A 72,089-nucleotide genomic window follows, 5' to 3' on the forward strand; every position below is an offset into this window, starting at 1 on the left:
AAGTTACATGGAAGAAAGGGAAACTTGATTAGGGGGAAAGCTTTTGCCCTCGTTTCTGGTTTGTTTGCTGTTGCAGAATTGAGGAAAGAATTAGGTTGGAAATTGAATTCCCAGCTTAGAGAGAGGGCAGAGGAAACAAAAATGGTGAAAAGGTTGGAGTGGTAGTGAGTTGGTTGTAAGAGTGGCAGTAAAGTATAGGGAGAGTGAAATAGAAAGAAGAAAAGAAAAGGGAAAAGGAAGTGGGGTCTCAGAGAGAGGAAGTGTTCTTTTATTAATACTTAATAAATGTGAACATTTAACAAAAATTATACGTACAGTCATTTTTTTTTTAAATGATCATTACGTCAAAAATTAATTTTACAAGAAAGAATAATCAAATATTAATTCAATGCTAAACCCAAAACATATAAACCTTATTTATCTTATAAAAGAATCTATCTACAATTAAACTATTCATTTTTCTTTTGTTATAATTCTTTTTAATTTTTTTAATTTTTTAATTTTTTCATTTTAATTTTCAATTTTTTAATTTTTCTTTAAATTTAGCTGATATATTTTTTTTTTTTAACTTATGAATAATAAATTTACGATAATTGTGATGAAAGAGGTTAAAGTTTTCTAAGTTAAGCATACAAAAATGATATCATATGCATCAACTAAAGTATTAGAAATAATTGGTTATAAAGTTGGAGAATTGCAAATCATAAACACTGCCATGCATCCTTCTACAACTCAACAAGAAAAAATATAATTTACCTTAGAGCTGTCAAAATGGGTTGAAACCCGTGAGCCAATTCGGCTCACTACGAGTTCGATCGGGTTGGGTTCAATTTTTTTTATAAATTTCAATACAGGTTAATTTTTGACTCGACTCATTTAGAATCCGGCTCATCCGGGTTGAAGTCGTGGTGAGCTGGGTTAGCTCATCAACCCGCAGATAAAAGGGTCACACAAGTGTTTTTATTTATTTTTATTAGGTTAGACTTTACATTTGGGTCATGTTAGGTTATTTTTTTATATTTTAGTTTGTATTTGGATTGTATTAAAGTTTATTTAGATTTTAATTAGAATTACAATTTAGTTTTGACTGAAAACAAAATAAAAAAATAATATTTTTTTTGAATTAAGTGAATCCGTAAGCCAATCCGTTTATCCTGTTAATCCGTGGTGGACTGAGTCAGGTTCAGAATTTTTTGACTCACTAAAAAATGAGTCGGATTAAATTAACTCACTCAATCATAACATGTGGTAGGTCGAGTCAGATCGAGTCAGGTTTAACTAGGTTACCTGCTTTGACAACTCTACTTTACCTTATCATTTCTATATTTTATATTAAACTTGTACTTTTACCTTTCATTACAAATTTACCTTCATGGTTTATTTTAATTTTCAGTCCTTCTTTTCACTTTTATTAATTTTGTCCATTGTGATTAGTTTGTTAAGTGTAATCATCATAACATCATGAACCGAAAAATAGTCAGTAACTTAATTTATATTTAATAAAAATAAACTCATAAAAATGTATATTTATATGTTTCCTAATTTTTTTTTTCAATTTTATCAATTTTTTTATTTAACATGCAACACTTTCAATTTTAACACCTTTAAAAAAATTTATTTTATTATAAATTATTTTATTAGTGACAAAATTTTTTACGTCAAACTTAATAATATTTAACGTAAATTGACGTGAAAAATAATATAATTCAAATAAATTTAAATATGTATTTTTATACAACATAAATTTACATACTCTATGATAATGTGGAAACTAAAACTAATATTAAAAATTAAAATAATTAATATAGAAGACCTTGGATTAGATATAATACGTCAAACAATAAATCACAAACATACATTTTATAATATATAATATAGTATTTTATAAGATATCCGACTCTATGAATAAGATAAATAAGAGTTAAAAATTTTAAAAAGGTAAAATATTAAATTAAAATATTTAAAAGATAAAATATAATGTGTTTGTAAAGAATAATTAAAAACAAAATTTAACATATTGTCGGTGATTATGATAAAAGAAATTGCTATCTTTTAAGACAAAAATGACATTTATACATATAAAAAGAAAAGTAAAACATTATCCTGTATTATTTAATTACTAACCACCAACCACTAATAGTATCTCCTGAAAATTGTATATTTAAATAACTAAACTATATATATATATATATATATATATATATATATATATATATTTGTTACAAGTTATAATTATTCTCGTAATTTAATTTAATATAGTGAGATGTTGGAATATAATTAGTATATTGTTTTCCTAAATAGCTAAATTGACAGGTTGAAATTGCAAAGTTGATTTGTAATACATGAACATACATAATGAAAGGCTAATTAAATAAATAGAATGAATAAATAATAGAGTGATTATTATTCATTCTGAATTGAATAATATAAATAATATAAATGTTTGTTTGTTTGGATGATGAAGAAGAGAAGGGATAAGGACCGAGTTTTGAGGTGACACATTCCAAGTTGTCTCGTAAGAATGACTTGTCAAAGCATAGCATCAGTCTCGAGATTAAAGACATGCCACACGCCACGCAACTCATGTGATATTTATGGTAAGACTCTCTTGAATGGCCTCACGCGCTCTGCATTTTCTCCATTTCACTCGCTACACTAAATCAAATCTATTCTTTCTTTTCGCTCCATTTTCTCCATCTCACTCATTACACTAAATCTATTCTTTCTTTTTTTCCTTTTTAGATTAGATACAAGAAAGTGACTGCATGCAAAATAATAGAAAAGAAGAAGGAAAAAACATTAATTAGGTCAAATAAATAATTTTATTCATTGTTAATATTGTAAATTATTTTTATAATAGAAAATACCCAAAACTCATTATGAATGTGCCACTATGATCTATTAATCGACTCTGAGTATTTGATAATAAATTGAATTATGAATATATTTTTTAATTTTAAAAGTACCATGATTGTTTTATGTTAATATTTTACCAAAGCTTTCTAGACTTTCCTTTTATATAAGTTGATATGATTGCGTATTTTGATTTGTACAACTTTTTTTAGGTATCAATCCCATCTTCTTTTGTTCATCTTAGATTGTACGCATCTGTTCTAAGTTTAGTAAATCGGTAAATTTGTAACATTATTAGTTGAATGAAAAAAAAACAAAAAAGTTATAATAATAGAAAGAGAGTGATAAAGATTATAGACAGAAAAGGAAAATGGAATGTGCATCATAGGAACATAGTACCTCTTCGCCGCTTCAAGATTGAAGTTGCATGTAGTCTCTTTCATCACTCACCAAAAACTTCACCATGTTTGCAACTACCAAGTCCTCTAATTTGTCACCTTTCTTCTTCTTCAGCAGAACAATCTCTGTCCCTTCCAATCCCAATTTCTGGAATCTGATTCCAATGAAACACCCTTCTTCTCCGGAGCACTTGGCCACAAGAACCTTTCACGTCTCTTGTAACTCCCCATCACAACATGCTTCCCAGAGATCATCATCAATTCAGGTTCCTTTTCATTTACTTATCTGTTAATGATCGTATTATGATTTCTTGTTTCATGTTCTAGTTCTGACTGAACCCAAAATATCATGTCTTGTTGATTGCTGTTTTTGAAACAATTTTCTGTCTCCTGAGTACATTTGAAAGTGTTTTTGTTTTTGTTTACTAAAAGTCTGTCCTTTCCCCAAAATACTTGGAACAAAGTGTTTGAAGAGAAAAAAGATGAGAAACTATCTCCCAGTTGTTTATTTATGTATGTTTTGTTTCCAAACTCTTGTCTTGGAAAAAAAGCTCAAAACTTGATATATTTTGAATGAGAAATTGGTTAGAAATGTTTCTAGAAGACAGTTTTCACAATGAAAATAAAAGATCAAATCTTGAGATCTTATTGGCTGTGGCTTACATCAAATTAGAATTCCAAGCAATGGTCGTGATTACGAGATTCTCTTGAGCCAAGACAATTTCTTTTGGTGCAGGGGGGTGAAGGTTTTTTCAGGGGTGTGTTGGGAAGTATGCAATCCGTATACTTGAACAGAAACCCTACTGCAAAGGCCATATTGGAACTTGTTCACTCTGTTGAGAACAACTCATTATGCTATGATCATCTTGCATTCAGGACATTTGGGGTACTTCTCTGGGCTTTTCTTCCTTGCAATTGTAGACTTTTCTGTGTGATTTGATTATGTCTGATTAGCTCATTCATGTGTGTTGTTGAACTTAACTAGGTGAATGGTTATGGAATTGAATCAATGGCTAGCTTTTTTCTGGATTATGGCTATACTCAGCGAGAGGAGTTAAGATTCCCAGCAAAAAAGTTGAGGGCACTGTGGTTTTCTCCACCTGCAGATTCACTGGCTGGCAATGGCAGTGGCATTAATGGACCCTTGCCCAGAATATTTATTTCAGAGCTACTGGTAGATCAAATGAGTCCAAAAACTCAGGTGTGTCTCTCAGAAAGATCACATACACGTTACATACTGACTTAGGATTTTAGATCTGCCATTAAGACTATGATGTTGCTGTAATATTAAGTATTGAAGAGTGTTACTATAATCTGAGAACCAAAGAATGGATTGATTTCTTAAGATTGCAATCTATATCTAAGTTTCTTCCCCAAGCCCAACTTAACTGAGAATTTGGAATCTTTTGTGAAGGAAATAATTACAAAATACACGGAATCATCCGGGGATGGAAACAAGTATGCAGCACTTTCAAGTTCCCTTGGACATTTAACATGGGAAAAGCCCTTATATTCAGAGTTTCAACAATTGGCAAGGTATTAGGGTTTATTTTTTGAGGAAAGTTTGTATTCTCTTGTATCATCTGGTTTAGTTATGGTTTGTTTGTTGGTATCTGATACACAGTGAAAGTGAGTATGCTGCCTGGACCCTAGTCAATGGTTATGCTCTGAACCATGTTACTATATCCACTCATCGGCTGAGCACTCATTTGAAGGATATAAAAGCACTGAATGAGTTTATTGAGGAGAGTGGATTCAGGTTGAATTCTGAAGGAGGATTGCTGAAAGGTTTGTTTGTTATTATGCAAGTACAAGGTTTTGTAATGTTCAATGTCAGACAATCTCAGCATGTTTGTGTTCGTTCACCTTCTGAAAATTTGGCCTCACTCATCAAATCTATATCTTTATGAACATGCTGTTTGAAGATAATCATAGCAAGTTGTAGTTTTGTGATGATGTGAATGATTTGAATACTTGCTCTGCTTCCAGTGAGCCCTGATGGTCTTCTCCAGCAAAGCTCAACTGTAGCAGATTCAATCTCTTTCCAATTTTCTGATGGTATAATTGAATCAGTCCCTTGCTCATACATTGAATTTGCCCAGCGTCTGGTGCTGCCACAGTATAGAAATTTACCTGACACAGAGGTAAGCATCATTCTTTTTATGACAGTTCTTTTCTTGGTTGTTTTTGACCAACACTGGTTAAAGATGAAACTGAGAAGTACCTGCTAACATAAAATGGTGGATTTGGTAATTCTTCTTGTAACTAATGAAACAGGTTAAAGAGTTCCATAGAAGGGATGGTTTTGAGGTAGCAAGTGCTGACAAGATATTTGAAAGCACATCCAAGGAGCAGTTGAGCAGAGTAGGCTAAGAGCCTTATGATCCAACACAAAACATGTTACATTTTACACCCACTTATATTCATTCATGTTTGGGATTGTGTCTTTATAACTAAGTCATTCAATTCTGGTTTTGGAAATGGACATGTTTTGGATATGTTACTGATTATCAGCACTCTACAAAAAGTTATAATTAATCTGAGATCATATAATAGTATAACAAAATATACAATTCTTTACAAAAATGATACTTATTTAATAGTATAAGTAAAAATATATTTAATTTATTTTATTATTGTATTGTAATTATAAGATGTGATAAAATTACAGAAAACTACATAACTCGTATAAATATAAAATAGAAAGTCAAAGGTGTGAGATTCAAAATTCTCATCAAACCATTCACTAATTGATTTCATATTTTTCATTATCTTGCTCTCACCTAAGATGACAATGCAAATACGTGGGTTTCATTCATTTATGTTAAGTAAGAAACTATACTCATTCTAGTACCATGCATTTTATAATTTATGTCTAATTTCATGTGCAAACTAATATCTCAATTTAATTGAATATATATTGGGTGTTACAATTCCACCCTGATAAAAAAAAAAAAATCTTTACGCACCTGACATTTTCTTCCTCCACACTTATAAGTATATAAGTATATGGACAATTCTATGACTTTTTTTACTATTATTTTCTTATAAGTATATGGACAATTCTGACTTTTTTTACTATTATTTTCTTATTATCTAATTTAACAATGTATTACTATTTTTTTTTAAATCAATGGTCTAACTAAGTTATTTATGGAAAAGATAAACGTTCGAAATACTTTTTACATTTTTGAAAAATATATTCAAAATGTATTTAACGTTTTAATATTACTTATGAATGGGTGAAGTTGCATTAAATGACTTTTCAAAATAACCATTCCAGGACGTATACTTGCATAATTTCATATTAAACATTCCCAAAAATATTCTGTATTCCATCACATGATACTTTTACTATCGTGGATATGTTTTAAATAGGGTAATTTCTAGCCTTTTCTTTTCTGCACCCACAATTATACTAGTTGGATCCCCATAATTTTTAAAATGAAAACTCTATCTTTCATGATATATTTCAATGTGAATTTAGGATTACTTATTTATTCTAAAAATCTTTCGGAATAAGTTTTTTCGGAACAAATTTTCTAGAACAAGTTTTTCGGAACATACAAGATGTTGACATAAACATTCATCTTTCTTTTCCAAACTGAAAAATCTAAAAATATTAAGAATTTAACAAATAAGAAGTTTTTTTATTTAGGGTTTCCAAAAGGAAAAAAAAAAACTACAAAACTTTCGTCAATAAATTTAATGATAATGAGTTCTATCACATGCTCTCCATAATTCGATTTTAGTTATAGTGGCGGAACTTCATCAAAAATTTTAGAGGGGCCAAATTATATTTGTTATATATAAATTATTTTTTTAATTAAAAAAAAATTAATTTCTTACATCATTTTTTTATTCAAAATAAGCACTCATGACAATATAATCCAAACAATAATATATATGAAAGAGTAATATAAAGTTTATCATCAACAATAATATATATAAAAATAAATAAATGTTACCTTTAGTCAAAATGCTCCTCCAACTTTTAAAACCTATAAAAAAACATTCAAAAAGTTAAAACATATTAACGACAATCAACTTATTGCCAATTAGAATTCAATAAAAATAAACTCAATTACATGTAACAATGAAAACATCTGAGTCAGGTCGTCCACTTGGTTTTTTACTAAAAAGATAGCACGGTAAGCAATATGTAGCATCTTTTAATGGTAAATACTCTAACCATGAAGGAAATAAGCTAAACCATGTGTACTGAAATTTTCTTGGATGATCATCTTTCCAGACAACGGATAATTTTCTAGATGCATTTGATATGGACCCCATTTTAGATAAGTCATTCGTACCTCATCAATTTGATTTGGTGGGTATTATCAGATTTGAAGACGCTTTCCCGGATCACGTTCTAAAGTATTTTCAAATTCATTATATGTAACTTTAGGAACCTTAGAGAGTTGTTTTTTGTTTTCTTCAATATTTGGATTATCATGAAGTTTCTCAATTTTAGACGACGTAGATGCATTTTTTTCATCTTCATCACAAGTCTTCCTCTTAAAAAAAGAATAAATTCTTTTACTCTTTATCATATTTTTTCTAATATAAATTTGTCAATTCTTTTACAAAAAAAATAAAATTATGAATAACTCAAATTAAATCTTAAAAGCAAGACTCAATATTTTAAGAAAACTAATAACTTCTAAATGATCAGCTTCCCTTACCTTAGAGTAGATTCCTAATCTTGCTCTTTCCTTACACAACTTCAAAGCCTAAAATAGCTCTATCTACACAAAGAAGAGTTTGATCAACAATTAAAGCATGATTTTATGATCTTTAACAGATAGAGATATGCCTAGAGTATAGAAAAGCCACATACAAGAGAAAAACAAATTGCTTAAAAAAAAGAAGGAAAAAAATGAACTTACTCACAAGAAGAAATTGCTCAGTCCAAAATGTTCATTAACTCTTCAATTTTGTCGTAGTGCAATTTAATTTTGAAAATAATAAGGAAATGATGATGAAAATTGAGATAAAAATAAAATGAGAGAAAGAAATGGAAGCACGGAAGAGAAAAACCAAATAGAAAAGTATAAGAAATTATAATAGAAAAAAAAACATGATTTTTAAATTTAAAAAAAAAAATCCAAATTAAATTAATATAAATAAAGTAATAATATATAAATAAAGTAATAATATATAAATATATTTGTCTAAAATATGTAAAAAATAAAATAAAAGAAAAATCAACTAATATAAATAAAATAATAATATATAAATATTATTTTTTTTAAAAAAAAAAAAAAAGAAATGGTTGGGGGAGCCATGGCACACCTATGTCATAACCTTCTTCCGCCTGCAAGAGATCATATTTTAGCTATTTTTTTTAGTACATAGAGGTACAGACAATAATCATGGGGTGCAGAAAGCAAAACCTAATTTAAATTTTAATACACCTAGTATTTGAAAATACAATGCAATGTCAGTTTTTCCAGTCCATTTTGTAGAAATCAAATGAGAACTTCTGTGATTCTTCAAGAATCGATCTAGAGTATATTTTTAATTGAATCATTAATATAAATTTATTATATGGTAGATCAAATAAACTAATGTTTTAGTCGTCTCTACAGTCTATAGTGTGAATAACATTTTAAGAATTTGAAAACAATAGAAATAAGCACATTAGGTTGAAAGAATTAAAGTAAATAAAAACAGTCGAAAAAGTAAGAGTAGGTTCTAACAAAGTTAAAGTAATAACTTTCAAAAAATACATAGAAATTTGAAATAAGTTTAATGCAATTAATTAAATTGTCGAATTCTCTTGAGAGAAAAACAAATTTTAGTCACCTCTTTTAAACTGTGTCAACCTAATTGGAAATGTACCTAGAACTTTAATTTCAAGAATTATATAAGACGCACATTATTAACACGTATTTTTGCTATTGATAGTAAAATTTTAAACAATTACATGCCATTCTGGATCTTCAATTATTATGCAGAAGGTAAGAAAAGGAAAATGTTAGAACACTAAGTAAAGAATGGAAAGTACTACATTATTAATACACTTCCACCATACCTCTTCATAAAATCATTTTAACAAGTAAAAATCATAAACTAATACTTTTGGAACATTTTCAAGCGACCCCACAGAAAAAGTATATTATCCTACACTTGAACCCCACACAGTATAGTCTTTAGAGACCAAAATGATAAGAATGAACAGCGCAAATGATCGATCCATAAACATTGAAATTTGAATTTTTAACTACAAGAAGGTGCCATAAAGTGCTATAAAGTATAACCTGCTGCCTGTAAGCTAAACAAAATACGGATCCGGATCATATGAGAACAAATCACTGCTATAAATTAAGCAATAAAGCTTCTTTCTCATCTTTTTATAAACCAAAAGACAGTGATTAGTTTAAAGAGCTGCAGGGTATGATATCACAAGCAAAGCCTAGATAAATGAGGAGATAACATTTTCCGGTGACAAATGTGAAAACAAAATAAAATAAGGATGAGGATTTCATAATGTTCAATATTTTCAAACAACCTGATGAAAATATTGAATAACAATTTGACAGAAGAGACAGTAGCTGAATAAGCTTCACTTGCTCTCACCCAAATATTCTTTGAAGCGAAAGCCATAACATAATATGATAAAGCAACATGCTTGGTTTGCTTTGAAGATCTCCATGAAGGGATGCTTTGACAGAAGGTACATCTACAAGGAAAAACTAAGAAATGACATAAAAGGTGAAAGGGAAAAAGAGAATTTTCACCAGCTCTATGCTTTGCCATTGGTCTTGGGGGATGGTTGAGGAAACTGATGGTGATAAGGAGAAGCATAGGCTCCGTTTGGTATGGAAAGACTCCTTTGCTGGTGTCCATTGCGGGTGAGCAATGGTCCTTGTGTTCGTCCGTTTCTTGTGTTGGGGCTGGCTGCGATGCGGTCGGCTTGCATGGTCTGGTAATAATATGAAGAGCTTGCCATGTCCTTGAGGTTTGGCAAAGGCTTCAAAGCTTCAACAACTTCACTCATGAGAGGCCTGGCTTTTGGATCTCTACAAAGGCAGTGAGCAGCTAGTTGGGCAGCTTTCTGAGCACCTTTCACCGAAAAGTGGCCTTCCAAACGAGGGTCTATCAACTTGTAGAACCTTCTCCTCTCTCCTAGATGCGGCCGAGCCCATTCCACAAGGTTATGCTCACCATTGGGTCTGTGTTTGTCCATCGATCTTCTCCCAGTCAACATCTCTAGTAGTACCACTCCGAAACTGTACACATCACTTTTTGATGTAAGATGACCTGCCACACAATTAGATATTGGATGGATTGTGTTTTAGATGCATTTGGAAAAAACATAACTAAAAATTATCAACCGAATATACATAAACTCCAATTTTGTAAGTCATAAACATTATGAAAACACAACTGAAGATATCAAAGTCATCAATAGAATTGATAATCAGACAGGGAGAATATAGACAGACTAATTTACTATCTTAATCATAAATTTGTCTAGAGTGGAAAACAAATGATATCTGATATAAAGAGCTTGATACATTTCAAACATTAAAACAGTCCCACAAGAAATTATGTTTACAATGTTTTGTTCAGAATTTTGTTGAAAGTAATGGTCATCAATTAAAAAGCTAATAACTTAGCAGATGAAAAATACCTAACAAAATAAAGTCAGATAGAAGTAGCATCAACGCCTAAGCATTCAAGACTTTATAGATATAATGATAAATAATTAACTAAAACACTCAGATTTGGAAGTGCTATATCAACAAAAAGTTACCGGTCATGACATATTCTGGTGCTGCATAGCCATAGGTTCCCATCACTCGAGTAGACACATGGGTTTTATCACCTTCTGGACCATCTTTGGCAAGACCAAAGTCTGAGAGCTTGGCGTTGTACTCCTGAATTTGTAAAATGTTATACAAACTAAAATGGGAAAACGTGTAAACTTATTGTAGTTTTGGGCACTTACTGCATCTAATAGTATATTTGAAGTTTTGAAATCCCTATATATTACTGGTCGATCGGCTTCTTCATGAAGAAAAGCAAGACCCTTGGCAGCTCCAAGGGCTATTTTCATTCTAATGGACCATGGAAGAGGCAGCGATCCTACATATGACAGTTTCAACTTGAGTACATGAATAAAAAAGGACATAGTCCAAAATATAAAATATACAACAGTAATCATGAGTTACAGTTCTAACCCTGATAGAGAAAACTAGTGAATTCATTATATTACAAGTGCAATACTTAAAGAAACAAAGGCAGTTAATGGAATCATTTTAATGGTATTTTTAGATTCATGCATCATTCCAAATATGCAGATCGCTACAGTAGTGTAATTATGAAACCCCTTTTCCCTTGTACGTGGAGAAAATATCTCCATGCCAAACTAACAAAAGTTTATAACCTGCTTTCTGTGGAGAGGAAACAATCCTTTACGAGAGAAATCGACCAGGATTGTTCATTTGATGTTATAAAAAGTTCAGGGTGCAGTAGTTTCTAACTAGTATTCTCAAAGAAGAAACTGTGGGAACTAACTAGATGGAAAAGGGTAACTTACTCCTAAACAAATGATTTTCTAGGCTACCCCGAGGCATGAACTCGTACACTAGCAACCTTTGATCATCTTCAATGCAGTAACCTACAAGTTTAACAAGGTTCGGATGAACTAGATCGCCGAGAAAATTTACTTCAGCCTGTCATGTTATCCAAAGGAGAATGATAATTAGAAATGTAGAATTCAGTAGATAATAATAGAACAAAAGAAAAAGATCTGAAAATGTGCAAACCAGCCACTCTTTATGACCCTGGAGCCCATCATGGTTGAGGGTTTTTACAGCAACTGTAAGCCCTGTGCCAGGTTTCACTGGAGCAGTTCCATTTTCTTCAATCCAACCCTTGAAAACACAACCAAACCCACCTTCACCAAGAAAACTTTCAGGCCGAAAATTTCTGGTAGCTAACTTAAGATCATTGAAAGAAAACTTTCGCAGCCTGGAAGCAATTTTAAGCTCCTCTTCAAGTTTGGAAGTGGATGAATTACTTTCTGCGATACTAGTGGTTGTAGAAGAGACTGCCGGAGCTGTTGGTTGGTCTCTACTAGTATCATTAGTTGATTTACTTTCAGCTAATGGGAAGCCACCAGAAAAAGAATTTTATAGAAAAGTGTATCAGGACAAGTAGTAAAAAACTAAAAATAGCATCAAGCACCATAAGTTTTATATTAGACACCAATACTCAGAATTAAACACAATCTCAAGTAATTTACTTTTACAGCATATATTTGAAATTCAGTTTTGCCCAAAGAGCAAATGGGAGTAACTTCCTTCCTTATATCTAATCTCAGGTTCATATGATAGTAATTGCCTACCACAACAAATGTCAAATCTGTCACTTATGCATTTCCTAGCCAGTCTAAAATTTAGATTTTTTTTCACCAGCTTCTCACTTTGAACCGGAAAATCACACATGGTGGTGGGTAAAGAACACATTCTATTGATGAAACTAACATATGCACTGTCATATCTCTGGGGATTAAAAATGTAATTCACTGCAGTTCTGTATAAACGTGAATGAAAAATCCCAAAATCACATATCAATTTCAACTTTGTTTGCTGCAGCCCCAAACAGCACCCATGTCATTCCTAATCGTTTGTGTACCATTTGACATCACATAGCATGGTAATTGCAACCAGGTAGCAAGCAAAACAGGCAAATAATCGTGCATTGAGGGATGCTAATAACTCAAACAAAAAATGGGGGAAAGTTCTGCACCAACAAAATCAATGACAAACACATTCACATAGATGGAAATTTCAAGCACATCACACAAGAACAAGAACAACATCAGCAACATCGGTACCAATTCTTTCAAGGAAACAGTAATGATTACCATAATGAGTACTGGTGCCACTGCCACTGACCGAGGTATCGACCTTGGATCTTGAGGAAATGCAGCTGCCCATAAACCTGAGCCTAAACCAACAACCAGACCCAGCCCCTTCTACTTCTTCATTCCCTTTCTTCTTCTTTCTCCCCTTTGATTTGCACACATCCCAAGGCTCCACCACCTTACCATTCTCAGCACCCAAACCCATCTCTACCAGTTCCTAGACAACCAAACCCAGATATCATCAATTCCAAATACCACCTCCTCCTACCTTCCCACTAACCCAGATGACAAATTCCCAAATAAAACCTAAAGATCACAACTTTACCAACCAACAACCCTTGAAACCGAGTAACCCAGGAGCCCCAGAAATAAAGACCCGAAAGGGGGAAAAGTAACAGATCACATTAAGTAAGTGAAAATACCCAAACAAAAAAAGGAAAAAGGAAAACTTGAAGGGTAGATAAATTGGGAATTGGGAAATGAAAAGTGAAGTGAGGAGAGTGGGGGCAGAAAGAACAGAGTGAACAGCACCTGGGCTGAACTCAGTAATCTCCGCTCAAAGATACATAACTGAAATGGGTCCTCCTCTGCAACAATAGCACAACACACACCATGTTCAACAAAAATTTATGATTTTTCTTTCAAATTAAACGTACTAATAAACTAATAATATTTAATACAGTTTCCTAAATTTAAATATTTGGATAATACTGAGCAAGCAGTTACAAGTTACAAGTTCTCTCTCCTTGGTTTGCTGTTATCTGATAAAGACTGTGATTTTGGTAATTAAATTAATTTTATTATTGTAATGTAATGCTAAATATTGGTTAAATTTATTGTTACAAGAAAATAAAAGAGAGAAATTTTTATTACCAAATACTAGATAACTAAATAAGAGAGTTTGTAACTGTAGAAGAGTGGAACCCCTCACCAGGTAAAACCAGACTACCAGGTCTAAGAATGTGTGTTTTTTTAATATTTCATAATAGTCCCTCTTTGCTGTTAAAGACTATGAAAAATTAATTTAATTCATTAATTATTTATTTTTATCATTTTAATATAGTTATTAATTATTTATGCTAATGTTTAAATTGTTATTTTAAAATGTATCACATATATAGAAGAATTGTAATGTTATTTATGATAAATTTAATGTTATTTATTATATAATTTATTTGGTTATTTTAAATATTAATGTATATTTCAAACTAGAAGATGAATTTAGTGCACTCATATGAACTTTTTTAGACGTGATAAATAGATGTATGAAATAATTTATGAATTATAATTAAATTAAATTTGCCTTTAAAGTTTAATTTATGTAATAATATATTTCATGGGGTATGTGCTGGAATGATTGACGCACATACTAAATAAAATTGTCTTGACTTCTATTTTGAAAGTGGAAACTGAAAAAGAGTATATTGGGTTTGAAGATGGAACTGTAATAGATTTGGGCTTTTTTAAAACAAGAGTTGAGATCGAACTTAGTAAAAGAAGGTGTGCAAATAGTAATATGGAAAGTTTTTCTTCATCTCCGATTACAAGAAAATATTATATATATATATATATATATATATATATATATATATATATATATATATATATATATATATATATTTTATTTTTTTTCATTCTCTTCTTTCAATTCTTGTTTTTCAAGTTTCTTCTCTTATGAACTTCCAAAGTGCAAAAAATATAAAAATGAGGAAACTAATTTAGTCTCTGCTTATATGTTTGTGATATATTTGATTAATAATTCATGACTAACTAAAAAATGTGAATTTTAAAAACTATGTGAGGAAGACGTACTTGATCTAGATTTTGTAAATTTTAGCTGAATTCATATAATTGAGTCAAATGTTATTATAATTGTATATTTAGAAATTGAATATATATTTATAAAAAAATAATTATAATTTTATGTATTTAACAATTGAATAAAAATTCAGGCTTTGGAGTTTATATTATGTAAGATTTACATAAATCTCAATATAATGTTGGAGTATAATTTTGTTTTACTTTTGGGTTTGAGTTATAAAAGGAATTAGGCATCAATTTTTTACTCAGAGTTAGGATAAAAGAAATTGTATCCATACCTATACATGACTATCATAATTGTAAACATTATATATATAAGTCACTAATGTAAAATTTTAACCGTAACAATAAAAAATAATAATTGAAATAATATTTTTCTTACTCTTTTATGTAGAGTCAAACACTAATATAATGAATTTTAATTTCTTTTTTAAGTATTAACTTGGTTGAAGACATATATTAAATATATAACACTTGGACTGAAATAAAAGTCTCTCCACACATAGAGACTAAAAAGGTAACTTCTTGAGAAGTTCACAGTCACAAGTTCGGTGCAAAAAACTTTTGTTGACTTTGCATCTCTAATATTCTCATCTATATCTACATGATTTAATATTCTTATTTACATCATTTGAAAATTAGTGTAGCCGGTGATATCTCCTTTCTTTAATGACGTTGATACTAATATAATATATTTACATTATTAGATCAATAACTAGTTATTTGCTATTCACATGAATTTCTTCAATGGACACACAAACTTGCTCAATTCACATTACTTTTTATATCATAACATGAAAATTTTCAAAGATCTCAATATTTTTAAATCATAGCATCTCATTATACTTTATCTTATCCAATACCATATACAACCCATAAGTTGTTTTTTTATCTTGAAAACTAATATAGTTATTGTTGATAACTTTTCCTAATTTGTACAAAAATAATACTTATAACGACATAAAAAATTTTAAACATGAAATCTACTTTATAATCCATCTACCACATTCGTTGGGATATATTTCTGTAAGATAAAAGAGAAAGCTTTTATCATTAACAAAGAATGATTACAGAAGTTAAAAGAATAAATGACCCATTTCAAAGTCACCGTAAGTCTATTCTTAGAAGCGCTGAATAGAAGAAAAGCACAATGACTAGGGATGGCAACGGGGCGGGGTGGGGATGGGTTTCACTATCCCATACCCATCCCCGCATAAAAAATTCATCCCCATCCCCATACCCAAACCCAACGGGTATCAAACTTTTTTTCCATCCCCATCCCCACCGGGTAACGGGTATAATCTCGTATCCATACCCGTACCCATGTTCTAACTACTTCAATATTAATTTTTATAAAAGAAAAAAAATTACCGTAAAGAAAACATAATATTATGAAATATTCAATATTAGGAGGATTTTCTTCGATGCCAAATACAATAAAATAAATTATAATTGTTTATATTTTATATTAGAATACCAAATAAAATTTCATGTGAACCAAAACATTTATTAAATTTGCAAACTATAACATTGATGAACTTAGTTGATAAAATTAAAAAATATTTCAAAAAAATATAAAAGGAAAACAAATATTCAAATTAAAATATATTTTAAATGTTTGTTTACTTCAATTTTTTAAATTCTAATGAATTTCTTTTTTATACACTAATAAAAGTTATAATATATCACTTGATCAAAATGATACAAAGAACAAATATTCAAATTAAAATATATTTTAAATATTTGTTTACTTCAATTTTTTAAATTATAATGAATTTCTTTTTTATACACTAATAAAAAGTTATAATACATCACTTGATCAAAATAACACAAAAAACAAATAATAAACATAATAATAAATTTTTGACATAGATTTTGTATCTTTTGAACTTCAATATATGTTGCATAGTGACAAAAAAATATTCATAGAAATTACATTAAATTTGTATATTGTAGTAAATAAAAGTTATTTATACAATTAAAGTAAAAAAAAATTACAGTATGATTAATAGTGAGTTATAAAATAACAAATAATTAGATAGAATATATCGAAATATTTTATTCTACATGATGAAAATAAACAATAAATAAAAATATTAAAAAACTAACAAATGTGTGTTTTAGAAATAATTTGAGAAACTATCGAAAGAAATCGCACAAAAGAAATCAAATGTATTATTAAGGTATGATAAAATGAAAAAAACCTTAGAGAACTAATTATTAAATTATGTTTGAAGTGGTTAAAAATAAATAGAAATATCATTAGTGACCAAAAAATTTGTCATTAAATTACAAATAAATTAGTAATTAAATTGGTCACTAAATCAAGTACCGATTCGATCATTGAATCAGTCACTAATTTAGACAATAAATCAACTACTACCACCAATGACGAAAAATAGTGACTGATATGGGTTACTGACTAAATCAGTCACCATTTCATTTTTTCTTGTAGTGAATTATCATATACTATTCCTAAATATCATTATATATATATATATATATATATATATATATAAAATTTTAACCACTTCAAACAGAATTTAAAGTGAAACAATTACATTATGATATATTATTCTACATGATGAAAATAAAAACAATAAATAAAAATATTAAAAAACTAACAAATGTGTGTTTTAGAAATAATTTGAGAGACTATCGAAAAAAATCACACAAAGGAAATCAAATGTATAACTAAGGTATGATAAAACGAAAAATATCTCAGAGAACTAAGAAAACTTTTCAAATATCAACATATATACTTAATGGTTGAAAAATAACGAAAATTATTTTAATGAAACAAAAGAGTTCTTCAAATTAAACAAAAATTAATAATAATAATAATAAGTAAAGAATTTTTTTTATATTACCTTAAATTGAGAGTATAAACATTCTCATGTGAAAGGAAAATTTATAATAAATAAAAATATTAAAAAATAATATAAATATTCAAATGTAAGGCATAATTTTTTTTTATTAACATACATTATTTTAACATAATTACATAAAGGTTATGATAAGATAAAAAATATATTGGATATGAGAATGAGTTTAATGACAAATGAAATAATTAAAAGAAATAAAAAATAGAATATATATATATATATATATATATATATATATATATATATATATGGGTTACTTGATTAATTGTGAATATTTTAATAATTTAAACGAGAATAAAGATATGGCGAGGACGGGTATTATGGCGGGTATATGTACATCCCCATACCCATCCCCATCCCCAATTGAAAAAGTCGGGGATTCCCCATACCCATACCCATACCCAGTCAATGCGGGGATTCCCCGTCAAAACGGGGACGGGTTCGGATAATACCCACGGGGACGAGTTTATTTGCCATCTCTAACAATGACTTTGTCAAAATATTTGTTATCTGAAAATGTGACTGCATATAAATGATCTCAATTTGCTTTTGATGATTAACCAGATTGGCAACAAGTAATGGTGCATCCAAATTTTCTAAATAGAGGAGGGTGTTGAGATTTTAACGTGTAACTCGTTTAATATTGAAGTCATTGTCATAATATCAATTAAGCTATCAGAAAGTTCATATGCATTCAGGGTCGACTTAAATATAAAACTAGTAAAACATTCATTTTAGGTCTCAAAATTATTTTTTATTACTAATATTTATTTATTAAAAACTTAAATATACATTTGGTCCTTATTTTTGTTAATTTTATTCAATTTGGTCCCTATTTTCGTTTTATATTCAATTATGTCCTCATTTTCGTCAAATTGTGATCAATTTTTAGTACTAATTAATATACCTCTATTCAACTAATTATAGAATTATGTTTAAGATAAAAAAGACTTCCAAAAAATATTTTATTACTAATATAGCTCTATTAAATTAATTATAAGTTTATGTTTGGGAATAAAATTTAATTAAATTATTATTAGTGTATGTTAATTTTTATTAGTAGTAAAAATAATAATTAATGAGCTAAAACATATGTTTAGTAGATTATAAATTATAATTTTGTTTATAAGAAAAAGAATTATTAGTTATCTTTATTCTTTTATAATCAATTTGGATTCTTTTTCTTTTTCTTTTCTCTCCCTATGACTTCTCTTATCCCCTCCTTACTTTATTTTCTTCTAATAGTTTTTTGTCTAGGGTATTGAGAGATTACATCCTTTAAATCTCTTGAATCTCATGTTGCTCGTGTGTATCAATCTCATTTATGGTTAGTGTGTTTTTTCTTTCTATTTGTGTTGTTGTTATTTTTATTTTGTTTTGAATTTGTATTAGAATTAGAAATGTGTTTCTTTTATCTAGTTTTGTTTTTCAGTACTTTTATATTTTCATAGTTTTTTTTTTGATATATCTTAAGGAAAAACTGAATTTTTTTTTTTACAAAACTATGAATTAGATTATGGTTTAGTCTTTTAGTGGGTAATAGATTAATTGGAGCATAATTCAAAGTTAAGTTTTTTGTAGAAAGATAATTCAAGTTTAGGAAAAAAAAAAGACTTACTATTGAGTTTAGAAGAACACTATTTTTTAATTATTTTTATTATTGATTAGTCTTAAAATAAATAACTTTGCAAGTTTATGAAAAAGTTGAGACTTAAGAACGAAAAAGAAACTTGAGACTTTAAGATAAAGTCTACTATCGAGTTTATTTTCTTGATAATCAAAACTAAATTTTATTGTTTTAATTCATTCGTTTTTATATATTTATCTTTAGTAGTGTTTTATATATTATCATTTTTATTTCATATAAAAATATATAGATATGTTAACTAGAAAATTTGAATCAGGCTATTCAAGAATTCAAAAAAAAAAAAAAGAATTGAGATTTTAATTGAATAACAAAAATGAGCTATGAACAAAAAAGAGCAAATAGCAAATGTCTTGTGTATTGTAGATATTTCATTTTTGAAAGAAAAAATGATTAAAACTTGAAAAATTTTTAAAACATGATAATTTGTTGGATATTGATGAATTTAATTTAATTTCAAAATTAAATATCTTAAGAGAAATTATAGGTTTAGAAAATGATAAGTGAATTGACATTTTTAATTATATAAAAAGAATAAATTCTTTTCCAAATGAATATATAACTTATAGAATAATGTTAACAATTATAGTGTAAGTTGTTTTTGTCAAAAAAGAGTTTCTCAAAATTAAAGATAATAAAAACTTATTTAAAATCAACAATGTCTCAAAAAAGATTAAACAAATTAGTTCTATTATCTATTAAAAAATAAATGTTAAATGAAATAAATTATGACAATTTAATAAATAATTTTACATAGAAAAAACTCAAAAATAAATTTTAAATAAAAAATTTTATTTCTTAAATTTATTTTAGACCTCCCAAATCGTTGGAAGATACAATTAAAGGTAGATGCACTTGACATATTGTAAGTTACTAATAAGCTTGTATGCATCCGACGTATATAAGTTCAAATCCTGTATATCCATCAGTTACTTACACAATCAAATTTATTAAATCTCAAATCAAAGTTATCTCATCTCTACTTAAAACATTAAAATATGTGAAAGAAAGTTAAATATGTGAAAATCATTTTAAAACAAACAGTCACTTAATCGGATCAAAATAATTGTATAAAACTATTTTAAAAAATACAATTAATTATCTATATTGATGTTGACCATCAAATTGGTTCATTTGTATCTCATTTATAACTTCCAAATTTGAAGACTTGTGTGCTACCTTTCAAGATAGTAAAATTTAAATATAAGATATTTATAAATATATTATCTTAAAAAAAATTCAAATAACAAAAATTGTTAAACATAAATTATATTTGTTTATCCGTGAGTCCAATAAACATATAATTCATATTTGGATTAAATATATTTTGTCCTTCAAATTTCATATGAGTCCAATAAATATATAATTTTCTTCTCATTACTCACATATATAATTATATATATAATTGATAATCTTTTCTAAGTGAATATTCTCTATACATCTCTTTAAAACTCAAAATCTTCTCACTATATTACAATAATACTTGAAATCAGAAATATTCTTTTCAAATTTGGTTAAAAGAAAATAAAAGATATTTAATGATCTAGTTAAGAGTTGTACGTGGTATGTATGTGTATTATGCACTACAAAAATAATTGTTTTTAATAGGGGTTATATTTGGCGTTTCTGGAGGTTTTAACCCCCACTAATGGTTTTACCAGGGGTTTGAAATTCCCCCAGAAAAGCAAGCGTGGCTAACGGATTACCGGGGGTTTTTAGCAACCCCTAGAAGTAGCGCAACTTACCGGAGGTTTCGAAAACCCCCGTTAATGCTTGGGGTTCTGAAAACCCCCGTTAATGCCTGGGGTTCTAAAAACCCCCATTAATGTCTGGGGTTCTGAAAACCTCCAGTAATGCATGGGGTTTCGAAAACCCTCGATAATGCCTGGGGTTTCGAAAACCCCCGGTAATGCGTGAGGTTCCAAAAACCCCCGGTAATGTCTGGGTTTCAAAAACCCCGTTAATGCCCGGGGTTCCAAATTACTAAATGTGATCTCTCTTTCACAACTCAAAAATCGGTATTTGAAGAATGAAATTACATAGATTTTGTTTATGATTAAATAAAATGACTCAAAGAAAAGTATACATGAATAGTAAACTCATTAATAATCAAGAGTAGTTGTAATGAATGCAAAAGATGAAAAGTAGATTTTTCTGCATTCGGGCCTGGCTTATTTGTATGGATAAGCTCTGTTGCAATATTGGACAATGTTTAGCTCTCTTAACTCTATCACAAATGTTGATCATGTTGCAAAAAGTTATTTTAAGCATCATGAACTAAATCACAGCATGGTGGCAAATGACTTTTTGAGAAGCTAAATATCCAAAATGTTTGTATGCAGAACTTTGTTTCGTTGGTGCTATTATTACATAGAGCTTGCTGCCATAGCTACTAAGAATTTACAATGAATGCATTAGAATATGATGTAAGACAATTAGTGCAAAATTATTTCTAGTAATGATAGAAAATCTCCTAAAATACATATTTTTTGCTAATATAAAATGCAACTTGAAACGAAGCAAGCTACTGAGTGATAATAATATGCCGAAAGACAAAGTTGCTATCTCTTTTAATAATTACCTTATTATCTGCATATAATGCCTGCATTTTGTTCTCATTTCTAGTCATACATACACATATATTCTACATTTTATAATGCTTCTTACAATACCAATTATAGTTGACTTCTATCTATCAATTATAGCAGAATCATTTCCTTCGTATCAACAAATCATAAAATCAATCATTTCTTTTATTTCATCATACACCACACACACATATAAATACCCTCAATTTTCTTCTACAATGTTTGACAGAAAAACTATAGATTATACATGTTATCTAGTCTAAGAAAATCTTAGTCTGTTTTATGTCAGTGTTTTGAATTAGTGAACTATTCTTCACTTAAAAATTTACAAATAACCAATATTTCTTTTGTAGCAGGGTCCCCTTGCTGCTCCAGTTCTTCAACACCTGATAAAAGAGGACTTAAGCAAGATGTACTTTGACAAAAGAGAAGAGAAGGAAAGAAATGCCATTCATGATGTGGTCCCCATAGCTACTACATTTACTTGGTTTCACAGAGCCATCATAAAATGTAATTGTTAAGTTACATTTAGGAACAAAACTCAACCCTTTACTTATATATTTTGATAGGTCACTTCAAGGGATTAAGCTTTTTTAGTATTTGACCTTTAAAGGCTAAAAGAACTCTGTTCCATGATAATATAAGTGAACTGAGAGGATTAAAAAAGAATAATATCAAGCAACGAAGTTCTTGTGGCTCGAGGATTTAAAATGGTTCCCTAATAAATAAAGCAGTTCTTAGTTTATGTCATACACCAACCTCTTTTTCCTCTATCCATAAAAACAAACATAAAAAATGAAAGGATCTATATATCTATCATACTGAGGATTGTAGCCTCCTTAAGGCAAGTAACGCCAACCTAACTCAAAATGGGGACCAAAATACTTGGATAGAGGCAGAATACATAATCTGTAATGCAATATATTTTGCCACAGGAAGCAAAGTGCTTCTCAAACTTCATGATCAATACAGAAAGAGAGGAATAGAAAATAACCTACCATCTTAGAGGATGTCATTGATAATGCTCAACTTTGCATTTTATTGTCAGTATTTGAGAGCAGCACGACAACAAGCAATGGTCATTGATAGGCTAAGTAATTATTCAGCAACTGCTTTGAGTGGGACATGTGGTACTAACTCCAAATAGTCAAATTCATCTTTTAGACCAACCTGCACGGAGACAAAAGGAGCAAGCCATATATGAAACAAAGAAACAAAGAGACGAGGATAGTCAAATTTAATGACCTAAATTAAGGCCATGTTTTCCAAGTTACATTCATTCCTTTCGTGTATCTATTTCATAGCTAAAAGCAGTCCTGGCAAATGACACTTTAGTTGATTATTGAGGCATTTAACTGAAATGACTAACCTCCTTGTACAAATTTTCAAGTTGTTCCTTAGCCTCGGGGAAATTGTTCGAACACCATTGCCTCAGGGTGAAAATGTTGTCTACAAATATTTGTCAACAAATAGATATTATGTTTATTTTAATGATAATTAATGCAGTTACATATTTAGAGTTATCAACATCATTAGAATTATAAATAAGTACAACCCCTCTTGTATATATAAATCTCTCAAATAATATAAATATTTTCCTTCCATGTCTAAATCCCAGAAATTGAAGCCATCAAGTAATTTGTTTCCATAACTAAGCCAATATTTAACAGGGAGGTTTCAGACCAGTTTATAAGGTGATTGAAACTACTGAACTTATGCATTCATAATTTTGCTTCAGAGGACTAATCACCTTTTGTTCTCATTTCAAAAGGGAAAAGCAGAAAAACAACTCTTAAAAAATATTACAAGTATCAAGCTCAACCAATCAACCAAGAAACTCAATCCAAGAGTGTAAATTATGTTTATACTATTTTATGTGAACATGATTCTATATAATAATTTTATGTAAGTTAAAAGAACTTGGAGAAAAAGACTGAAGCAATCATCACGTCAAACAATAAATGTGGGAATTGTATAGTGAAACAAAATCAAGAAGACTCTGAAAATTGGGTCATCGCATCCAGAAAACGAAATACTTCTAGTTCTGAAGAAACATAATTCTTCAAGCCAAAAGCATATGTAGCAAGATTCTATTTTTCATTCTCTTTATATTACTTTTTTTCTCAATGATACGTTAGTTGATGCTAGTTGTGACCTATCAAATTAAGTAATTTCCATTTAGTGCTAGATATAACATTGGAACTTGGAAGTTTCTATTTGTTAAAACCATACCAGAGTTTGTTTGGTCGTAGTTTATTAGTAAGTTCATTGATATTGCAATGTATACTTCCTTTCTGTCGTAGGAATAACATATGCAAAATCATTATTATTCCTAACGAACAAACAATCAAGTGTTTTTTTATCCTAATCTTAATTTCTAAAACCTTAAATCAAGGAGTTTGTTGTGCAGTAGCCTCACCACATATCACTAACTCCACTTCAATGTTCAATTCAATGAAACTAAACTATTTTCGGATCTATTTATTGCCATCGGGGTACGTAATAATTAGGAACAATAATAAACTACAATCTTTATTAGCAAAATTTAGTTTTTAATCATGATGCTAATCAATACTATAACTTTAAACCTCATGATATTTGGGTTACCATAATTAAGAAGAATGAAAAGCTATACCTAAAAAGAACACTAAAGCAAAGCTCATTTAATTTCTATTGCCAAAATTTCTAACAGCTCTGAACCCCAAATTCACTTGTTCTTGCTCATAATAATCATATCCAAGTGGTTATAACTTCACTTTCCACAGAGTTAGGAAAAGAGAATCGCAATTAGTGACGAAGGAAAACAAAATCGAAACGAAACTGAAATCGAAATCGAAATTGAAGAAATATGAAGATGAAATCGAAATCGAAATAGGGAGATTGATGGAGACGAAATAGGGAGACGATATTGGAAGGACGAAGATTGATATTTGTTACCTTAAGAACGGTGGAGAAGATAATGGTGGAGACGAACGGTGGAGACGAACAGTGGAGAAGATAATGGTGGAGACAAACGGTGGTGGCAAATGTATTACTCTGTTTCGATTTCTTCTGGATTAATATGCAACGCGAAAGAAAAAAAAGGAAGAGGTTTGTCTATTAAAATGATAAACATTAAAATTAAGATTTAAACTCTACGGGGGTTTTCTGGAAAACCCCTAAGTACTCAACAGAGGTTGTTTAAAAACCTCTAGCACTTATCAAGGGTTTTTAAAACCTCAAGTATATCATTTTTTATTGGAGTTTGTTATACCCCCAACTAAAAAACCCCAAGTAAAATTATGTTTTTTTGTAGTGATGTCACCCGTTCATCTAGATTTATAATATTCATCTACACTTAATTATATCTATAGTCAGTGCTAATGAATTCATGGGTCTGAATTTTTTCATTGTTATTTCATTTAAGAGTTAAAATTCAAATTTAATTATAATTATTATTAACAGTAGAAATATATATACATATATAATAATAATAATAAAATTAGTTATTATAATTACAAAAGTAAATATAAATATTTTTTTTTTTAATTTTTCTTATAAATAATTTTATTTATTTTTAAGATAATTTTGTTATTATACATATTTATTTTAGTTTTAAAAATTTTACTAAAAAAGTCAAATAAAAAATGTTAAAATTAAAAAAAAAAACTACTTAAAAGGATAAAATGGGTAAGTTAATTATTTTAATTTTAAAAAAATTATTATTTACAGTGTACAATAGGTAATCAAATATAATATATACCAAAGATATTTTTTTTTTATATAATAGTGTAAATAATTACTTTATTTTAAAAAAATAGTTAAATTTAAAAAAACTATGAGATAGAAAAGATGATTAAATTTGAAAAGGATCACATATAAAACTGATAAGTTAATTATTTTAATTAAAAACAAACATAACAAAAATAAATTGTGGATAAAAAAAATATAAAACCATTTCATATAAAGGTATAAGTTATTATATCTTTTATTATTTTTCATATTTATGATATATTAATTTTAAATTTACTATATTATTTAATATATATTTATGGTTTCGTTCTTTTGTTTAAATTTAAGATATTATTTATTTAAAATTAAGAATAAAAGAATTCGAAGTTAAAATTTAAATTAATAACAAATTAGATTAATTATGTTTTTTGTCTCTTAACTTTTAACTTTGATCACTTTAACCAAAATTAGTACCTCAACTTTAGAAATGTGTGGATTTAGTTATTTTAAAAATAGATTTTGTCAAGTTTATTTGATATTTCAAATATGTTTCATGATAGATGAGTTGTTTACACCATTTGACACATTTTCACTTCAATATTAGTTGAGAAACAAAATTTGATTAAAATGACTAAATTCACACATTTCTAAAATTGAAAGGTGGATAAACAAAAATTTCAGAAAGAAACTAATTTTAATATTCACTAAAAGTTAAATAACAAAAAGACATTTAACCAATGACATATGATCTAATAGAAACCTTTCTAAACAAACAAATTAAAAACGATGAGTGACAGAGAATCAATTTTGATACCATAAAACATAATACAAAATAATTTTACATAAGTTAAAGAGTATAACAAAAAGTAAAATATGTAAAAGAATATTCTTGGAGGTAGTTATAGATATTAGTTGTGCACAACCTACTAGAAATAATGGAAAATCAACGCATAACATTTTAATTAAAAAAAAAATTAAGGTAACAATTTTCTTATTACTTCCCCAATCTATTGAAGAATTGGCCTTTTCTTGTATTCCCATGCTTATTTATTTGAGAAAACAAAAACGTGGCAGCTAGAATTAGTTTCCAAAATTTGATACCTAAAACTATAGTCTGGAAACAGATACACAGATATAAATGAATAGGAGTGAGAGTAAAAGGGAACATGAGACTCATGAGAATAGATTGATTAGGAGATTTCTTGCTTTTATAAGGGATCGAAGTGGCATGTGGAGCTTTACTTCACTGCTTCTGATTTCGTATTTTGATTTGAGAAAAAGTCGTGAAATAGTCAAAAAAATTATTTTCCTTACTTTAATTATGGTTCTATGCTATTTATGTCTCTATCTACGTTACATTTCATTTTATGGTCAGCAAAGGGTATGGATCAAAGTTGAATTCATATCTCAATGTAACAATAAACATTTAACAAAGTCTCTTGACTAGTTGAGAACCGAAAGGAAGGTTCTACAGTGTGAACTGAAATTAAGATCTTTGTATTTTTTTTTCTGGTACCATAACTCCCAACAGTAGCAAGTATTGGAACTTTTGTATGTTCCAAATCCTTCTGATGGGAAGGATATATGTGGGGTTATCCTGTAGCTCGAGTTTCTTTCAGCTTAGAAACAAGAAAAAAGAATTTTCAAATCCCAAGGTGGCCTCAATCATAAATCACAGACTCATCATCATTGCTCGACCCAACTTCAGATCCATGATAAGCATTAAATAATTGGAAGTTGGGACGATAATCTTTCAGTTAAAAAACATATCAAATAAGGAGAAATTTTACACGAAATGAAATTTAAAGAACCAAACACTTTCTTTCTTTCTCTTTCCCTCCTTCAAGACAGTGAAAAATCTGCGAGTTAGATGATAGGAATAAAAATTACATTCTTCCCCTACAAGAGATGTGTAACAAGCTTATATTTAAGCTCGTGGGTCTACAACACAAAAGTGTAACTATATTTAACATAAACTGACATCCCGACTTCATCCCAATTTTCAACTAATAAAGGGCATTTGAGCTATTGAAAGTAAGTCGAAAGATCAATTTGAAGTCCAAGCTAATTACCCATTTTGTGCCATTAAGAGTAGTTTGCAAAATTCAGTATGCAAATCATCCATTTTTGTTTCTACTGCACCCGAGTAAAATGCAACCAGCTATACGTCCAATGTACATAATTCCCTAGGAAATACCGGAAGTTGCATATATCTTTAACGAACGCTCAGGAATATAGGTAACACCTGTTACAACCAAATGAAACTTAGTGAGAACTTGAGTTGTATCGTCTTGCCATTTTGTATCATGACAGGCTTGCCTATTTTTGTAAAGAAATAAGTATTTCCTAAGACCAATAGAGCGGAATGTAAAATAAACAATGTTGTTTGTTTACATAGTTTTCACCCGTGTTTCGTAAGAACATATGCTCTTCACATGTAAATAAATACCTAAAGAGATAACAATCATACAAGTAACGGATCTTTAACCACCAGATCCTCTTCCCGTTAATTTGTATGAATCAAATATTTCTTTACGTAGATGCTCAAACAATAAAATTAAGAGGAAAAAAAGGGTCCAAAAGTACAGTAAATCCATACCTTTCTCCTCGACATCAATTTGCAAAGTGTCCAGAACAATTATGCCATCAGTCAATGGAAGTAGTTGAAGCTTGATAGTGGCATTGGATCGAGAAGAAACACATCTGTTGTGGCCCAAACACGGCTTCAAATATATTAGTACAAGTCTAAACACACAATTTACAGAAAAAAGAGACAAAGATAGAAAGATTTGATACATTACCCAAGTGGTACTCTACTATGAAACCATAGATGTGTACAGCTAAGATTGGCACTAGGAATGACTTCATCACTCGTAGAAACAGCCTGAGCATTGTCCTCATTACTTTGTTTCTCATTATCTTTTACAACAGAAGTAAAACTTTGTCCCTGGGTGGCCCCAATTCCCCTATCGTCATTTACTCTTTCTGAAATGTCTGAGAAACCTATAGAAGCGCTTGTTGGATTCGTCGATGAATTCAGGGAGGCTTTTGAAGTAAATGAGGCTAGAGCGACCACTGTCAAAGTTAGATCCTCAGAGGTCAAATTTGAAGCTTGGAGAGTTAAGAACTGACCAAATTAAATCAAATAATAAATTAATTGTGATGGTGGATAATGGCAGTATAAAAGGTTATACGGATAATTTCTGCCTGAAAATAATAAAACAAAAATAAATGAGCTGTCATGAAAGCACAAGTTGATTTGGAAAATAGTTAACCATATATTAACCTGTACGGGAGGTTGGCAAGTTTTCTCACAAGCTGAAGGAGACTGTCTTGACGTATCTGACATAATAGAGATCATAATATCCCTTGAGCTACGTGGTCGCCAACTGGTTGGTTGCTTAAAGAACAACCTTGACGCTAGATTAAGCGAAAAAAAAATAATAATTAACACCTTAATTGATCGGATATAGCACAACAACAAACCGAGGTGGCTGAAAAGCCTACCTGTATAATTGCATCGACATGACACCAAAATTGAATACTGATCATTAATTAAAGCAGTCTTTTGTCTTTTGAGATTTATTTTTGATGTTTTATTTCTAAGCTGGAACTTTGACAAGGGAGAACTTCTATCATTCTGAATCTCGGGACCCTTCCATGTAGAAGTTGCTGGTCTAAGAATAAAAGAATGCTCTTCACCTCTCCTGTAATTAGAAACGTTTACTAATATGAATAAGAATATTACATCTATTTAAAATTTAAAAACCACTAAAAGATTGATTTCAACAAGAAAATCAAGTGTTCAAGAAACACACGCATCACCTTCACGGTCTAGATGCTGATATATTCTTTTTTTCATGAACAAAGACATACGTTATCCTCCAAGGTAATTTTTGGATTACGTAAACTATTGTACACTTCATTATTAGAAAGTAACAGAAAAAATGCAACATGATATGTAATTCTCAGAAACATCATATGCAATTTCATTCAAGAATGAGAGAACAGGGGGCAAGATAAGGGACATGCTTGAGGGCAGCCTTCATTAGAAAATGGCCAAAAGAAATATACATTAAGGAATTCACAAGCTTTAAACAATAAGAAAAATAAAAAGCTAACTTCACGCTCTACTAATACCAAACCAGTTCATTTCTGCTGAGAGATCGACCACAGAGTATAAACAATCAACTCAACCAACTTATATCTTGAGGCTTGGAGGGGATTTGTTAGAGTGCTGCTACTACTACGATAGAAAGAGAGGTGCGAGGGACAGATAAAAAAGACAAAAGAGGAAGACACAAAAAGGGAGGAAAATAAATTAACATGGAAGATGGAGGAGCTACGAGGTTGGTCTAATAGTAAAAATTGAATGGGATGGGTGACAGATGTTGTAGATTCAACTTCTTAACATGGATATATAAGGTTGATTTGAAGGGTACAGAATGAGGTGTAAGGTTCTTCACTAACAAAATCTAATGACTAACATTTATTTATTTATTTTTGATAAAAAAACACATGGGAGATGGAGGCTTCAAGATGGTTGGATTGTGATTTTGATTGGGAAGAGGGGACAGTGGGGCAGGTCATGTAGGTTAAGTCTTCGTGAAGTGGCGTTGGGAAAGCAGATGTGGGTATTACAAGGTGTCTAATATCGACAAAGAAACGGAGGCCCAAAGTTTGGGCTAGGAAGTGGTCATATTAGCTAAGGCGATCACGAACGAGGAAGGTGAGCAGTGAAATCCATGCTTAAATCTTTACAAACTTGATTTGGTGTGGAAGGTGGCTTGAGCATATTTTGCCTTTCGGAAGTTAAGTACTTACTTTGTTGATGGATAATGCGATTCCAGAGTGTCTTTGTTCAGTTGCAGCTACTAGAGTGAAGTTGTAGTGGAGGCAAAGTGAGTTTGGTGTCGGAGGGGCCACCAGTCGAGGTATTCTGACAAGAGAGCTTGACGGAGGTCAGAGTAAAATATGAACACTCTATTTCTGTAACAAATAAACCCGTTGTAGAAAGGGAATACATTGTTTATGACCATCATGAACAAGGACGATGCCAACTGCCAGGTGGACAATGTATGAAGCCTACAAACAATCTTCAACTGACTGTACCCAAAACTATAGTAAATAGTGTAACAGATGACAATTTTATAGCATGAATGGCTTGGTGATATTAGGAGGAGCTATTGTTGGTATTTTTTTCCGTGTTTAACTTAAGAGACAAGGCAACAGACTGTGTAAATTTATTTGAACACAGTAAATAGGTGAGAGAGCGACGAGTGTTCTACAGGGCCGTACAAATGGAAGTGAAGTCCAAAATGCACAAAAGCCCATGGTACAGTTGAGAGAACGCCAACAAAATGGGCCAAATGAAAAATGGTATGGGGAAATTGCTTCCTGCACCCTAACAAAATTCTTGTGGCACCCTACAACTACCGGAATTTATTTTCTAGAATACGATATATAATTCCAGAATTTTTTTTTTCGGAAAGAAATCATCCCATTTTAATACAAAAATATTTTCAAGAGAAGCTGTTGATATCGGGGTGGGAAAGAAATTTGATAAGGTGTTGGAAGCATCAGCCTTGTACTGATCCTATCCAGTACACATAATTTAAATGACTTAAAAACATTTTGACCCAATTTAAAAGAACATTAAAAAAGAGTTATTCTAAGTTAAAAATACGTACTTTTTTAAATTGAAGTCATTATATATATATATATATATATATATATATATATATATATAATATTATTATTTTTCATTTTAAAAATATATCAGTCCATAAGTTTGTAAACTAGTTCCACCTTAGACCATGAGCCCAGGCTACTTTACTAGCTATACCAAGAAGGCAATTGCTTCCAGCATCCCCTTCAATTTCAACCTGCATCCATAAAATATTTGAAGTGTCAAAAGTAAACCTAATCCTCTTCTTCACCTGGACATTGCAGCTACGCAAGTTTTCCCATTCTGGAAAGCATTTCCGGGATTCGTAATCCGGGAATGCCATCTTCCTCTGTCACCGTCTCTGTGCCGAGTTCCCCATGGAGGTATCTTTTCCTCTCTTCAATTTCCTTCAAGTTTCTTCACAAAATTCTAGAAAATGGAAACGGAAGATTCTCTCACTCCGTTATAAGCTCCGAAAACTTCTTCGTTGTAAGATCAGAGAGCCGTGACTCTAGGTTTCACACCTAGCTATTTATTCGATTGAAGTCCATTTCATAGTTTATGTAGTGGTAGTTGAAATTTTAGTTTGTTTCGGAGGAATTTGGATTTAGATTCAACTTCCTCTTTTAGCTTCACGATCTATGTCGATTAATCAGATTCTCCCTCCTTGGTCACGGTGCAGTGGTGCAATTCCGAAGGCATTCCGGAATTGTCAATTGTACTTCGGGATAAAGAATTGCGAAATGAACATTTCCACACTTTCGGAATGGCCTTTCGAAAAGCACATCTATACTACGGAATTTCATTTTCCAACACACTTTCAACAATACAATATGAAATTCATTTTTGGAAAGCCTTATGCATGTCACTTCAATTACTTCCAAATTGATCTTCCAGGATGGTACTTTACTCTTCCAGAAAAAGGAAAACCATTTCTCACCTCCCACACCTATTCCAGATCATATTTCTCCGAAGTCTATTTCCAGATTTCTATTTCCGGAGATCTTACCTTCAACGTTTTATCCAATACGCACCTCCAACAAAGCTTTCCGGAGAACCCACACGAACACAGTAAACCAGTCACTAGGAAGGAGACAACTTTCACATAAAACAATCAAGGGTAAAAGTAGAATTCCAAAAGATGATGTGGTGCAGATAGAAATTAATGGGTTGCAGAAAGCAATTGCCTAAAGCAAACTGAACAACTGTTACAATTATTATAATATAGAGTAGCTTATTTAGTAGCTTCACAAAGCACAAGCCAATCATTTAACAGATGAGATATCCATTCTAACACGATGCATGCCCTATCAGTCTCCACATATTGATTTATCTTTTGAATCTAGTTTAATGGTGGTAATGGTATAGATTCTAGAAGTCAAACTGTTAGGGAACTCTAGTTAGTACTTTCTCAAGTGTATATTGATTATTGAACCCCCTTCCCTTGTTTGACAATGTTTTACATGTTTGGGGATGGAGTTATCCATCTACACAAGCAGATTTAATTTGATAGCCATGTATTAAGATCAACCAAGACATCAGAAAATTAATGATAGAGTGTTATAACAAACATTAAAATATTGATTCCGTAAAATAACCTGAGCACTAGATTTGGTAAAGAATGATCATTTCCAGCTTCAATACATGAAATCGGCAACGATGACACTGATCCGTTTTGTGCTAGCTCCTCAAAAACAAGAGTAATGGTATCTATAAATATCATAATATCTGGAGCATGTGTAGGAGCAACATTCTGGAGAACAGGTAAAGAACTATTAACAAAAGCAGAACTAAAAAAAACAGTTGAAATAGAGAAAAACATGAAACATAATATAAAATAGTTAGAAATATAATATAAATAGTTAAACTATTCATGTTTTCACCTAACAGCTTAAGCTTTTAGTATAGTTGATTTATTACATGGTATCAAAGTCTCAAGGATCAAGTAGTCTAGAGTTCAATCTCTCTTAGTCCCATTCTCTTATAAAATTAAGTTTAATTTCATCATAAGATATTTTCTTTTCACCATGGTTCAAGCTTAAGGGCTCTTGCGTGACAGAGTGCTTGAAATATAATATAAAACCACTCATGTATCTTCATCTGACAGATTAAGATATTAGGATAGTATGTTCACGAAACAATACACAAAATAATTGTTAAATTTGATGGATGACATCGTAGTTCAAACCTTTAACTGAACGCAAAGAAAATCATCCGAATTGACATCAGCAGCAAAAGAATGAATGTCTAATGGTTGGATTATTTCAAGCTTCCTTCTCCACCTTCTTCCTGGTGTATATAGGCCTTCTAATCCACAACAAACATAAAATCTATCTCGTTCCAATGAAACACCTCGAAAAGATAGAAGTCCTTCAGCCCCCATTTTTTTCCATAAATATTTCTGAGATGAGATTTGATCCCACTCCTCAATATCAAAACTTGGTTTGGAACTAGCTGCTTTAACAGGAGCAGGTGGAGGATTCACAGGTTGCGGCAATGATGACATGGAGTAACTTCTAAAATTGCTAAAGGAGAATATTTGAGAGCTAGATGATCCTGACATGTTGGACCTCTGAGAGGAGTTATTAATTCCTGAAGTTGAAGTTAAATGAGGAGATGGTGGGCAATTAGAAGGCTTCCCGTTATCCAAAGGAAGTATCCAATTTAACAGGTCTGCACATGAATCTCGATCAGTATAAATTGTATCCACCCTGCTGTCAGGAGATGACATTCTCTCCTGAAGTTTTTCAAATTGAAGAACTTCTATACAAGGATCTCTAAGAAAATTAACAGCAACATTCACCTGTAAAATAACCTGCATCCTTCCACATAGGAAAACTGAATTAGACCAATGATCAGACTTATTAAAATAATTAAACTTGCCACAAGGTTTTTTTGCATATTAAAGGATAACACCCCAGAAGTCAAGAAGTTATATAGAAAGAATTTTTTGATTTTCCCCGGCGAAAATTCACAAATGCTTTCAAAGGCGTTAAAGAGGAAAGGTATACACTGCGAAAAGATATTTAAAATTTAACAAAAGGAAATGTCCAATAAAAAAGAAGAGACTGAGGTGAAAGCATTCAAAAAACAATTTGAAGCAATGAATTTTCAGTTGTAAAGAACATGTTACAGATAGGCCAGTGATGATGTAATTACACAAGTAAATATACTCCACAATAGTAGGTCCAAGATCGAATGCATATTGAAATTTATGCTCTAAATACTCTAGAGAAAATATAAAATTGCAGATGTTGTCTGTTAAACAGTGACTCAAAGCAGAGAATACGATAAACCCATTCTACGACCTCATCTAAATGCACTCGAGCATTACCATCTAACTTAAAGATTCTCCATATTAACTAACAATAACAAGACGAACAAATGGATTGAACTGCAGTGTTGCATGTCTTAGTTCTGTAAAAGCTTTTTCTAGTCTTACAAAAGTAGGGACAAACAATGTATTGGACTGGATTATTGTACTGAAGACAGAAATTTCATTACAGAGAAGAGGAAAATGCAACTAGAGTAAGAGCAAGATATCATCCAAGAGAAAACCTAGATACAAGAAAAACGGGTAAAAACATAAGCACGACTGAAGACTAAAGAGGGACAATAAACGTAATTATATCTATAATAAGTTCAGTGGCAACAATAATAAAGTAAGCATCTAAACCAAAATATAGATTTGGATCCTCCTCTAATTTGCATGTTATTCATTACAACAACATCATAAGAAATTATACGGCATGAAAAATAGAATTATTCCAAAAGAAGAAGAAAACAACAGACATAAGCTAGCAACATGAAAAAATAGCGTACACAACAACCAACAACAGGAAATCTTTTTCCCACTACGTGGGATTGGCTACATAGAATAAAACAACAACATAACTTATTATCATAAATCGTGTCTGTTGACAAACTATTAACCTCTAACTCCTTCAAAATGGTTTTACCAACATACTGATTAATCCCAAATTTATTGAATGAAGAGTAGTTTATCTGACAGTGGAACTTTAAATTCAAATAGTAACAAACAAAAAACACTTCTGTCTCTCCTTACCAATATTGGATCAATTAAATCCACAATCATACTTTCCAACTTTTATGACACATACCACTATGTCTCCATTAGGTAAAGCACCGCACTTCGCAGAATTTCTCGCCACTCCACCAGAAACATTTGAATCAAAATTTCCTTTATCAATAACAGCACAAATAGAGGACAATGTGGATCCTTCAGATGTGATTTTTGACCCCTTTTCATTATTTGCATTAGAAGTGTTTTCTGAAGAGCTTGTTTTGGACCAAAGAAGATCATCTGACTCGGAAATCCTCACAAAGAAGTGAGAATTTTCAAACTTTTGCAACAATATTGAAGTTTGTTTTTTGAGACCCTCTTTTTCAAGAAGGTTTTCAACATCAGAAACATCATCCAACTGTTGTTCATCACCGGTACTCAGTTCCCCTTCTCCAGACATTGTATTATTTATGTTTTCAGTGTTTCCATTTTCTTTCATGGGGTTGTGGCCAGTGCCATTCTCACTTATCGCTGCAGCAATTTTGAACAATGACGTATCCTGCTTACATGCAGACAAGCATGCCAATATATGAACTTGTTCACCTGAATTACAGGTATAAATTAGGTCTGCTAAACTTTTTTGTGAAAGCCAGCTGACCAAATTACACATGCCAAAACTGATATTAACATATTTAAAGAATGAAGCAATCTATTACCAGGGAAAAGAAAGGAACGATCAAGAGAGCACAGAGACAGTATATCTGGTGCACAATTCCAGTTTTCTGGAAGTTCCTCTGCAAAATGAAATAGACAATTGTGTGTATCGCATCATACATGCAGAGAAATCTGGTCCATAAAATCACAAACAAGAGGAAGGACTTAAAAAATAATTTGTATTAAATTCAACCATTGAACTGAATGCTAAAAAAAAATTGATATGATTTTGATTTTAGTCATGTACTAAGGATATAATAAACAAAATTAACAAATTGATTCTAGTCTAGACCTAGGGGAGAAGAGACAGTTGACGTACTCCTTCCGTAATAGTTTAAAGATACACACAACGGCTGCCCTTTTGCCCCGTCTAGACACCAATCACATTACCCCATTAACCAAGTACTTGCACCACACAGACTTATATTCAAAATGATGGGGACCTAGTACAGCGTTTTTGTGCACTTTATAGTTTACAATTAGGAAAAGCGTTTCATAATTGTATCATATTCCGTGAACAAAAGGTAAATAAGTAAATTTATTCCACTAGGAGCAAGCTTGGGATTCAAGAACAAACCTAGGAGTAATGCAATACGATACTCTAGATTGACGAGCAGCAGAAAATGATGACCATGTTCTCTCACATAAATATTTGCAAAGGGTATGTCGGGGAGTTGTGTTTTGAAGAAGGTAAATATTTATTTTTTATATCCATATATGTCAGGTAAAAAAACATTAAGTTTACATTTATCTATTTTTTTTATTTTTAAAATGATCAAATTAGAGAATATTTACCAGAGATAAACAAATTGTCCTCTTTCCCTTCTCCTCTAAACCTCAACTCCCGAACATACCCTAAAATTGCAAGTGAAAGCTGGTGGTATCATTTTTATAACCGCTTGCAAAAGAACAACCCGTTCCTCCCATTTTTCTCCAACAATCACGAGGAGAGTTTCTTTCTCCACACTCAATAACAACTGTGGCATAATATGTTGCTTACATTTCTCGGATGAAATAAATAAAAAAATTGTCATCTCAGAAAACATTCAAATGTAAATAAATAACAAAGGACAAATTTGAATTGCCATCAGATTCTATATCCATGTCCAAAATTCAGATAACAGACCAAAGTATCAACAATAATAGAAAACAAGCAGGAAAATGATAGGTGAAGAGAAGATATACTGCATGGAATGGTAATCCATCCTTCTTCCTCGTCAACATCGGAGTGCTTATTAATGATGCCAAAATCCACCTTGGCATCATAGCGTGCATATGGATCATTAGTCACAAGAGTCTCCAAAGAAGATCCAGCAGATGCAGACCTTTGATGGGTATCAGAACGAGGCTCCGGAGGAGGAACAGGTCCATACATGCCACTTGTAGACCGCATCAAAAAATTCATTGCGCCACTAAAAAATTAAAAACAGTATCGTCTGCAAATTCACGCGATTCAATTTCAGCAAATAGCAATGGAATCTACAATTATTGCCGAATCCTGAAGCGCGAAAAGGATTCTACTGGAGCTGAATGAACAAAACGAGAGTGAAAATGCGAAAGCGGAATTGGAACAAACGAGTAAAGCGAATATGAAACGGGAATTGATTCGAATTTGATGGTTACCTGATGAAGGAAGAGATTGGGAAAGGGAAGTGGCGGAAGATCCGAAGCCGGAGTTGCGATTAGTGAGAATGTTCGTATGCATGCAAATTGTGGCAAATTATTCTCTTACCTATTTTCTGGTGGTGGCATAAACTTTTTGTTCTTCAGGTGCCTTCAACTTCAATTCTATATTTCTCTCGTTGTTTGTATGCTCTTATTTTTGAAAATGGTATAATTTTTTTCCCTTTTTCTAAAGTGATGAATTTATAATATTATAAAATAAAGTATAAATGATTCTATTATTTGGTTAATTTAGTTCAGTCTTTTCTTTTCAAAATGATATTTTTTTTTATCAATACTGGACTCAAATATAGCAAAAAACAGGTTTATATTTGGTGGACAAAACCCAATCCTCATTACCATTTCAACATATTCTTCTTATATGTAAAACCATTATTCTCTGTTTAGGATAATTTAGAAGAAAAAAGAACTTTTACTACATAAAAACAAGAGTATTAAATAAACTTCACTACTATAATAATGATTTTCGAAACTTTCTTACCAACTTTCTACTTTTTATAATAAATAATAAAATATTGAATGCATTTTATATTTTTAATGCATAAAATATTTTTATTTATTTATTACCATAAAGTAACAAAAAATCGTAAACTTTCCAAAAAACATAGGTAAAAAAATATAGCAGTATTCCTTTAAATGTTTTAAATTGAAGATAATCCAATTATTTTATCAACACTTTGTAAAAAAAATAAATTTAACAACCTGTTATAAATTCTAAACGGAGTTAACATATAGATGTATCACAATAAAGTAATTTCCATCTCTTTATGACTATCAATGACGGTGAACGCTATACCAAAACACATCCTAATTTTTTTTCATAATGTATGTTCGAGTTACAATTTAATTTTCTCACTGTGATCCAATGTGGTGCAGTTCCAATCATGATGTGAATATGAATTTACCAGAAATGGGGTAATGTGAAGATGAATCTTTGTACGTGATAGTGAATGGTAAAAGATGCTCTGAATGTTATGTTTTGTGATTGGGACTGAGATTAAGTTTTACTTGACCCCACCGTAGATGTCAATTGTTATGATAACAAGTTAAGTCCAGAAAAAAAAAAACACTGAATTTAGAAAAAATAGTTATTTTCTCTTAACCTGAGAGTTAATCTTTAATTTATAAATAAAGTAGTTACAAAAATAATAATCGACTAATCAAAATATCTATTCAATACAAAATAGCTGAATAAAATAGTGTAAGCATCCGGTTTCGTCCAACAAATAAATGTATTTTCAAAAATAAAGAAAAAACAGTGAATAGAAAATTAATAATAAAAATTAGTAGAAAGAAAATTAAAATTTTGAAATAAAAATTAATTGTTTTAATTAATTAGAAATTAAAAACAATAAAACCCTTTTTCTATTAACACGCCATATTGTTTCTATTCCAACCACCTCATAATCTTCTCCCAAAAACCCAATACGTATTTCTAACCACACCTCTCTTTTCTTCTTTTCTCTACTCACATTTTTTTCTCTCACTCACACACACCCCTCGTAGGATCCACACTTCACTAAAATTTCAAGAAAGAGAGGGAACAGGGAAAAAGAGGGTTGATCTGGAGGATCCAACGTTCAAGAAGCAAGAATCGAAAGGAAAGTAAGACAAGTCTAGCCTCGGAGGTGATTCAACCTTTTCAATGAGATTTACGTTTCTTTTGCTTGGGTACTTAGTTTTGGTTGAATGATACGCTGGTTTATCCAAATTCACTTCCAGAATAAAATTTAAAATTGTAAGAGAAAGTTATCAGAATTTAATAGAGTTAATAAAAAACTTGTGAGTATACGTGAATGGTCAGTGAACGTGAGACAGAATAGAGTTTGGGTTAGGTGCATGGAAGTGGTGCATGTGAGAATGAGTGATGTGAGGTGCCTGGGAAAAAAAAGAAAGAGTGAATGCGTGGACAGAGTATGTGAGATGGTTAATGGTGGGTTAAGTGAAAAAAGATTTTTTTTAGAGAGGATTATGAGTGAAAAAAAAATGAGGATGATAAAAGGAAAATTTTTCACTATTTTTAATGGTAGGTTAAGTGAGTTGCCTCACCAATCCACGTAAAAAAAAATTATCTATTTATTTATTTTAAGTATTCAAATATTCAAATGATTTTTTTAAGTAATCCATGATATGACAATGACACTAAAATCATTCATCAACGTATATAACTTGACAATACAATTAATTCAACATTCAAACTATTTAAATACTATTGAGCAACATTCTAATATTTAAAGATATGAAATTGTGAACCTATATAATTAGGAGTAATAAATAATTATTAAAAAAAATGTTGGTGGGTTAAATGAGTCAACCCACCTTCAACCCGACTCGAACCCGTGGTGAGCCGGAGTGACTCATGGGTTGAAACCCATTTTAACATCTTTATAGCTAAAGCTAGTAGGTGGTAACTAGTAGCTAGTATCTAGAACTAGTTTCTAGTAGCTAGTAATTAGTAACTAATAGCTAGTAGCTCGAGCTAGTAACTAGTATATCTAGTTATGGCTAATAGCTAGTAGCTAATAGCAAGTAGTTACACCTAATAGTCATAACCAATAGCTAATAGTTAGTTAGTAGTTAGCAGATAGAGCTAGTAGCTTGTATCTAGTAGCTAATAACTAGAGCTTATAGCTAATAGTTAGAGTAATAGATACGCAAGGAAAAGAAGATCAAATTTTATTTGTATTTTTTTTTAATTTATTTTTAAAATGTGTGATTAGACAAACACAAAAGACACTTTTTTTTATAGAAAATAACATTTTTAAGAAAACAATTACAAACAAAAACTCGCCAAAAATAGGGATGTTACAAACTGAATGCAAGATTATTATACCAAGAAAGAAAAAGGAAATAAAATATTGCACGCACAGTATGATACTTAAGTTTCCTTTACTCAAATTCTGAATTTTGTTGTCCAAATGAATATAGAGTGATTGTTATATGTATTATTTTATTTCAAAATAAATTAATATTTTGAAAAGATAAGTCGTCCAGTATCAAATAGACGTAATATGTAAGTTTCGTCCATAAATCCAATTTATCTTATACCAATCTAATCAACTTAGATTATTGTTCAAGTATTGGGTTAAACTCAACTAAACTCTTCTAACTTATTATATGTACGTACAACTTGGTCATGAGTTTTACTTTAAAAAGATTTGTTACCGGTTTTAATGTATCTTTTTCAATTATAGATTTAAATACTGATTGGTCCTAATTTAATTATTTATTTATATTCAATTTGGTTTTAATATTAGTGAATTTTATTTAATTTAATTCTTTTTTCTAGCATCGTTAAAATAATTAACGGATTATAACTGTGACTGTCATGTGTCAAGCCAATATCATGTTACGTATCCAGATCAGTTTCTTGCATTCAACTTGGTCATGATATTCGTTATTTTTGTTCAATTTATAGTCCCAATTTTTTGTTTTAATTGAGCAATTTAGTCCTTTTCCAAATTAAGACCAAATTTAATCTTTAGACCATAAACATATTATAAAGTAATATAACTAATTAGTATAATGTTTATGTGATTTTTAATACTTTATGTGATTTTTACCTCTTAAATTTTTAAACCATTCCCTACTTCTAAAATTTTCATTATAATGTTAAACTTTATCTAATCCTAAACAAAAAATATTTAATAAAAATATTAATATAACATTCATATAAAAATTAAATTTGATCTCAATTTAAAAAAAATGGAACCAAATTGAGCAAAGATAACGAATATTAAGGTCAAATTGAATATAGAAAATTACCCTAATACGTGACATGATATTGATCGGACGCATGAATATTTAAAAAAAAAAACTCCACAAAATGACACGTGACTATCACGGTTCATAATTAGGGATGTAAAAAAAATTCGTACCCGTGGGTATTCACGGATAAAACTCGCAACGGGTAGGAAACGAATATTAAAAAGGGATACCCGCTATCCGTGAGTACGGATATTTTTTATACCTGCATGTTAACGGGACGGGTACGGTATCATAGTATCCGTACCCGCTAAACTTTAATTCACAAAAATATCCTCATATATATATATATATATATATATATATATATTAGTAAAAAACATTCTGAGTTTTCATTTAGTGATGGTGGTCGGATTCTTACCCCACATCGGAGTAGATTACTTCCAAATACTGTGGAGGCATTGATATGTCTCTAAGACTAGTTATGGATCAACATGGAAGGTAATAAAATTAACACTTTTACTTAGATATTTAATTAAGTGATTGTTAGAAATTTTTAATGAATTTCTTATGTTTTCAGACTCTTCTAGATTAAAATTGGACAACATGAAACTTTATACAATGTTGCAAGATGTGAACATTGATGAAGTTAGTAATTTCTTTAATATTTCATTCAAAAATAAACTAAAATATAAATTGTTAGTGATTTTTTATGTGTTTGTTTTTCAAGAATCAATAGGAGAAAGTGAGTTTGTTGATTCAAACACTAGTTATGGTTAAATATTTGTTTTTTTAAATATTTTTGTAAATACCTGCAGGTACCCCGTGAATACCTGCGGATATGAAAAAAATAGACGGGTACCCGCATAAAGAATACCGTACCCGACGAATATGTGTACAGGTACATGGCGAATATTTATCCAACAGGTAAAGTACGAGAGAACTACTACCCGTATTCTATCTTTCCCATTAACATCTCTATTCATAATCCCTTACATTTTCTAAGAATGTTAGCAACAAGAATAAATTAAACAAAATTAACTAATATTAAAATCAAATTAAAAAAAATTAGAATTAAATTGAAAAAATTAAATAAATATTATAACAAATCAGTATTTAAGCCTAAATTATATATATATATATATATATATATATATATATATATATATTAACAAATAAATATATGTACAGAAAATGAACTCCCTTGTGCACTTCCGATGCCACCTACACAACCTCGTGATACGAAAGGTACACGTGGTGATGGACAATTCGCAGTGCTTCAAAGCTCGAAATTTCCTTTCAATTTTGGCAACAACTATGGTGATTTCGGACACCAACCTTACACTGTATTTGTCTTTATAACACAATGTCAAAACTTAGGTGTTTTTATTAGGATGATAAAACCAGTCGGTCTCGTCAGTACGTGGCCCGTAAAAAAAATGGGTCGAATTGGTTTGGCCGTCAAACAGAAACGAGTCAATAATCACAATTCATTTTAGATATCACAGATTAATGGGTCAGGCTGGCTTTTGTTCACTTTTTTTTTTAATTTTTTAATTTTTTTAATTTGTTTATATATTTATCTAAATTATTATTAAAGGCATATTTAATCAAATAAAATATTTTTTAAATTTTTAATTGATTAGTTAATGTTTTTAATTAGATAGGTTAAAATAATTATTAAATTTACATATTAAATTATTCAATTATAACTAATAATTGAAACTTAATGTGTAGGTGTTAATGATTTAAATTACAATATCATTATATATTTATACATTTAAAAAATATAATATAAAAAATTAATCTTTTTAATTATTTTTATTTTATTTTATTTTTTTAAAACGGACCAACAGGCCAGGACAGACTGACCCATACTTTGACCCGTTAAGTTGACGGGCTGGACGGGACGGGCTAGAACAGACTGACAGTTTGAAATCTTCAACCCAACCCATCCATTTTAACACGGGCTGATGAGCTGGCCTGTTGGACCTAGTCCATTTTGCCACCCTTAATTTTTATACTATAGATACTGATATTTAATAAAATTATTATAATTATTAGTGTAACATCCCAAATAAGTAAATTATCTTATTAATTAAAACATTATATAATAAAATATATAAACATATATAGGTATATAATATTCATTTACAAAACTGGATTAAGGAAGTAAAACATTTATTTTAGATCTTCAGAAGAAAAAAAATCAATATTTTTTTTATTACTAACGTTTTTCTATAAAATTAATTATATGTTTAAGAAAAAAAGTCTTAAAATTTCTTTAAATACTAGTATATCTCTATTAAATTAATTATAAAATCATGTTTAAGAAAAGTAAGTCTAAAAAAATTTATTACTAATATAGCTCTATTAAATTAATTATAAATTTATGTTTGAGAATAACATTTAATTCAATTATTATTAGTGTCTACAAATTTGTATTGGTATTAAAAATATAATTAATGAGCTAAAACTTTTTTTAGTAAATTATTAGTTTGTTTACAAGAAAAAATAATGAAAACTTTTTTTAGTAAATTATAAGTTTGTTTACAAGAAAAAAAAAAGTATGAGTAGTTATCTTTATTCTCTTATCATCATTCTAGATTATATTTTATTCTTTTTTATCTTTATTGTGACTTCTTTTGTCTTTCCTTACTTTCTTTTCTTCTAATAGTCTTGTTTCAGGGTTTTGACAAATTACATTTCCTTGAATATCATTTTATTTTTGTGTATCGATTTTTTCATCCTCATTTCTGGTTCGTATGTTCTTCTTTTTCTATTTGTGTTGTTGTTATTATTATTTTGTTTTGGATTTGTATTAGAATTAGAAATGTGTTTGTTTTGCTCAGTTTTATTTTTCAGTATTAGAATTAGAAATGTGTTTGACATGGAACTGGAATTTTTCTACAAAACTATTAATAAGATTAAGATGTAGTATTTTGGTGGATAATAGATTAATTGGAGCATAATTCAAAGTTGAATTTTTTGTAGAAAAATAATTTAAGTTTAGGAAAAAAAAATACTTACTATCAAGTTGAAAAGAACAATAATTTTTTTAATTATTTTTATTAATAATTAATCATAAGATAAACTCTGCATATTTGTGAAAAAGTTGAGACTTGAGAAGGATGAATAAACTTGAGACTTCAAGATATTATAAGTCTATTATCGATTTTACTTTTTTGACAACCAATACCAAGTTTTATTGTGTCGTTTTATATTGATGAAGCTATTGAACAATCAAAAAATCTTCTTTCATTTTTGTAAAAAATATAGAAAAAATAGATTTGAAAATGCATTGATTTGTACTAAGAAAATTGATTTTGAAATGAATATAAAACTTAAATTTCGTGAAAAACATATTATAAGCAAAAAACTTTTTTTTGATAAAAATATTGATAATGAAAAAGATCTCTTCAAGAATCATTCAAAATTAATTACTTCTTATATATTATAGATAAAACAATTACCGTATATTTAAAGAATTTAAAATGTAGAAGATATTTCTTGTTTTGTATTTAATATTAAACAATGTACACAAATGATTAATTTGCTAATTTAAAGTGTTACAAGGAACAACATTTTAAATAATTTTTTCGTTGTGTTCTTAATTGTCTCTTTTATTTATTTTCTATGTTATCCAACAACCATGCTATTTTTAAGAAATATTAAAGTGAATAAATGAACTCATACAGTTATTTTATTATAAATTAAGTTAAAATTACTTCATATATTATTATTATATAATTAAAATAGATGGATTTAGTCCACCCACTTACGAATTATAATTAAAATTTTCAGTTATTTGATTAAGAATTAATTATACCTAAAAAAATATTTTATCAAGTAAAAATTACATTATTTAAATATTATTTAAAAACAATTTAACCATAAAAAGAAAAATTAAAGTGTGAATCTATATGATTAAAAATAATAATAAAAAATATAATAAAAAATACAGAAATATAGTTATTGTTAGATTAAAAATCAAGTCACTCCTCCAATTCCTAGTAACATCGTCTAATCGAATTCAATTTTGATTTATAATTAAAAAATTATTTTTTCAGTTCAACCAATGCGAACACGTGGTAAGGTGATGTTTAATCTCATGTTGACGACAGCTTTACTATTAATTAATTAATTATTTATTTATTTAAATTAAACTGTTTAATACCATACATAACTGCTATACCATACACCTCTCTATCCCACACGAATGAATATAAATGACGCTGAATTCAATTATTAGCTCTATTCACTAAACAAAATCTATCGTAATCTAACAACACTGACACGTCACCAAACAAAATAAAACATGCACACCGAGAAATGACGCGGATTGGATAAGAATCAACCCAACGTCAATTTCTCACTTTCTTTTCTTAATCAAAATTGAAACTTCCTATTTCTCTTTCTTCAACAGTAGAATTCAAAACGCCTTCAAAAAATTACAAATAAAAAATCAAATTTCTTAAACTAACTTTTTTTTTTCATCATCCAAAATCAATACAAGGCAAAATGGCAAACGTATGGTTGCAGCTTCACCCCTTCTTTGTGTTGTACACGTTTCTTCACTGGTCCATTTACTTGACCAGAAAACCGAAATCATGCCATAACTCTAAAATATCTTGCACTTTATTGTCAATAATTAACCAACTCCTATGGCGGTTTTGTGGTACAAAGTAGAGAAAATTACCATAATTTTAAGAAGGAAAAAGGATAGAGTTAAAGAAAAGTAAAAGAATATTTTAATTAATTGTTAGTATATATAAAGAAAATAAAGAAAATAAGAATTATGTGTGACTGCGGTTACGGTTGGTTATTCCCTCAGTTGCTTCGTCTTGTGGTAGTGGTGACACTCTGCGTTTGTCTTTGTCTTCCCTTCATTTTCCATCCAATAATTTCTCCTTACACGAACACCAGTTAATGGCTACCCTTCAATTCCACCACAACTCTTCTCAGATATTATTCTTATTCATCTTTTGCTTTCTTTAGAACTAAGCGAATAATTTCTTTGCCCTTCTCGCCCTCAAAACGCTGTCGTTTTCATGTCTTCACAATCGGCACGCTGCTAGCACCTGCGGAAGAAGAAGAAGAAGCTGCAGCGGTAGTTCACATGGGATTGGGAAAAACTGTAAGAAGAAGAGGAGTCATCGAAGGTTCTAGAACCGCCGCCGATGCTGATGGACCTGTGTGCCCAAATCCAGAGATCATTCGACCAACTTTACACGTGCCACGCGCGCCACTCGCTCGACGAATTGCCTGACAGCTTCACCATCACCGACCCCCACATCCCGGGCCACCCTATCGTTTTCGCAAGCCCGGGCTTCCTCAAGCTCACGGGCTACGCGCGCTGCGAGGTCCTCGGACAGACCGCCGCCGTCTTCCAGGGCCCGGGCACTTCCCGGAGGTCCGTCATGGAAATCCGCGAGGCCGTCCGAGAGGAGCGCACCGCGCAGGTCGTTTTGCTCAACTACCGCAAGGACGGCACGCCGTTTTGGATGCTATTTCGCGTCTCTCCCGTGTTCAGCGGCGACGGCGGCGCCGTCGTTCACTTCGTCGCTGTTCAGGTCCCGCTTCACAAAAAGGACGGCTCCGGCGTCAGGGATTTCGGCTTCGGGTGCTGCCGGAAGGAAGTGTGCACTGATTCGTTATCGGAGCTTGGTCGCGTGTGTTCCGTGGAGCAAGTGTTGGAACGTGATGTCATTGGTTGGTTTGTTTATATGCTTTTGCGTTTTGCCATTTTCCTTTTCAGTTGAGAGCTTCGTGTTAAATATTGCTTCACCAACCCTGAGAATTGTTGGTTGCACAAGTAAAAATGATTTCAGGACAAGACATAGATATGCGTGCTTCTGTTCGTGTTTTTTTAGTTAGAATTGTAGTTTAATCTCCTTAATCTATCTACAATTTTAAAGTATACTTTTATTATATCAATCGCTGATATATGGAATGAAACTCTCGATTAGAAAGCAACGCTCATCTAGCAATAATTTTTAACCTTTATTCTGAAAACCATGAATACATTTTTTGGTGTTGTGTTTTTAGGGAAAATAGTTTCATTTCAGTAATCGATTTCAAAATGTTTACATAAAAAGTCATCATAAATTGATTAAGTAAAACATTGAATAACAAGATCAAAATCACACGGAGAACTGGATTTAAGTTTTCTGCTAGTTTTAAATCTTACATCCTTTTGTTTATTCATCCTTCTACTTGCTGAACAAAAGAAGTTAAATGCATTTTATATTTGATGCAGAATTAATGTGGTAGCCCTTTGTGGTCTCGCAGTAATTGTGCTAGTGGTTTGGGTTATACTGATTTATTGGCTTTGTGAGATGCAGAATTGGAGAGTGAAGAACCGTGTGAGGCAAGTGAGGAGGAGATGCGAAGTGCCGTCACTGCCATGGACAATATCTTCTCCGTGCTAACCCATTTTAGTGAGGCGACTGGCAGATTAGTGTGTAGAAAGAGGTGCAGCATTCCTGACGTGGGTCTTTTAAGCACATCCTTGATTATTTCTCTTGGTAGAATCAAACAAAGCTTTGTATTGTGAGTTATTGGAAATGTCTAGTTTTGGTATTACTTTACCAAGAGCTTTATCCTTTTTGCAGATCCTTAATTTGTTGTTTATATGGTTTTGAGTTTCCTTGCAGAACTAATCCCCATTTACCGGACATGCCTATTGTTTATGCCAGTGATGCCTTCTTGGAATTGACAGGTTCTAAAACTATTTCCTTGTATAAATTTTGTTTTGATAAACTTTTCAACAAGTACTTATAAGGAAAAAAAAGAGACAAATGAATTACACTTTTCTTTTTAGTTAAAATCAACTTATGGATTTCAACTTTTTATAGAAGTGCTCTCATCTAACTTTTTCCAACACCGATGTGCATAAGTTGATTAAAGAAGCTTGATTCATTTATCTTTTCTTTTCTTTTCTTATGGTACTTATTGAAAAATTTATCCACCATAATGAAAGCCTCATGCTTATTTACAGCTTAATGCTGCGATCTGATGTAAGGACGTAAAACCAATGGCTCAAATTTACTTATGTTTTTAATTATCCCATTACCTGAATAGGTTATGGAAGAAATGAAGTTTTGGGTCGCAACTGTAGGTTTTTAGGTGGAACAGATACTGATACCTCTACTTTATATCTGGTAGTATGATTTTCTTGCCATAGTTTTTCAATGCTGTCTTCCTAATTTAGCAACTTGGAGTCTTAGACTAATGGAAATGAACTTTGGGATTATGCCGTTTTCTTGTTGTTTACAGATAAAGGAAAGCATTAAAGCTGAACAACCATGCACAGTACGTATTTTGAATTACAGGTTAATACTTCACTTTTTATTCTGCTGTCAAAGCTGTAAGTTTATTTATTGAATATACTGAAATTTTCTTGGACACTGACAGGAAGGACGAAAGTTCATTTTGGAATTTTCTTCATATCTCACCCGTTCGTGATGCTTCTGGCAAGGTAATCTTCACAAACTATTTCTTATCTAAGCTACAAATCTTAAACGTCCGTTTTCCAATTTCTGTCGGTCATTTGTTTTTCCAAGTCTGATTGGAGACATGAGAGAATTTTAACACAACCAAACATAAATATGGTCTTTATATTGGTGAATAGATGATAGCTACTCTTTTTGCTGCTTTGACAATACCATCTTTTAATTATTATAATCAGTCAGGTCCTAATGTGTAGTTATATTAAAAGGAAAATAATTTCTTAATAACTAAATTTTGATAACTTTCTCTTACAACCTGAGGCGGCATCTTCTACTAAGTGACTTCTCATTTTTTCATTTCTCTATATTCCAAGAACACTTAAAAGATGTTATAAAATTGTCAAAATTTAATAGTCAAAATATCATTGTCTTATTTAAAATTATGAAATTTTTGTGGTTGTTTGTTAACCGTATCCCCTGTATGGTTTTCAACTCTGAAATTTGTCATTCATTGTGCATAAGAAGTGGTCTGTGGTCTGTTGCACTGGAAAAACTTTCGTTGAGGAGGTAATGGTTCATATTGTGATAAAACTTTTCCTATTTTGTTTGCTTTAACCTCTTGTTTGTTCCTCATCTCCCCCTCTCCCCCAAAATTCTAAAAAAATAAAATAAAAATTCGAGAAATGAAGTCAGTAAACTGTTTTGCAAAAAGTTACAATGTATTCAAAATTGCTTTTTTGGAAATTGCACGACTGGTGTAAGTTTGGGTGATATATCATCAGATAACTTGATGGATCTATCATTTATTTCTGTTGTGGTGGATATTAGTAGCTGAAATTGTAGATGATGGCTTAATAATATTCACAATTCTGACGTGGTTATTTAGGATAACTTTGATGGTTCATGGTATGGTATTGTCTGGTTACAATTTTAAATGCAAACACTTGGTCTTTTGTTTACCTGTTTGATTGGTACCTTGATGTTACCACATTCTCATTTTGTTTCTGTGGGTAAAGTAATGAAAAATCCGGATTCTCGCCTTCTCTTGCCTCTGCTGTTTGAGTTACCAATTATCCTGCTGAATTTGTTTTCATTATGGATGCAAATCATATTTATATTCTGTATGGGTTTTTGCTGAGTTAAGTTAGTCAGGGATCAACATCCATTATGTGTAATGGGTTGGGATGACAAATCGGGTCAACTCTATTTTTTGGTCCATTTCACACTTAGCTCGCCAAAATTGGTCGGGTCAAGGTGGCCTGCCAGTGCAAACCCGTTTTTCACATTTATGTGTCTTGAATCTGATGATTTGTTACCCAGTATATCATGCTTCCATAGAAGCTAAATTGAAGCGCTACTAATTATAGAGTGATCGATGCTGATGTTCAGGTTGCATATTTTGTGGGAGTTCAAATAGAAGAGAGCAATAAAAATGACGATAGACAGTGTTTGAGTCCAGAGAAAAGGCAGCTTAGTGTGGTTGGTGTAGTCAAGGTTGCAGTGAGGAGTTTATCAATGAGTGCGGGATCTTCGAAGTCGTAGTACACGGATCTTGTGAGTTCGTTCCTTATGATATTAATCCATTGGGGACACTGATCGTTGAGATGATAGAAAGAAGCTAAAAAATTAATTGTGAAGAGAAAAAAAAAATCCATATATTGTAAGAAAACATTCTGCCTTCGAAGTCTATATATAAATAAAATGTATTCTATTTTCGCGTACTGGGTTGAAAAGAACTTTATTTACCGTAATTTAGAAATAAAAATTTACTTGTACTAATTCCACCTTCTTCTGTATAATATAATACTTTGTAGTTACACATAATGTGTATAAATGTATGTATTCATACTGTAATTAAACGATGAATGCCTTCATAATCATACTAGGCATTTATTGCAATACGTAGATTAAGACCTAATGATGATTAAGACTCCAAGATGAATTGCAATTATATATATATATATATATATATATATATATATATATGTATATGTATATACTTCGGTCTAAATTGTTGACTATAAGAACGACAAAAATCTATGTTGAACTGTCAATAATACAATTCACCGGATTAAATTTATTTATTTATTTTATATTTAACAATATGTGAAGTTTAATCTTAAAAATAATGTGGTTATAAGGCACGATTTTCTTTAGGAACCTTTATGAAACTATTATATAATTTCCAGAAAAAAATACCAATGAAAAAATTATTATTATTGTTTTATCTGTTGTTGTAATTAATTTTTTTCTCAGAAAAAAAACATTGAATCTTTACAAACGAGTTTTTTAAATTAAATGTCCTTTAAAAATCAATCAATTTCAGCAAATGCATGTGTCGTCAACTCCTTCTTGAAATAAGGATCTATTTTATTCTCTCTTCCTAATGTATTTCTAACAAACTACTACCACTAATGAATGAATAACTTAGCTTGTTTGCTTTACATAGTTAGAATTAGAATACTTTAATAGGAGATATTATTAAGTACCACATTAATTTCGTCACCCCTTTCTTGCATATCACAGATTTTTTTATATTTTAATTTTATTTATCCATTGTTTCTAAAATTTAATCTCTTTTGTTGTCAATTATATTCTTTTTTTTCACCTAAAATTTGATTAATTAGTATATATAAAATGAAAAATGATAAAATGAGAATTTTATAATTATTTAACTACACAATCAAGAATAAATATTACATCTCATCTTTTAAATAAAAAAGTATATCACAGTGCTCTTTTTATCCCAAAAAAGAGAGTAAATGAACACTTTTCTCATAAAGAAGAGAGAAATTATTCTTCAAAAATTAGTATGAGGTTGACTAACTCCTGCAGTGTAGTCTTATGATTGGAAGGTATGTCCATAACTTGGCTTAATCATGAGAACATTAATCGTAAGGGATGAAAAAAAGGAAAAACAAAAAATAAAAACTGAGTGATGAAATAAGATTGACCAAAAGTGATGGATATGTTAAATAGAATAGAAAATTCCCAAGGTAACATGAAATGGGAATTAAAGGATGTAAAAGAATAATGGTCCAAGTCAAAACCTCAAACACTCCCACCCTCTACAGACCCACATGCATGAACCACTAAAAACCAGTAATTCAATTTCCTCAAACAGTTTCCGTCTAAACCATAATTTTCATTTCAAACTCACTTCACCTGAACCCAAACTGCAGCGCTTGGAACTCCGGCGTGCACAATAAAAAGCATGTAGAACCCAGGCGGCGCCACAGCCAGCGAGGGAGGCGCACGCGCCACCACTTTGTACCCTGACGGCGCCACCTGCTGAATCCCCACCACCTCCAGCACAAGCAACCTCTGGTTCATTGCAAACGAGTGCGTGGTAAATGACGGCGCCACCAGCGTCACGCCCACCCCTCCCACACGGTACTCCCGTAGCAAAAAATTCACCGCAAACGCCCTCCCATACGACGCCGTATTGTTCGAAGCCTCAACAGCAACTATCGACGGCCGCAGCGAGTCAAACTCGGTCCCCAAATACTCCGGGTAATACGCATCCAAACTCAACTCCGTCGGGTACGGGTTTGCCCGAAAATCATAAACCCTATGCGGGTTGCTCCCTCCCACTAAAACCCTGCCATCTGGCACCAACACAGCGGACGAGTGATACATCCTCGGAGTACTCGCCGGCGCCAGTAACTGAAACCTCTGAAACTGGTCAACCAAACCGGGTCTATACAAAACCGGATGCAAAACCGGGTTGGCGGCGTTCTCCCACCCGGCGGTCCCATTCATTGCACCGTTCAAGATAATGACATTCCCATTGGGAAGCAAAACCATGTCAGGCATAACCCTCGGGGTGGGCATGGTTTCCATGACCCATACAGGGTTCGAATCCGTCACCCTCAACCTCCCGCACGTTCTGGAAGCTTCTAGAAAGATCTTCAACGTGTTGGCCAAGCTAAACGCGCCGGGGTAGGCCCCGCCGCATATCATAATTTCGGCGTCTGGCAAACGCGTTCCGTTGAGCGCCGTTAGGTTTAACGGGAGGAGGACGGAGGAGGCTGTGCTGGGGTAGTTTCTTTTTTCTTGGCCGGGGATGGTGGGGAAGTTGCGGAGGACCTTGTTGGTGGTATAGTCGAAGAGGATGGAGTTGCGGTTGGCGAAGATGAAGAGGTTTCCGTCTGGTAAGAGGTGCAAGAAGGGGTAAAGATTGTTCTCCTCGCCGCGGTTGGGGTCACGCGTGTGTTTCAAGAAGGGGAGGTAGTGGAAGGAGGAGGAGGCGACGTCGTTTTTGGGGACGAATTCGTAGGTGAAGGAGTTGCGGCCACCGACGACGATGATTTTCCCCGAGGGAAGGATTTGGTTGGAGGAGTACCAGCGGCTGTTGGAGAGGCTGTGGTTCCGAAGTTCGCGCCAGTCGCAGGTGTTGTGTTGGGGGCAGGGGGTGAAGGAGCGGAGGGTGGTGTAGCCGTCGTTGAAGCCGCCAGTCTGGAGGAGGGAGCCGTCGGGGGTGAGAGCTCCGGAGGAGCACCAGGCGTCGGTGCGGAGGGTGAGTGGGCGGAGGGTGTTGTGGGAGAGGTCGTAGAGGACGGAGTGGGCGGTGCAGTCGAGCTTGAGGGCGAGGTCGTGGGGGTTGAAGCGGCAGCGGTGGTGGGAGAGGGAGATGTTGGAGGGGCCGAAGTCGGTGCGGTCGAAGATTACGACCTTGTTGTCGTACATTACTTGCATGTGCATGGCGGAGATGCCTATGCTGCGCTGCAGCTCCACCCAGTGCCCTCCGGTGCTGTTTATACCATTTTCAATGCTGATTACCACCTCAAAGAACATGCTTTGAACAAGAAGAAGAAGAAAGAAAGATGGGAGGTTCTTGATCTTGAAAGCCATGGTGAGTGCTGGGTTATGGTGCTGAAGAATTTATACAGTGTGTGCAGTGTAGTATTACTAGTTCTGTGGTGAGTTCTTTCTCTTTCTAATTACTTTTTCAGTGGTGATTCTCTTCTCTTGATAGGGTCACAATGCATGTATGATTTGCAGATGAATTTATTGTAGAGATGAAGAAAGAAAACATGCAACAGTGCCACGCTCAGTTCGTCAGAAAAAAAACAGGGGCCCAAGCCTTCGACGGTTTCAGGACGACACTTGGAAAATTTGTGGTTTTGCCCTCTAACACATTTTATTATTAGTTATGTTTATTAAATAAGTAATATTTCTTACAAAAAAAAAATCTCAGTTTCATGTAATTTTCATTTCTATTTTTATACGTATTTGTAGATGGACAATTTAATTTTAAAGCAACATTCTTGTGTTATCATTCTTTTGTGTTAGCAAATGTTCCCTTTAAAGTATAAGGACTTATTGTGATAATTTGTAGTTATGACACTAAACATATGGACTATAATATTTTAAACAATTTGGTATAGATTTTGATCTGAAAAAATGAATTGGTTGCAGTGAGTGAGTGAATGGGGCCATCAAACACTTTAGTTGGAAAGATTGAGATGTGCATGGACCAGTTTTGTCTATTTTGAATAGAAACTCAGCTTACAGAACAGGGAATGGGTCAGTAATCTAAATCGAATTGATTTGGATCCAAGGAATGGAAAATCACATTTGTATTTTAGAAGAACCATGGTTGGCTGCATCTACAACAATAGCTAGGTTGGTTTAGAGTAGATAATCATCACAATTTCTTTAACATTGTTGGGATGAAAATTATATGTTTTTTTTAAGACGTAGGTAAAGGATAAAAGTGTAGTCTTTAATTTACAATTCATAAATTAATTATAATTTTTATTTATAATAAATATTATTTTAAATATCAATAATTTTTAATTTATAAAATGATACCTAAACTAATTAACATATTTAATACCTAAATTAATCGATATATATTGTGACTAATTATTTTTTATTTTTAAAATTAATTATTATTTAATAATTTTTTTGAGAATTTGATGTGAATAAAATATTTGAATGTTTTTAATTCTAAATATTATTTTAAAGGAAAATTTTAAGATTAAAATATTGAAATGGGAACTTAAATTTTATAATCAATTAGTTTAAGAAAATTTTATTGCAATGATAAAATTTTAATTTATATTTATATTTTTTATTTTTAGTATAGTAAAAAAATTACAATATTAATAACACAGAATTAAAAAAATTACATAACAAAAAATAGATATACAGAAGATTAATATTAGTTTTATTTTTAATAAATACACGTAACAATTATTAGAATAAAATGAAATGAAAGAATTTAGAAAATAGTTTAAGAGTAATAATGATTTTAAAATGATAATCGATGTTTTTATTCATAAAACGATAAATTATAAATAGTTTTTTCATTAATCGAGTTTTATTTCATAAGAATCACAATTTTTCTTAATTTTTTTAAGTTATTTCTCTAATTCGCTAACTTTATGATTAATGTTTGACGATCAAAGTATGCATAGGAATCTTGGCAAAGAGCGGTATAATTTTATCTATTCAAACTTTTTAAAAAAGTAAGTTCATTTTTTGTTTGAGTCTTTTAGTGAGATTTGTTGCATGTAAGGGTTATTGGGTTTGCATGTGAGATTTAAAAGCTCAAGATGAACATTATTTCGTTTACAATTTCTAGAGTGTGATTAGATCATTGGTATGAGTTTTATATGTACAGATATTACATCCTTGTGTGAGTAGAGGTCTTTAGAGACAATGAAAGTTAGTTTAATTATATAGTTTGGATTCTGTTTGATGAATGGGTTGTGATGAGAAATTGAAATTGTTTGTAATTTTTGAAGTGTATATTAGTATTTTGCATTGAAATGATGGTAGTGGGTGTTTTAATTTGAATTAAAATTTGGCGATATGTGAAGTTGATTAATTATAGCAGGTTTGTTCAATTTGATCTATTTGAGATTTATTTTGAACTAAACAATAGTATTTTTGAACTAAGGAAGAGATAGAGTTTTCTAGACAAGCAAATTGGGTAATCTGTTATGGTCGGTGAGTGTTTGAGTACTGATATGGTGTTGAGCGATACCTCAAAACCATCATGTGCTAAGCAAAAATTGGAACTCTGAGAGCCCTAGTGGTGTTGGAAGCCAATTAATGATCGTTGGGCGTTTAAAATCACAAAAAGCTATAGGGGTCTAGGGCGCTGGATGCTTCATGTGAGGCGTTGGAGGCTTCATGTGAGGCACTGGGTGCCAATAGAGTCTTATTGGGCTCCATCCAGAACTAATTACAGGGAGCTCTAGGGTCTCAAGGTGATGGGCATTAGGTATTTTCCATTGGGCGCCAAGTAGGGTGTTGAGCGTTGGACCCTTTCCACTAGGCACAAACTAGAACTTAAGCTTTAATGAGCCTTGTGTTACCTTCGCTAGCCAGAAATGGGTTAACGTTGAGTGCTAATAGTTGAATGTCTTGAATTAATAATGGACTAATATGCTTTGGATTATGTATATCTGATGACTAATTGTTGATAAGAGAAATGTATATGTATGCCAGTGATGGCAAGTTTAATATAGACATTTCGTTGTTGTTGAAAATGCTCATAGATTGTTTGAGCCAATTGGATTGAATCGTTGGTTTGTTAATTGTTTGAGTTATATATTGTTAGGTTATGTGGGTTGATTAATGATATGATAAATGAGCTATGATGATAGTAATGTTATAAGAGAAGTTGAATGAGTAATTTAGAAGAAAAAAGCTTGGTTGAGATTGACATTTTATATATATGGTTAATTATAATTGCACTAGCTTGTCTTATTGTGTGTTACGTTATGGTTTGTCCACCTACTATGATCATTTGTTACACATAGCATAGGATAATGCAAGTGCAGGATTGTGAAGTAGTGAGAATGTTTATGATCCTCTTAGAGAGTGTAGTTGTTGTTTACGTATATATAAATTTGGTATTGTATAAATCATCCTAGTTGATGAATGATTAATTATATAACATTACTGTTTTTGTTGCACAATTCCTCTCTGCTTAGTAACCTTTGTTACTCATCATCTGGATTTGAACATCCTGACCTATTGGTTAATGAAGGTTAATGTTTAGATTTCAGTTGAGATAATTCTATAAGATTTCTGCTCATAAAAACAACAAATATCTTATAAGAACCATTTTGTTCCAAGTGTTTGCAAACGAAAGAGAGTTAGAATGCTTACACAAGATGCTATAACATTATTTTTGTTTTTTCTTCTTCTTCTGTGTTTCTATTCTATTAGCTAACATATATATATATATATATTACATATTCCAATGTTATCTGGATTGTGGTAAATGTTGTGCACCTTGTTGAACACAACTCCAACATAAAACTGGCTTGGACAAAATTTAATGAACTAAAATCCTCATATATGGCAAATTCCCTTATGCTTCCTTCATTAATTACTAGTACTTGTCCCTCTATATTTGTATCTAGTGGCCCAGAACAGGTAATGTAGGAAGTTCAAGGCACTTAGCACACACATGAGCCAATAGAACTTGTGCAGGTGATAGTGGTTAAAGTTGGCACCAGAAAGCCATGGTTTGTGGGTGCCATTTCCAGTGACACTGTTTACTACAGACACAATCACTGAACTTAGGTAATACCCCATTGCCAAAGAGGCCCATGAAAGAGATGTGGCCAATGATCTCATCCTTATTGGTGCTTCTGAGAAGTAATATTCCATCAACCCACCCAAGGTGAAAATATCAGCAGATCCAAGGAACAAGTACTGAAATGCAATCCACAAGAATGTGATAGGTAGTGGCTTTGTTGGATCATCAAGTTGCCCTGACTCAGTGGCTACCCTTTTCCTTTTGATTTCAACAAGAGCAGCCACTGCCATGGCAACTATAGAGAGTACTAACCCAAACCCTATCCTTTGAAGGTGGGTGATCCCCATTTCTGATTTCGTGGCTCTCCTTGTGTAGGGGATGATGATGTGGTCATAAATTGGTGCAAGGATCATGATGAACACAACTGGGAAAAAGGGTAATGAAGAAGGTGGCACCTTTAGGGAACCAAGCTTTGTGTTCATGGATGCAGCTTGTTCAACAGAGAATGTTGATAACTGAGCCAGGCAACAGTTAAAAATGATTGTACAAGCAAATATGGGTAGTACTTTCAACACTACCTTCACATCTTCTACTTCTTCCACACTGCATTCCAGTGATGAATTTGTAACTGCTTTGTTGAGAAATTTGAGGTGTTGTGTTGGGGTTTCAGTTGTTGTGTTTGCCTTTACAGTTTCTTGCTCTGAGTGTGGATTAGAAGGGCTAGAAGCCATGTTAACAACAGCACTGCTAGAGTTTTTTTTGTACGTGCAGCTATTCACTACAGCAGCAAGAAGAACCTGCTCAAATTCAAACAAATAATTTCTTCTCAGTTAACAGTGTACAAACTTTTTCATTGACAGCGTAAAGAAATTTACTAAAAAGATAACTTGATTAGAGATTGAGCTTACCTTTGAAATTGTTGTGAGTGGACTTCCAGAAGGGATCTTGTTCTTGTAAGTGGGTGAACCAGAGAGAAAAACTGGGATAGATAGAAAAATGGTGATGGTAGAAATGGCAAAACCCCATTGCCACCCTTTGTTGTCTTCAATCCACACAACAAAAGTAACTGCAATGAGGGCACCGCATGAGAGGCAGAAGATAAAGTAGTTGAAGAAAGTTGATCTTTGCTTCCTCCCAGAAGGGGTGGTTTCATCAAATTGCTCACCACCATGTGCTGGTAGTGACCCTTTGATCCCTCCAACCCCCAAAGCCACCAGATACAACCCAACAAACAACATTGCTGCTTTCGCACCATTAACTTCTTCACACTCACTGTCTCTGTCACACTTTGGTGGCTTTAACATAGGATCACGCGCTTGAATGGTCAGAACAATCAGACCCTGCACAAATTGTACACAGACTGGTTATAAATGGGCTCAATTTGACGATGAACAGAACCAAAAGCTGTAAGTGGAGCCCAGTACCAAATGCACGTGGAAATTAATTGCTCAAACCAATAAAAGAAAATCAGGATTGCTCCATATGCTTTTGGACAACTACTACAATCATCAAAAGTGTGGCCAGTGCCTACCATTTCTCGAATATTTGACCAACAAAAGAATGGTCTAATACTGTGCACAAAAGTGTCTCATGTCTTACATAAAACAAGGTCCATGCACGGACAAGGACAACGACGTGTTATGATCTACTGCTCCCATTTTCTTATGAAATATCACTGTTCTTTGTTGGCGTTTTGAGCAAGTTATGTGTGTGCGCAAATGGATCACCACAACCACACACGTGGTTCGCAAACTTTGTTTCCTACAATTTCCTTATAAGTGCCTTTACAACTTCTGGAACGTGCGGATTTTACAAAAGAAAAACATTCTAGAATAAAAACACGGTCATTAGAACAAAATGCTCATCATGAAAATCTTTTGCCACAAGATCATAACACCAATCAAAAACTAACTTTATCTCTTTCGTCATCAATTTTTTCTTTCCCTCTCAACAAATAGATATTTTATGGTAAAGTTGTGCATAGCATTTTTTTTGTTCTGATGAATTTGTTGACCAATTCAAGCAGTTTCCAAACAATACGTGAAGTAATCAATGATACTTAAATGTTTTGTTGAAATTTGGTGAGCACGTAATGAAAAATGTTTCTACATTAAAATTTAAATGTTGGAATATTATTAGCTAAATAAAAATATATGACACGTAATATAGTATGGTTATCTCATGGTACCAACAAAACACTACATATATTAAATAATTAAATAATATAAAAATAATTAAGAGACGAGGATGAGGTGTACAACATGATGATGACACGTAATAGTTGGGGGCGAGATTTGAGGAGGCAAAACGACAAAAGTTGATGCACTAAACAAAGGGGTCCTAGGCATTTCAGCAAATTAAATACGTTGCATGAAAAATAATACGTGGGCCCTCTTATATTAAATAAATCAAAGATAGGCTTACAAGATAGCTTACCAAAGAATCAAAATAAGATAAAAATTACTTATTTAATCAATAGTTTTTAAAATAAAACACTCTTTAACCTTCTCTCTATATATCATTCATCTCTTTAATTCACTTGAAAAATAACACCAAAAGATCATAGTATGTAGAAAGACAAAATCTCCCCCACCAACATTATTTTATCTTCCCCACTCCAAAATGATAAAGTCGTCGAACACTATCAACCATATTATGTGCCCTACCCATTTAAATTAGATGGTGACCACAAGATCAATTAATATATTATAATTATTTATGCACATCATGCTCATACTTTAATTACTTTTTTTTTTCTCTCAACTCTATTTCTTCCTTGCCCACCACTAAGATTGCAAGTTCAAGGTTAAGGTTATAAACATATATAAATAATATTTTACTATACTTCTAGAGATAAAATGATGAGAAGAGACATAAACCATGTAAATGATTGTGAATCTTTTATACTAATAATTATTGTTGACTTGTTCTCTGACTTGTGTATCTCAGTGGGCATTAATGAAATTCATATCATATCATAAGGTTTTGATAGACCAAGTGGAAGAGGGAATGCAGGAAAAAAAAGAAAAGAAAAGAGAATCCAGGATTGGATAAGAGTTTTTAACACCATTCGTAGTTTTTAAATTCTTCCATGAGAATTTAGTTTTGCACCATTTGATTCAACCCTACCAAGCAAGTTGCAACAACTGTAGACACGTCACATCCTTTTGTCGGACACGTGTACTTTGAGTCACCCAGAAAAAAAAAATAAAAAATAAAAATCTTCTTTTACGAGATTAATATTCCCTCCTATTTATTTATCATGTGTATTAAAAAAAGACAAACACAAAAATTTGATTTCCCTTTTTCTTTGAGCGACATAACATGGAAAAGCGAAAACAATAAGTGCAAAAAGCAAGGATGAGTTTCTGCAACAGGTTTGTGCTGAAAGTAGAGAGAGAAAATCACAGAGAGAGAGAGAGAGAGAGAGAGAGAGAGAGAAAGAAAAAAAAGCGATGACATGGAAGAGTGTAGTAATGTGGTGGCTTACCATGAACTCAATAACTGCACTTATCAGGTAGACACGATAAGTGGTGAAAAAGGCATCGGATAAGAAACCACCAAGGAGGGCAAGAAGGAAAGCAGTTCCCATGAAATTGGTGACATTGTTAGCAGATTTTGAAGGTGACATGTGCATATGTTGTTTCAGGTACAGAACCAAGTTGCTGGCATTCGCCAAAAACGCCAGATTCTCCAATATCTCAGCCACTGTCCCAAACACAACAACCTCGGAATCAGTAACATGATGGAAAAATATGTAAGCTGATTTTTGATTGAGTGAAAAAAAAAAAAAAAAGATTTTGAGACAGACCCAGAACAAAGGAGGCTGCAAGCATGCCTCCATGGCGTCCTCTGAGAGCAGGTTTGTTCTTCCAATCCACATATCCTTGCCATGTGGTAAGTTGGGGAGCTTCAAGTTCCTGCAAAATTAATTTGATTCAGTGGTGTGTTATGTTAATGCAACAGAATATGTTCGTGAGAGTGAAAAGTGAGAGAGAAAGAGAGAGAGAGAGAGAGAGAAGTAACCATGGTGGTGTGTTGAATTTGGATCTGAGAGAGAGAAAGAGAGAGAGAGAGAGAGTTGATTGTTAGGGAAAAAGAGTGATGAGTTTGGGAAAGATTTATAGGGAAAGAAGGAAGAGTCCAAGTTGGGCATAATGGGTATCACACTCCTTTGACATTCAAATTGACGTTAATCGTTCTTTCACATTCATTTTTCTTATTCCTTGCTAAATCTACTTTATATTTCTTTATAATAATAATAATAATAAGTATACTCGTGAGTCGTGAATACGTTGTGTATTATATTTATATGCGTGTTTTACACTTAATTTATATGGGAATTAAAACTTTTAAATAAATTAAAGCTACTATAACGTGTTTATCAAAATACATCTTCACTAATATTGTGTTTACGTAAATGATTATTAATGATTGAAAAACTTTAATTTATAGTATAAGATTTGGTAGAATAACTTGATTTTCAATTATAAAATTTAAAAAATAAATTGTCATAAAAAATATTTTGAAAATCAAAATCAAGCATACTCAATTAAAACTATGCTTTTAATTTTTTTTATAACTTTTAGTTTTTGCATTTTTATTTTTTAAATTTCTAAATAAAGTATCACCATCAACAACATTATAATTATAATAATAATAATTATTATTATTAATTGGATATGACTTCTAATCTAATGATATGATCATAATTTTTTACAATTTCAAAGTTTTGAATTATAATTTTTCTATTTTTAAACGAAGAAGTAAAAGTGTTGCATTTCAAAATCCTAACCAACACCATGTTTGTATGAATGTAGATTCCAAAGCTCTAAAATTACATTTTACATCAATTTGAATCTATAATTTTAAAGAGCATAATATACGATTAGTTAATTTTAATTTAATTTGTGTATATACCAATGATACTCGTAATTTTGTAAAATAATTTAATACAAAAATAATTTTAGAAATATAAATTAAAGTTTAAATAAATTTTAAATTAAAATAAAAATGTATTTCATGCAAAGAAAACTGTACATAATCAAAGAAAATGCAAACATTCATTTATGCAAAGGAGATATTTTGGGATATTTGGAAACATCCAAAGTTTGAAAGTTTTGAGACAAAAAAGCAAAGAAAAAAAGAAGAAGAACATCCATACTTTTTGAGATACTCTGAAATTTTGAGTCACAATTTTCGCATATATTAATGTTAAAAATGTTTTTCTTTTCTTATATAAATTAAATTTTAAAACTGAATCAATATAAAAAAATCGAAAAGCAATTAATTAATTTTCTTAATTTACCTTCCCTAAATCAAACAATTTAATTTAAATTTTAGATTAAAAAAATTGAAACAATCCTACCCACTAAAGAAATTCCATTCTTGTAAACTTTTTCAAGACCACTTTCCTAATAAAGCTTAATTAGTAATACTAAGAAATTCCATTCTTGTAAACTTTTTCTCTATTCACACACCATCAAATAAACTTCTTCACACCAACTCTATTCCATTCACAATAAAGAAATTTCCTTTTCCCTTCCACCCAATGTAAAAAAAGTCTAAAACGATATTAAGTTAGCAAATTATTCCTAGTGGCCTTTTTCTTATGTGCACATACAAGTAAATACAAATATTTTAATTGCATGCACTCAATTTTACAATACAAAAAGCATAAGCACTTCTATAACTCTAATACTTTATTACATTAATACCTATCATTTCGCTCTTATGTGAATAGGAAACATACGGTTTAAGTGTTAAACTTTCTGAGGTTTTATACGCTCGAAAATATTCATCTTGTACATTTTTATAAGCTAGATTATTGTAATTTGTGTAATTTAAAAACATTTTATAATAATAATGATATGAAAAGTGCATAAACATATTTAGAATTGTAGATTACATATCAGAGATGGCCATATATGTGAAAACATAACAAAGCTAAAAAATTTAAAGCTCTTTTAACATTTTTCTTACGAAAATTGTATGCTTATAAGTGGGAAACAAGTTGAGTGGTAGTAATACTCGTTCCTTTTAATATTCTATTTCATATATCAGTGAAAAAGTTATTAAAAATTATAAAAATTGCGGTATACTAACGAAAAAACGAAATATTTTCCATTTTAAAGTTACACATATCTTTAGTCAAGTAGGATTAGATTGAAGTTATGTTTGCTTGCACAAGGATATGTAGGTGGAGATTATTTTATTTAATTATATTTGTTTTTAAAAAAAAAAACAATAAGGATGATCTATGTCATTAAAACATTAATCACAATTATAAAAAAAAATTACAAATATAATCAGTAAAAATATAAGTGTTAACTTATATAATTAAAAATTAAATAAGTTAAATATTCAAATCATTAAAACATTTAAAGAGTTGTTAGTGGTCGTTAGGGTTAACTTATTTTGAACTCGACTCGAATTCTTATCTTTAAAAAAAACTATATTTTCTTGTATATTTGAAACCATTTTGACTTTAAACTACTTATTTTTAGAAAGAAAAATAAGTAGCCCTACGTTAGATTGCTTCGTTAACTAGGAACCTAATTTTATACCATGTAATCTTTGAATATTTTGATTTTCTTTTAAAATAATCACGTTTGAAATAGTGTTCTTCCTACCAAAAGTAGGAGTATCAGATTCACGCTGAAAATCTAAAGGAGGGCATGATCGCAATATGTATTTATATGATAAAATACATTGTTTGACCAAAGACCCAAAACTTAGATGTGTAGAAAATAATGAATACGTGGGGTTAAAATGACAAAATTGTATCTTGAACTTTAATTAATAATTCTTTAAAAATGCTTTAAATTAAATTAAATAAATTAAAAACGCTTTAATATTTTTTCTCAAAGATGAATTACTTTACAATAATTTTATTCCTTTAACTACTATGGCTATTTCTTAGTGTATTTGATAACAAACTAATCTCTCTATTTCTATAAAGTTCATTTGTTATATATTATTATTATTAATTATATGATATTTGAAGAAAAAATATGATCCACCTTATTTCCACTAACATGTGTGGCAACAAGAACAGATAGGTAAACTAAGGTTGAGGAAATCGATAGCATGTTGATTCATGACGAAGGTGTGCAACACATGTTTACGCATGCATCACATTCACACCCATTGGTACGTAAAAGAAATTTTAGGCATGCAGCTTAAGACAGAAACACGAAATGTAAGAACCCTAGGTTGGAGAAGTTAGTGGAGTTTCCATTTATGGTTAAAAAATGTGATTTTTTTTGTTTTTTGGAAGAGTTCATGAATGGTGCTCAAAAGAGAGTGAGTCAAATTTTCACCTTTTCAGGATATACCTAACCATCGCACACTCCTTAATGTACAGCTACTCACAATAACTGGATCCCACAAAACTCATTATTTAATCAAAGCAAATTAACAAAGTTTTTTTTTCTTTTTTTTTTTAATTTTTCACACTTGATGAGGTTCAAAATTCCTTTGACCCTATCCCTAAATGTCAAATGTTTTGACCAATGAAGACATTACCCTCACTCAAAAACCAAATCCATGACCTTTATTTTATTTTATTTTTAGTTTTTGGAGACATGTGATTCTCACTTTCACGTGTTTCGTATATTGGAATTGAGAAATTCAAAACAAAGGGTTGTTTTCCAGACCAATATTTAATTAAATTTGTTAGAAATTTTTTTCTGCTTTGGTTGCACCTTTGAGGGGATAATGTTATCCTTACGTTTTTAAGTTGCAATTTTTGTTAAGGTCTAGCAACTTGTTAAATGTATATATTTTTCTTTTCACAATATATTATAAGCACACTATAGTTGGTGATTATAAAGTAAAATATGATAGGTTGGTAATGTAGGGCTTATGAAAAAAAAAATGTCATATGGGTTACTAATTTATTGGATCCACACTAATTTAATTAAGAAAAATAAAAAGAGGTATTTTTTTATAAGCTCCTGACCCATTATACAATTTAATTATGCAACCCTTGCATCAAGTTTGAGATGAGAGAAAAATGTAAAACAATTACGAATTTTTAGACTTTAGGATTCTCACATGATAAAACATAATAGAGCACTAACCTTGATCCATAAAAGATCCTGTGAATATGCGTTCTTCAATTTGTATTCTTTCAATTTGGAAATACTGTCAATTATTCCAATTTCTGAAATAAATTTCCACAACCAATCAGCCTGAACTCTGGCCTCAAAGCATGCCACAAATTCAGCTTTCATGGTGGATGCAGTAATGATAGATTGCTTCACAATGGAATCGCTCCTCCTACTAAAAGATACACATAACCAAATGTAGACTTTCTTGTATTCACACAGCCGGCAAAGTTTGAATTGTATAACCTATTATCTCAAGGTGATCATATTTTCTATAAGTAAGCATGTGATTATTTATTCCTTGTAGGTATCTTAAAACTTTCTTTCCAACTTTCCAATGCTCCAGTACTGGATTACTTTGGTATCTACCAAGCATACCAACTGCAAAACTAATATCGGCCTTGTAGATGTTTTGAGCATACACAATGGCGGATCTTGACTAAAAATGTTAAAGGGGCCAAAGTAATATAATTTTGAGATCATTATATTTCGTCATTAGTATAATACTTTAAAAAATGTCTTATCTACTAAACAATTTGATTATAATGTTTCAAAATATGTGAATCTATCTTATTTTCATCAATAATTTTCTTTTTTTATCACTTTTTAATAATGAATTTATTCTTTTATTCTTTATCAACATATTTTTTTGTACATAATATTAAAAAATAATTTATCATAATTTAATAAAAAAATTGAGGCACAAAATTATTAAAAGAAAAATATATTATAGTTAAGTCACAATTAAAAGTCAATTATGAAAAAATACATGATACATTTTTTTCTACATTCATAAAAAATGAATAAACAAAAGCTAATGAAATAAAAAATAATGTTTTCATTATCAAGTGAGACAAGAGACAAGATAGGAAGAGGATAAATGAGAAATAAAAGCAAAAATAATTTTGTGTCTAACTTTTATTTCTTAAAATACAAAAAGAAAATATATGAGATGAGAGATTATTACAATTTGTGAAAAAACTAAAAAGAAAATAAGAAGGAAAATAAAAATTATGTTAATAAATATTTGGTTTAAGTACTCTTTTGATTTATGTTTCCATTTAAAAATGTTAAATTGGTCCTCCAATTTTTTAGTCTCAATTTGATCCCAAATTTTTGAAAAACTAATGCAATTTGGTCTTTTACTTAAATTTCTTGAAACAAGTAGATGATTCTTTCATTAAAATTGAAACTCTTAATATGAATTATTTGCTTGTTGATATGATTAATATAATCCTAGTATCAATTTTTTGACAAAAACAGGAACCAAAAGAAAAATTAAGCCTAAATATTTTTATTCTTTATTATCTATTAACATTAAATATTGTGTTTTATAAAAGAAATAAAAAATACACCATTTAATGTAATTAATATACACCATTCATTGATGTGATTAATATAATCCTAGTGTCAATTTTTTGACAAAAACAGGAACCAAACGAAAAATTAAGTCTAAAAATTTTTATTCTTTATTATCTATTAACATTAAATATTGTGCTTTATAAAAGAAATAAAAAATACACCATTTAATTTTCATCAATTCCTAAAATATATTACCTATAATTTAAAAAATTTAATAAAATTTTAATATTATATATATATGTATAATTAAAAAAATTAAAATTTTGGGAGGCCATGGCCCCTCCCTGCACCAATAAACATCCGCCGGAGCATACATCAAACTCCCAACAATATATGCATAATAATAATTTCTCATAATAATAATTGATAGGTCTTTAAATTTTATTAAACCACAATTGAACTCATCATAATATTTCAAATGAGTCACTAATAAAATTAATTCGTCAATTAATTCTAACGAAAAATAGAGTGAGAGGGAGAGAAAGAAGTTGTGAATATCTCTAGTAAGGAGCCATTAGAGAGAGTGAAAAAGAAGAAAAGAACAACCAGTTTATCTTGCGCAAATTTGTGCAAAGAAGCTACTTGGAGAAGAGAAGAGAGAATAGTGCTTTGTTGATTCTTAGAATCTCCAAGAGAACTTATGGTGTACCCATTAATCTTCATGAGTGGAAGTTTTTTACTCGACAAGGATATGTGAGTTTTTCCTTTATATTGAGATTTCCCATGTTAAAAATTTTAGTATTTGTTGGTTCCTCCATTTTCTATTTTATGGATTTTATTATTTTGCATATTATTTATTTAGGAAATATTTGATCTGGGTTTTGCTTCCGCGCTTGGTTATCTGTTATTTTTTTTAGATCTTCCCAATGCAAAGCTTTCTAACTATGAGTTTGTGTCAATAATTTTTTCATAAACAATTTAAAAGATAAAAGTGAAATGTAAAAGATTTTTTTTAACTTATATATCAATTGGTTTTATTTCATAGATTGTTTCATTTTTTCTTTAAAAAATATTTATGAAGAAGTGTATTTAAACAAACTTTATTTATATGATATTATATGAAAAGTGAAAATATCAAAATTGTGAAACACTTATCATCTTTTATGATAAAAAATATCATTTTTTATCTTTTTATCAACAAGGTAAAAGATAAAAAATATTGCACTAATTTTCTTTGCATATAGACTAACCCAATTAACGAAACAAATCACAATGTACGCATTAGCTTCCATTTTTGTATTTTGGATGGATTTTATTTAGACTCTATAATGAGGTGATTTTTTGTAGTGACTCACTTATCTTAGCTCATATATAATTCATTTAGTATATGTTTTCTTGATAATTGATGCCTATTTATCTCATAAAAAGTATTTTTACTATGATTTTGTTTATTACATACAAAGTTAAGAACATATTTGAAAGTTATAGTATAATGATATATTTTAATTAAAAAATAATTTGTATTATTGAGTTCATCTAATATATTATAAATTATAATTGCTTTTGCTTTAGTTTTATTTTAAGGTATTTAGTTTTGCATTTGAATTATTATAATGATTTATTCTTATTACTTTTTCATAAGTTAATTTAATTAAATTTCATATATTAATGACATAGAAAACAATGAAGATTTAAGTGTGACTATTATGTTATACATTATGTTAGATGTACATAATAACTTGTGAAAATATCATTGATTCTTGAAAATAAATAATAAACTTCTTCAAATATTGTCAAAAAGATCATAGTTCGGTTCCATACATGTTATTATAACATTACGTCAAAATAGTCAATAGATAACATTCTATAGACAATGTTTATTTAATTAAGCGCTATAAATCAGAATACAAAAACAAAAGACAGCGCTTTATAAAATAAATGCTATAAAAATACATATACATAAATAACGCTTCATCTAAAAAACGCTATCTATATTTCCTGGAAAAAATCTTCACCCGTCACTGATTTTAAAAATATAATAATAGTTTGTCTTTATATTTTACCAAAAAAAGGCTTTTATATTATGAAAATAAGACAATGATATCCTGCAAAAGGTGTACATTAAATTTATGTACAATGAATTGGTTAATTAATTACATCACATTTAATTAAGATATGAATATATAAACACTATGAAATTAATATAAGGCCTTGATTTATTTGAAGACACCTTCTTTCAAATGGTGACAAGGATATAAGTACATTTTAAGCCAGAATTTGATATATATTCAAATACATCATATCATATTCTAGGTATTTGCGAGTGTTAATTAGTGAATGAGATAACATTATATATTCATATATTTGCATTTGGACACACTCAACTGACAGATACTAAAACATATTTTTATGATTTCAGAAAATAGTAGTGACAATACAGCATGAACTCTGATATTGGGAATTATTCTCAAGTTCTACGACTCTCCTGATTTTTAATAATACTCTCACTGCATCATCAACACAAACCCTTTAATTACCACCATCATCAACAATTTGTGCGTCATGGGTAAGAATATATCTACATATACTTGTTGTAAGGTAAAAAAATTACACTCATTCCATGTTTAATTCAGCTTAGAATTTTTTAGATGTCTCCTTTACATCTTATTTGATTTCAAATTCCATGGTGTTTTTACTTGAGCAGAGATTATGCATATTCAAGACCAATTACATCGGTAATATTTCAACTTATTATGACTCTTGAGCATCTTTTCATTGGTATGGGATGGCTCATCGGGCAATTGTTCCAGCCACTGCATCTTAGTTGTTTGGTCTCAGAAACTTTTATGCACTGTACAATTTCATCACTCAGGAAAACCTTGAAGAACATTGGTCTTCTCTAGTGTCATTGTCAGTACCAAGTTTGGGATCACTGTTGTTGCATTTGCCAAATGTTGCTATTGAGTCTCTGAAATGTTATGGTAGCGTATGCCTTTTCCTAGCTTCCATGATCATGGCAGCATTATGCGTTCTTGTAGTAAGGTTATGCACGATTCTAGTGTTAAGAACAAGGATTGTTTATGTCAATCTTAGGTGGTTGGTTCATAGTGAGATATGTACAATGTTTAGTCTTTTTTAAATGTGTGAATAAATTCTAAAGTTGTAGGATTCTTTATAATTGATAGAGAAAATTTTGGATAAAATGTTTATTGGATAAAGTAAGTCAATTAAATTATTTTATTTGATAATTGTATATTGTTATATTAAGGTAATATTATTATGAATGGAGGAAAATTGAAAAAATAAAATAAAAAACTCATTGATTATGTAACCTGTCATAATAAGTTGGATTTTGCAAAGATAGCACTAAAATAAGAAGGAATGAATGAAAAATTATAAAAATTATAAAAATTATAATTGAACCAATACACAGCGCTTGATTGTGAAAATGCTATCTATTGATGAAAAATAAATAAAAAGCGCATATGTAACCAAGTGTTATCTATAGATCATTTATATTTTTGAAGAATACATAGACAACGTTTATTTAACTAGCGCTATCTATAAAGTGTCATTAGACAGCGCTTTTTTACAATCGCTATCTATTAATAGATATCGCTCCAATAGATAACGCCTAAAAAGCGCTATCTATTAGAAAAAAAACGCTATCTATTGACAATTTTGGCGTAGTGTAATTAACAAAACTGATATTTATTTCTTAACGCAACATTTTGTAAATGATGAATCATTGAACACATGCAAATAAAGAAATTTTCATGAATTGACAAGATAGTTTTTATGTATTAGAAATTAAAATTTTTGTGTTTAAAATATTGTGTTTTTCAATAATACATTTTGATCTAATTAATTTAGTTTTAATACTTATAATTACTTTACATATAATTTAACCATAATTTTGTTATACTTAAATACAATTTTGATATACTTAAATACATATACTTAATTTTTTACAAATTTGATATAGGTGGTTGAATTGATTTATAATTACAAGTTAAAAAACTCACTCAATTTTTACTTAAAAAACATAACATATTATAGTAATTATGACCAAAACCTTATTTATTATTGCTCAGTTTGTGAACCAAAATGTTCGAATCAAGAGCAATTTACTTGCCACACATTTGTTGGCAAACAATTATGTATAGTATTTATTTAACACTATTTGGTCAAGAAATTTTACAATAATTATTTAATATTTATGTTTTAAGGTATAAAACAATGACATAAATGTGCTCAAATGTATATATACACGTTTCTTTTCTAAAGAAAATATTAAAAAACATGATAATTGTCGTTGTTAAGGATTGAGACAAATATCATGTGTCATTGTTTGGATTTATGTGAAAATTCTTCCAACTCAAGTTTTGGCTTTAATCGTTCGTGTATATCACTATATAAAAGAAACATGAGGTTGGATAGTGTTATGCCATTCTTCTACGGTTACATTTTGTTCTTATTATATAAAGGATTCATGTTCAAGTTATCTAGACTATCACGATTGTATTTGATTAATAGTAACTTCATTTTCATCATTGCAAAAACTAAGAATTCAAAGAAAATTTTCTCTAGAATGCTAAAAATACTATTTAATTTCAAATAAAAAATTATTTTTAATTATTCTAACCACTCTTAAAGTTGTTGTTGATGAAACCATGCAATCTTTGTCTGAAAGTCGATATTAATAAAAATACCACAAAATTTGTACGCACGTCTCACTATTAAGAGTAATTACGTTCCAAAAAGAAATTATGTATCGTATTTCAAATAATATACGTAATTCATTTTGAAATTACGAATAAAATGGTAGTTTTATAAAATATGATGAGGAATTTCAATATACTTATATCATGATGAAATTCTTTCATGATAATGTTTGGACTGAAATTGCATGCATATGAAGACGTTGATTTTGTAAAAATAGACTATAACCTACTTCTGACTACAAAATAAAAACTCAATTTTTCAACAAATTTAGATATATATTGATAAGACGTTTAGATGAAATTCAACGTGACAATTGAGTGTAAATTATCTTTTAGGTATGGATGTACGAGAAAATAACACTATTGATGATGCTAATATTAATATATATATATATATATATATATATATATATATATATA

The 72,089-nt window shown here is 30.6% G+C and overlaps 7 protein-coding genes across 18 annotated transcripts in view; 2 read left to right on the forward strand and 5 right to left on the reverse strand.

The window, feature by feature from the left end:
- The window catches only part of LOC114173941 (hypersensitive-induced response protein 1-like), a 6,740-nt gene extending 6,539 nt beyond the window's left edge, over positions 1 to 201 (reverse strand). Inside the window, exon 1 of one of the 2 annotated variants that reach the window (XM_028058635.2) lies at positions 8 to 201. The gene's annotated coding sequence lies outside the window, so the exon portion shown is untranslated. The other variant, XM_085669909.1, reaches the window with a different exon arrangement.
- Positions 202 to 3,179: 2,978 nt separating this feature from the next.
- Positions 3,180 to 5,761, forward strand: LOC114173940 (2-oxoadipate dioxygenase/decarboxylase, chloroplastic-like). Its single transcript, XM_028058634.2, has 7 exons — positions 3,180 to 3,517; positions 3,988 to 4,137; positions 4,237 to 4,452; positions 4,666 to 4,787; positions 4,876 to 5,039; positions 5,241 to 5,395; positions 5,529 to 5,761. Exons 1-7 carry the CDS (start codon positions 3,317 to 3,319, stop codon positions 5,622 to 5,624), a joined length of 1,104 nt encoding a protein of 367 aa, XP_027914435.1. The 5' UTR covers positions 3,180 to 3,316; the 3' UTR covers positions 5,625 to 5,761.
- Positions 5,762 to 9,708: 3,947 nt separating this feature from the next.
- LOC114173937 (serine/threonine-protein kinase PBL34-like) lies at positions 9,709 to 13,760 on the reverse strand. Its single transcript, XM_085669910.1, has 6 exons — positions 13,132 to 13,760; positions 12,029 to 12,366; positions 11,800 to 11,935; positions 11,209 to 11,345; positions 11,014 to 11,137; positions 9,709 to 10,517 (listed from the first exon to the last, which is right to left on the reverse strand). Exons 1-6 carry the CDS (start codon positions 13,334 to 13,336, stop codon positions 10,000 to 10,002), a joined length of 1,458 nt encoding a protein of 485 aa, XP_085526036.1. The 5' UTR covers positions 13,337 to 13,760; the 3' UTR covers positions 9,709 to 9,999.
- Positions 13,761 to 27,582: 13,822 nt separating this feature from the next.
- On the reverse strand, positions 27,583 to 38,007 carry LOC114173804 (uncharacterized). 9 transcript variants are annotated; one of them, XM_028058417.2, is made up of 11 exons: positions 37,811 to 38,004; positions 37,373 to 37,713; positions 36,190 to 36,267; positions 35,571 to 36,076; positions 33,638 to 34,264; positions 33,048 to 33,202; positions 29,289 to 29,488; positions 29,068 to 29,201; positions 28,583 to 28,908; positions 28,381 to 28,484; positions 27,583 to 28,026 (listed from the first exon to the last, which is right to left on the reverse strand). In XM_028058417.2, exons 2-11 carry the CDS (start codon positions 37,590 to 37,592, stop codon positions 27,968 to 27,970), a joined length of 2,409 nt encoding a protein of 802 aa, XP_027914218.1. In that variant the 5' UTR covers positions 37,593 to 37,713; positions 37,811 to 38,004; the 3' UTR covers positions 27,583 to 27,967. The 9 variants fall into 9 exon arrangements, with proteins under 9 accessions (XP_027914218.1, XP_027914221.1, XP_027914223.1 ...); XM_028058420.2 differs by having other exon boundaries at positions 35,571 to 36,032; positions 37,373 to 37,623; positions 37,811 to 38,003; XM_028058422.2 differs by lacking the exons at positions 37,373 to 37,713; positions 37,811 to 38,004 and adding an exon at positions 36,983 to 37,350 and having other exon boundaries at positions 35,571 to 36,032.
- An 8,370-nt stretch (positions 38,008 to 46,377) lies between these two features.
- Positions 46,378 to 50,747, forward strand: PLPB (PAS/LOV protein B). 3 transcript variants are annotated; one of them, XM_028058427.2, is made up of 7 exons: positions 46,378 to 47,287; positions 47,920 to 48,127; positions 48,232 to 48,296; positions 48,659 to 48,738; positions 48,854 to 48,889; positions 48,992 to 49,055; positions 50,416 to 50,747. In XM_028058427.2, the coding sequence occupies exons 1-6, from the start codon at positions 46,756 to 46,758 to the stop codon at positions 49,040 to 49,042; spliced, it is 972 nt and encodes a 323-aa protein (XP_027914228.1). In that variant the 5' UTR covers positions 46,378 to 46,755; the 3' UTR covers positions 49,043 to 49,055; positions 50,416 to 50,747. The 3 variants fall into 3 exon arrangements, with proteins under 3 accessions (XP_027914228.1, XP_027914227.1, XP_027914226.1); XM_028058426.2 differs by having other exon boundaries at positions 47,920 to 48,049; positions 48,854 to 48,909; XM_028058425.2 differs by having other exon boundaries at positions 46,380 to 47,287; positions 48,854 to 48,909.
- Positions 50,748 to 51,882: 1,135 nt separating this feature from the next.
- On the reverse strand, positions 51,883 to 54,197 carry LOC114166257 (glyoxal oxidase-related protein). Its single transcript, XM_028050976.2, has one exon. The coding sequence runs from the start codon at positions 53,878 to 53,880 to the stop codon at positions 52,183 to 52,185; it is 1,698 nt and encodes a 565-aa protein (XP_027906777.1). The 5' UTR covers positions 53,881 to 54,197; the 3' UTR covers positions 51,883 to 52,182.
- Positions 54,198 to 57,324: 3,127 nt separating this feature from the next.
- On the reverse strand, positions 57,325 to 61,709 carry LOC114171556 (Major facilitator superfamily protein). Its single transcript, XM_028056509.2, has 5 exons — positions 61,559 to 61,709; positions 61,344 to 61,452; positions 61,023 to 61,240; positions 58,441 to 58,872; positions 57,325 to 58,329 (listed from the first exon to the last, which is right to left on the reverse strand). The coding sequence occupies exons 1-5, from the start codon at positions 61,559 to 61,561 to the stop codon at positions 57,376 to 57,378; spliced, it is 1,716 nt and encodes a 571-aa protein (XP_027912310.1). The 5' UTR covers positions 61,562 to 61,709; the 3' UTR covers positions 57,325 to 57,375.
- Positions 61,710 to 72,089: the final 10,380 nt, after the last annotated feature.

This window comes from Vigna unguiculata, chromosome 2, assembly GCF_037176805.1.
Source record: "Vigna unguiculata cultivar grain cowpea cultivar isolate G323 ecotype 2 chromosome 2, ASM3717680v1, whole genome shotgun sequence".
Lineage (NCBI taxonomy): Eukaryota > Viridiplantae > Streptophyta > Magnoliopsida > Fabales > Fabaceae > Vigna > Vigna unguiculata.

Bases quoted from the DNA above. Each gene is read 5' to 3' on its own strand.
- LOC114173940 (XM_028058634.2), top strand. From the start codon at position 3,317: ATGTTTGCAACTACCAAGTCCTCTAATTTGTCACCTTTCTTCTTCTTC. The intron at 4,453-4,665 runs GTGTGTCTCTCA...TCTTTTGTGAAG, and splicing joins AAATGAGTCCAAAAACTCAG to GAAATAATTACAAAATACAC. The intron at 4,788-4,875 runs GTATTAGGGTTT...TCTGATACACAG, and splicing joins GAGTTTCAACAATTGGCAAG to TGAAAGTGAGTATGCTGCCT.
- LOC114171556 (XM_028056509.2), bottom strand. The intron at 61,241-61,343 runs GTCTGTCTCAAA...TGTTTGGGACAG, and splicing joins TGCAGCCTCCTTTGTTCTGG to TGGCTGAGATATTGGAGAAT. The intron at 58,873-61,022 runs GTAAGCCACCAC...CAATTTGTGCAG, and splicing joins GTGCAGTTATTGAGTTCATG to GGTCTGATTGTTCTGACCAT.
- PLPB (XM_028058425.2), top strand. From the start codon at position 46,756: ATGCTGATGGACCTGTGTGCCCAAATCCAGAGATCATTCGACCAACTT. The intron at 48,128-48,231 runs GTGAGTTATTGG...GTTTCCTTGCAG, and splicing joins ATCAAACAAAGCTTTGTATT to AACTAATCCCCATTTACCGG. The intron at 48,297-48,658 runs GTTCTAAAACTA...TTACCTGAATAG, and splicing joins TGCCTTCTTGGAATTGACAG to GTTATGGAAGAAATGAAGTT.
- LOC114173804 (XM_028058417.2), bottom strand. From the start codon at position 37,592: ATGAATTTTTTGATGCGGTCTACAAGTGGCATGTATGGACCTGTTCCT. The intron at 36,077-36,189 runs GTAATAGATTGC...CCTGTAATTCAG, and splicing joins TCGTTCCTTTCTTTTCCCTG to GTGAACAAGTTCATATATTG. The intron at 28,485-28,582 runs GTAATGTATCAA...GGGCCACAACAG, and splicing joins CATAGTAGAGTACCACTTGG to ATGTGTTTCTTCTCGATCCA.
- LOC114166257 (XM_028050976.2), bottom strand. From the start codon at position 53,880: ATGGCTTTCAAGATCAAGAACCTCCCATCTTTCTTTCTTCTTCTTCTT.
- LOC114173937 (XM_085669910.1), bottom strand. From the start codon at position 13,336: ATGGGTTTGGGTGCTGAGAATGGTAAGGTGGTGGAGCCTTGGGATGTG. The intron at 11,138-11,208 runs GTAAGTGCCCAA...TTACAAATTCAG, and splicing joins CAAATATACTATTAGATGCA to GAGTACAACGCCAAGCTCTC. The intron at 10,518-11,013 runs GTAACTTTTTGT...ATTGTGTGGCAG, and splicing joins ACCAGAATATGTCATGACCG to GTCATCTTACATCAAAAAGT.